The sequence below is a fragment of the Clytia hemisphaerica genome, unplaced genomic scaffold, assembly GCF_902728285.1.
Source record: "Clytia hemisphaerica strain Z4C2 unplaced genomic scaffold, Clytia hemisphaerica genome assembly, whole genome shotgun sequence".
Classification (NCBI taxonomy): Eukaryota; Metazoa; Cnidaria; class Hydrozoa; order Leptothecata; family Clytiidae; genus Clytia; species Clytia hemisphaerica.
This window is the reverse complement of record NW_027104033.1, coordinates 1-55,655: the sequence shown is the minus strand read 5'-3', so window position 1 is coordinate 55,655 and position 55,655 is coordinate 1. Positions and strand designations below refer to the sequence as shown.

Below are 55,655 nucleotides of genomic sequence, written 5' to 3'. Positions count from 1 at the left end.
TCAAAAAGTTGGAAGGACAGCCTCCAAATCCCTTCGTGGTTTTTTTATCACCTTTAATATCGTTGATTAAAGACCAAGTAACTTCAGCTAATAATTCTGTCTATGGACTTAATGCCATTCAACTAGATACTACCAAATACGATGAAATTGCATCTTTGATACTGGGATCACCTGAGAACTGGTTGAATAAAAAATGGAATAACATGCTTTCAACAAAGATTTTTCGTGAGAATTTAGTTTCCATAGTAGTAGATGAAGTGAACAAAGTAACATGGGGTGTAGCTTCTTCTACCTCAGACAAACCATTTAGAGAAGCTTACAGCCAAATTTCTTCTTTCCGATCTATTTGACGAGAAAAAGTACCAATCTTGGCCTTATAAAGTGCAACCATTGAAGGAGATCTCACAAAATCAGTTGTTAACTCATGTTCACTTTCGAACCGATTTCGGACTGTTAGCTCTTATTTTGATCACCGTAATGTTAGGTTGTCAGCTGTCAAAATAAAAGAGAGGGACTTGAATTCTCTCACGTGGCTGTTATCAAACCTTATTTAGTCTTATAATGGAAATTTTCCCTTTGCACGATCCATAATTTTTTGTCGCAGTTTGCAAATGGCTGGATGGGTTTATGTTAAAATTTCGAAAACAATCTATACCAGAAGATTTATCAAAGCTGGCTTTTAGCCTTTTTCACAGCATGACACCAGAAAAGAACAAGAAAAGAATCTTAGATGCTTTGACTGCAGACGATGATAATCCTCTACAGATCGTAATTGCTACCAGTTTGCTAGGTTGTGGCATTAATATGAAAAATGTTACTCATGTCATTAATTTTGGCTCTGCTTATGACCTAGTTGATTATTGTCAGCAAGTTGGGCGTGCAGGAAGAGGAAATATGGAGTCACTATGTCATGGCATTTTGTATTCCTATTCTGATGGCAGAACACAAACTGTCTTAACTGTCCTGTCCGGTACAGTTATTTATTCTGTAATATATATGTTTACTCTCGCATTCACTCCATCATTCAGGCTCGAAACTCTATGATAGAGTGCAATAACAAAGCATTTGTAGTCTGTTCTTACTCACCAGGAATAAAATTGTCTGATAAATTGTGATTTTATCTTGGGATGGTTAACCAGGGGGCCAAAACAAACCATAACAAATATTGCAGCTTAAAGCTGTGGAAGCTTGGACAAAGCTATTGAAATTGAGACATTTTAGGTGTCCAAGAATGCTTGTTTGAGCCTGATTATTAACTAATTATGATTCAGACATTGGATCAAAATATTTAAAAAACAAGAATATTGAAGGTTTTTAGTTTACATATTTCGTTAGTCCAGCAACTCATACATTTTACATTAAATATGGACTTTAAGAAGATGGAAAGATTATGCTTGATAACACGAGAACACTTTTAATATAATCACTTGAAGTTGATCGATTTATACCACTTCGACGGGGGATTTTTCTGTTATTTTGATTTTTGGAAGCCATTATGATTATGCGAAGAGAAAACTTATGCCTAGGTCATAAATTAAAAGATGTTTTTTTAAATTTGTCCCTTTAAATCTGGTTTGACCCAACGCTCGCGCTAACGCGCTTCGCCGGCAGCTAGCAAGGGTGGGGGCTCCTAACTAACTTTACATAAATAAATAGTTTGATTCTTTTTAGTTTTCAAATGGATACAACAGATTTAGATGATGCTGAAAGAATTCTCACTGAATAAATAAATAGAGATTCGACCTGAAACTCCAATATTTTGGGTGAAACTGAAGCAGAACTGCTGAAGTTTTTGCCCCCTTCCCTGACTGAAAGAAACCCAGGGAAAAGCAGGTCATAACTTACCAGTATGACTGCAATGGTAAGAGAGTGTATAAAGAAAAGAATCAGAGCCAAACAAGAAGAAAGAAGAAGAAAAAAGAACAGGGTAATTTTTCGGGAATTTGTGAGAATCTGAACTTTCAAATCTGGATATCTCAAGGTGTTTCTTTATTTTCTATTGTATTGGGCTAAATGTTTTTTGATTGGATCAGTTTTATCAATATTATCATGTAAGTATGAAATGAAGCATAGTGACAGTCTTTATACTCTTTCCGTTTTGGAAAAGCATATAACTCCTGTTAAAAATTATCGTCCATCATGATTCATATGAAATGGAAACTTTTAAACTTTTTTAAAGATAGTCCTGTGTACAAAATTTACCCTACCTATTTTGATTTTTGGAAGGGCCCAAAGAAGATGTAAATTATCTATCAGAAAAAAGTAGTTCCCTTCGTTTTTCATTTTTAAAGCCATTGAAGAAGAGACTAATGGCATTGAACTTGGATTAGAGATTGGGTCTGAAATTGAAATTACAGCTTATGGAAAAAGTACAAATAAAGGTAATGGATTTACTCCTAATTTTTCCTCTATGTCTTATATAAATATTAACATTAACAACATTCAGAACAAAAATTCACTGTAAACCTTTTTTTTAGTTTAACAAAATATATCTACTGTATATTTATAGTTGTTTATATTATAACAAGTTTGTCTGATATCCTTTCATTGAGGAAATATACATTATCCTCTGACAACATTACAAGTAAGTGCCTGAATTTTTTTAGAATTTGATAATGAACTTAAAGCCTGCACAGAAACTCTGCAAGATTTCTTAAGAACTCCATGTAAGTTTGAAACTTGTGTATATTTTATAGAAATCAGGGGCGTAGCCAGGATTTTTAAAGGTTGTCGCAAATTTCAATTTTTGAATGGGCGGTTGGAGGGCGGGCGATGATTTCATGAGGGCGGAACGCCCATATTCTTCCAGACAACAGGGGGACGTTATGGGCAGCAGTTCCCAATACCTGTGAACCCCAACACACAGGCCACGTTGCACGTGGTTAACCAGCAACTCATCGTTAAACGAGTTTACCATTTGTTGAATGGGTGGCAGAGCCACGCATTCAATCGAACATTTTCAAAGACTGGGTGTCTCGGGCATAATAATAACTTGTGGTTTCTATGATATATCCTTTTGGGAAATTCCTGTTAACCAAGGGAAATTCCCTGACAAAACTAAAATAGTACCCCTACTACGGTTGGTTCTTAAGCGATCGCGTAAGGAGGGCGGGATGAAATTTAGGCGTATTTTGAAATTGCGATGGCTACCTAAAGGAAATTCGGGCACTTGTTTATTTAAATTGTTCGAAATTGAAAGTTTACACAATAGACAGCTCCAGGCTTTTAGGCCTCACTCTTTTACGAGTTTTACGCTCAAAAACGGAGGAAGTTATGACGTAGCTTAACATTAATAGCAATTTTATAATATTAACATCAAAAAATTTACTGCAAACCAAAGATATAGTACGTATAGTGAATTTGATTTCCAAAATACCAGGGAAGGTTTTATTCCAAATGTTACTTTCTGAAGGACGTTAGGCAAGTGACACAAGTAATATTTAGATATTTATTTAGTTAAAATAGATTTGATGAAAAACCAATGCGTGAGTTGATGAAATCCATAACGTTTGTCTTCATCCACATCCATTTGTATACATGAAAATAAAAGAAAAAAACATGTTCAGGTATCATTGTTCAGAAAATCATACATAAATCTGTTTCGCTCAATATCGGAGCTAGTCAGTATGCCTAGTGGCATGCTGAGATGATTATTATAAGGAAATAAATATGATAAAATTGGTAGTTTCTTTACTTGTCGTCATCTCAGCATAACACAGTACATAGACGGATAGAGAAAGGAAAAAGACGGAAGAAAATAAGGGCTAGATTGGCACAAAGACACCCCAGGAAAACCCCCAGCTAGAAAAAAATTATATGTGCCTGCTGGTTCTTTCCATTCTTGCAGGGTAATTGAAACAAAAATTTGCCCAGGTCAACGCCTATATAAAGTGTTCATTCACTTTTGTGTCTCATAGGATCGACCGTATCTTGGTGGGCTTGAATGGAGAAACGAACACTGAACAATTTAAGAAGAAAGAAGAAGAGAAGAAAAGATCAGAAATTGTATTTTTTTTGCATTGTTTTTAACGAAGATTCGGTTTTAAAACAAATTTCTTAGCAATTCGTCTTTGCTGCTTAGCTGAAAACTTTTCACATACTGCCATCGAATCAGGCGTTTTGTCAAGATGAACATTCATTAGACAGAGGCCATTTAACCTATTCTGGCCCATTGTACTATGTAATTTACTCTTAATTAATTTCATATCAGAAAAGGACCTTTCACACTCACAAGTAGTCACAGGAATAGTAGCTAAAATTCTGAGAGCTCTTTCGATATTATCAAACTTTGCATCCTTGATAGCATTTAATGTTTCAGAAATAGTAGTGGGAAGGTCTGTAAAATCAGCCCAAAAGTTCCCATATGCTTTAATTTCCTCATTGATTCGTAGTGGAGAAACAATATCGTGAGAGTAAAAACGAAATCTTTATACTTGCGGTTCGCATTGTTCTTTATTTCTTCAAGGGTAAACCAAAGAGGTTCAAAAAGCTCAATAAAAAGTTCAAGGTCTTTGATTCTTTCGACACATCTAGTTTTAGAAGGATCCCTCAATTTTTTAGCCTTGGAGCTAGAGTTTGAATCCTTATTGGAAGATAACCATTCACCATCAAGGTTGTCACTCACACGATGAGAGAGGCGAAAAGACTTGACATATTTTTCAAAACACCTTTGCCTTATCTCTGAATTGTGAACAAAATAAGTAAGTTTGGTTGCAACCTCGAGCATATTACTCACAGATATTATTTTAAAATTTTTAGAAACACAAAGATTCAATCTGTGTGAAAAACAGTGGACAAAAATAGCTTTTCGAACTAGACCTGTAATCAGTGCAGCTGCACCATTTTTATGACCAGCAACATTCCCAGCACCATCAAACCCTTGACCCCTACATTGATTGGTGTCAAGACGAAGATCATCAACTCTTTTTAAAATAGTGTCCGAAATTGCTTTTCCAGTGAGACCAGTGAGATTGCTTTTAAATAGACAAAACCAGTAAATTCCTCGTGAATCACATTTTCTTCATCAATGTACCTTAAGACTAAAGATAGTTGCTCTTTTTGAGAGCAATCCATAGCCTCATCTGCCATGATGGAAAGAAGTAAACAGAAGAAGGTTCAGGCTTTATTTGAATTAAAATTTTTTCAAGAATGAGTGCTCCAGAGATTGAAATAATTTCATTCTGAGTAGATGGAGATAAATAATGGGCATTGCCTGGCGCATGCATGTAATGATCCTCTAAATATTTGCCCCCCCTTCTTATCCCATAATTGATCAACTCAATAAAATTACCTAGATCAGATTTTTTAGAATATTCCCCAGCCTTACGATAATTCTTACGATCATCACGATGACCTCTCAAAGGAATACCTATATGACCACAAACAATAACGGTGTCAATTATTGAAGGCAAAATCAGTTTGGCCTTGTTGATGGCTTTCAAATTATCCCTATCAATAAGAACATCAACATCTCTTGGTTTTCCACCCTCAAAGCGATTTAAAAAGGCACGCATAATACTTTGACACCGTAAATGGAGAGATTCATCAGTATAATTTCTCCTATCACAACGTTGAGGTTTATTTTCACCTAAATAGCGCTTGAAAGCACCAGAAAAAGATTTTCCAGGAACAACACATTGATAAACAAAATTTGTTTGTGATGTTAATTTACCACTGGTATGAGCAAATAATGAACAAGGCAAGCAAAATACACCACCTTGACTTTTAGAATATCTGGCCCAAGTAGAATTATTTTTCAAATATTTTGGGTTAAAAGAAGAAGTTCCATGTTTAGAAAATAAAAAGTTTTTATCAAATCATATCTCTCATCATCATTTAAGTTTTTAGAAATAGCAAAATAGGTACTAACATCATATCTGAGCTCAATTGGAACATCACTATACGAGTTATAAGACTGAACTAGCTTATCCTTATTAGCAGATGCTTTAACAACTGTTTTGGAAGTTGAAGGTAATGAAGTAAAAAAATAAATATGCTTACTGGACGACTCACTAAGTGAAAAAAGGGCAACAGCTGAAGCAGACTCACTAGGAGAGGAAAAGGCAACAACTGATGAAGCAGATGCTCTAGGAGAAGAAAAAGCATCAGTTGAAGCAGCAGACTCACTAGGATAAGAAAGGCCAGCAGCTGAAGCAGCAGACTCACTAGGAGAAGAAAAAGTTACTTGAGTTGCTGGTATAACAGCAGCAGGGCCTGAGGACATAACAGGCAAACTTTGAGAAATTAGGGAAACAGACGATGTTGAATTAGATACTGTGGTCAAAATAGTCTGAGAGGATGACGTAACAACAGCACACGAGGAAGTAACAATATTTGAAGAAGAAGAAGGAGCTGTTTGACAGTATTTAAACGAATACGTGTCAAAAATGGTATTTCTCTGGAAAGGAGAATTCTTCTTACATCGTGGTTTTGTTGATGTAGCTATATTTTTCGAAGACTTTAAAGAAGCAGATTGTGGTTTCTTAGGGACAGGAGGAAAAGAGATTTTATTAACTTGAGTGGAAACTTGAGGATCTGGGTGACCTCTTTTGGTTCCCTTTTTTACCCTACTTTGAAACTTAAAATCTTTTAAAGAAACTAGGGGAACAAAATGATTCAGTTTACCCTTCTCACAAAAACTCTCTCGACAAAACATTATGTCATACCAGTTCAGATAATTAGGTTTGGAAAGCTCTTCATAAAAATGACGAGGAAAAATCACTGAATTAAAAAGAGTAACATAGGAGTTGCCATTTTCACCGCCAAATTTAGGACAATGAACTCTAATTTGTGTTTTTATGACAGAAGAAAGAGCTAGAATACATGCATAAGATGAAAATTTAAGTTTGACACATATGGAGAGCTTCTGAATAAACAAGATCTTTAGAATAGAGAACGTGGTCAGGTGGCTCAGTTTTGAAAGCAAAGCTAACTGCACTATTGTAGTTGCGAAAAGAATCACGATGCACATTATGAGCATAGTGAAAATTTTGGTGGTTGTAATAAAACTCAGCATTTAAAAAAAGTTCAAAACAAGAAATTACCTTAACTTTTGAGCAAGTGACGAGTCACCAACCAATTGGATTGAAATCGAACTGTACAAACAATTACCATTTGATTGAGAGCTATAAAGGAAAGGATGATTGTGATTAATTCAAGTGGACAGGTGGACTGGGCAGTATGCCGACCGAGAGAAACTAACCAACGACCACCTTTTGCAAATTTTCATAATATCTAGGTACTAATGTCAAATTTTTGGTTTGAATCAACAAAATATTCTGCGTTAATTTCTAATTTTCTCTATGTCTCATTGTTTTCAGACAAGGAAAACACCATTCATTAACGAGATCTTTCGCTCATATCTCATTTTTCTGAAAAATGTTCAAGCTCTCAATATCTAATTGATTCACGATTTCATATAAAGCATTTTTTTTTCATCTCATAAAAATAAAACACACACGAAAAAATGTCAACAAGTTTTTGATGTCAAGAGACTATTAAAAACCTGATTAAAATCAGTTCAGTTGCTCAATAACACAACACACGCACGTCATTAGAGAATTATGTAACAAGTTAAGTATGTCATTTAAATAAAACAAAACACTTCCACTTTAAAAAAGCATTTCTCTTGATTGAAGGGAGGAGGGGGGCATAAAAAAACCACAAATTAATACATAAAAAAATATCAGATTACAATAATCTCTGCACGTTGCAATCAATGAATCAATCTTAATTTAATCAATCAATTTTAATAAGTAGCCTTGTAAAATGAAATGAATCAGAACTGAAACCTCAATGGGACCAAATTTTCCACCAAGTGTTTATTTGGTACAGAATTCTGACACCATTCCACTTTGTTGTTTCTGGCAACAGAATTCTTGTGGAGCATGAAGGTTGCCAAACCGAACAGCATTGCTAATATCGTTCAAATATTTATCAAACAGTTTTCTTATTTTATCCAGGTCACCCACCTTTTAAAATAAGCAACCCTTCTTCCAACACATTAACCGAAGCCATGGCTGTTTTGCGAAGAAGAGAATGATTTTCAGGAATGTTCGGAGTTTTCTTTGCCAGAGTCTTACACTACGGCTGCTGGATGAGCTTTTTAGCTGTTTGCAATGTGACGGGTAAATGGCTAAATCGACTCGTTACCGTAAAAGAGAAATTTTCCATCATGGCGCACTTGATAACTCAATGTCGCAAATTTACATTTTACCGTTCCCGAAAAGTTGACGCTACCCTACTGGCGGCGACGCAGCGTTAGGGCAAGTGAAGCATTATTCGAATCGGAGACGTAATTTTATCTGAAAAAGTCTCTCATCCGCCCATACGCCAATAAACCACCCTACGCTTCTAAGGGCGCGTGCGGGGCATCGCAGAAGCAGAATCGTGTCTTTCTCATACGGAATACAGAATACCCTAGTCCTAAAATTTTACTACCGCAAAAAAGGTGTCGTAGGAGCGCAACTTGCGACACCCTGGTGACGCCCCTGGAAATAACTTATGTTTGAATCCATGTTTTCTTCTAAATTCATTTGACTTGAAAATAAGCGAAGTTGTATTCTAGAATAGAAATTATCCTTCTGTTATTATTCTGCTTCTGTTATGTGAAGAATCTATTATATTTTCATAATAGAGAACAATACAAGAAAGAAAACTTGGACACAACGAATGGCAGACACCGAGGAACAATGGTTCGATACTAGAGAAAATTTACTCTCCATTTCAATTAAACGATTCTGCCCCATCAAATGTTTTAGATGCTTAAATTCACCACCAGTTGTTCGTTGTGGAGCTTGTGGCTACCTGTGTGGTGACTGTGATGAGGATGTTCATCAGCATGAACCATTAAACGATCACATTGCCTTTATCGAAGGAAAAGTGATACCATTGTCACCTTGCCAGACCATAGAAGAAGAAAATGTATTGACCAAAACTGGTAAAACCAAAGCGTTTATTTGTATTTCTTTTTTTACGATATCGATAGTCATTAGGAAAACTGAATCTTTTGTTTTGATCTTTTCGCTAGAAATTTAAGCTCTTTAATCTTTGAATGACTAGGTTTCAACAGTATCAGTGCCTCTTATCAAATTAGAATACGTGAAATGGTATAATTGTTTTCAAATACAAGATGTAACCACCCTAACAAGGATTCCCCAGGATGAAATTGTTGTGGTGATTGGATTTAGAGGGAGATTTCTGTTGCATAAATGGTCCGTTTCGTGTCAAAATTGTACATTCCACCAGCGTGCCCTTAACTTGGAAAGTGGGTTATGGCCTGGTTACTGGCCTACATCTCCGAAAAACTCTCAACACGGTCATTGAAGAAGATCATCTTATGTTTTGGGACTCTTTTCGAAAAAGGATGCCAGGATCTTCTGCGAAGGCTTTCGTTGATACACTTAATGATATCTCAATCACGAATGGAAGGGTATGGCTATTTATATGTCTATTCAAATACTGAGTATGTAATTTGTACATTTTGTCTCTAAAAGATTTTTAGTGCCTAAGCAATAATAGAATCTAATTGTTATAGAAATGAGAGTTTGATTGAAAACCATCGTAGTTCTCCGGCCATGATCCTTACAAATTTCGGTGTTGATTTTTCTTTAGGATTGTTCTATTTACTCGCAATTACTGGCTCATGCATTAATGAATGGTGTCTCCTACAGGACGAACTTGATAGCAAAAAAGGTTTTAATTGGATGCAATGTCCTAGCTGTGAAATCTCCCAGCACAGTTGCCATGTAAACTCTATCGCTTCAAACCTGGTGGAAAGTAGGTTACTGTTTGTTAACTATCTTTTTACCACAATTATCTTAATTTGAAATGCGTTTGTGAAACATTCAGTAAACATTATTTGAAATATTGTAAACCTAAATGGTTTTTATTTTAATATTTTCCAGTCGTAGACGTGAATTATACAACAAAAACTTCATCGTAGCAGACGACCTTGTTAAAGACTATTTGAAAATAGTTTACCCTTCTAAAAAAAACATGATGTGGTAAGAAGTGTGTTGCCCTTTCGAAAGCAGTAGTAGAACAATAAAGCTATAAGCTTCGATTGATGTTAGAAGATGTATAATGATGGAAAAGATTTGAGAAATTTATGATAAAACCTACACCCTTTGACACGGCATTTTCCACTTTGGTTGGTCCTACGAATCTGCAAAAGAATAACAAAAAAATCAAAACATTTTCCATTTTATCTTTAAAAAAATCAAATCTGCAGCGATAGGTTTCACCTAGAAGAGGTATGAAAACTTCAAACTCTGCTTTATTAAGTTTTATTTAGCACTAAGAAGATCAAGGTGGAGGATCCTGGAAATCAACCTTTTAGAGACTAATAAAAAACCATAACCGATAAGTAGACTGACTATAATTCGAACTCTATCGAAAGCTTTCAGCACTTGAAATTCTACTGACAATTAATTTGTTAACAATTTACTAATAAATGTACTCACCAATAGACCACCTTGCTTGTATGTTCCAGACCTCTGCATATTTTTTATTATTTACAATCTTAAATGAAAAGAATGAATTTATAAACATAGTATGCATTCACTGTATACATAACTGTTTATGAAAAAAAGTATTAAATAGATTAACCAGGTTTATGATTTCTTCAGTACGAGGAAAGGTGAAAAAAGCAATCAGGGTTTCAGTTAATGGTTAAAAATAATCAAAGAAAAAGAAAACGAAAAGAAAAATACGAAGGTAAGCTGGCACAAAAACAGTAGCGGAATTTAAGGAAAACCTAATTTTCTCGAATAGGTGAACCCTTAGGGGTACTAAGGGTATTGGGTAAAATACAACAAACAAAAACCAGAGTAGAAAATTTGGTTTAATCTAATTTCTTTATTTCTTTTAAAAGGACATCGTGAACATCTGGCGGGACTATGAACCCCCCAGATGGCAATGCTTTCATCTTAAAGGTAATAAATGAGGTTATGTCGCCCCTCCGAGTAACATTATCAAAGGAAACTGGTTCCTTGAGCTGATCCGTGACATGTCAGACATTGTCAAAGTTCTCCACCCACGATCCCAATACCATATCACGTGTCGTTTTGGAAACCTTGATAATCCAGTATTTATCATGGCCGACAGTATAAAGAGCGACAAATTTTTTCCGCTCAATTGATACATTCCTAAAAATGAAAATAGAAACATAGATACTAGTCATGCGTCATGTCTGGAAGGATATTAGAACTTTAGATTCTGTTAGAGCTAAATCTTGCAACCCTTGTTTTACTTTATCTCAGTTAAACGTTAACGTTTCAAAACACCTACTTTTTACACTTTTGCCATTGTTGTTAGGGTCATCAGATACGTCAAGACTGGCAGGACTGGCAGGATTTGCTGCTGATGATGAGCTTTCTTGATTTTCTAAGGCATTAAATATGAAATCCTATTTGATCAACATGAATTTGCATAGCGAAACAAAAATTTCAATTTCCTCAATGGTACAGAGTTTTAATTGATGAAATGAGAAAGAAAATATTTGTTTTTGAAAAAAAAAGAAATACTTTCTTCTCACTTCTGATTTTAGAAAACGAATTATCGCGATCTTGTGGTACAATAACATAGAGTGAAAAAAAGGATTTTGGATTAAACACTATTCTTCATACTTCAAAAAACAACCTTTTAATCAATTTCAAATACCTTTTAAACATATTTTAAAGGTCGGCAAGAAGAGACACCCTTGCCTTGATTGCAGAAACTCCCATGCCAACGGCGAGTTTCCCCAACCATTAGCGGTTTTCGGACCAATATCAAATAGGACCACATGATGCTCCTTCGAAGCGATTCCAATTAACAGAAGTAAAAGCGAAGTTTACAAAATAAAATGTTCATTTGAAGATCTCTAAAATTGTCCTAAAGAATTAGGAAAGTTTCCATTTTGCGGGAACCAATCTTTAGAGATTTGGCTTTCTTACAATTTCTTCCGTCGTGTTCTTTTTGAATTCAAATGCTCTTCCTCGAGTTTTTTAAAAGCCAGTGAAATATAAGTTCACCTTCTATTCGTCCCGACCACAACCTACAGGATTTTCATTATTTAAGTCAAACCACACCAAATAAAGGGATAGTCTTTTACAGACTCGGGTGAAACGAAATCCTCGATTCTTTTACCTTTCTTCTCAAAAGTTGTCTGGCATTTGGTGCATTTCTCTTTTGCCACTGGAGCCATTTCACTGCAGTTATTACTTTTCCATGATTATTTAAGAAAATTACATATACCAAAACCATTTCCACACCCCAACTATAATTTTGTTTAATATTTTCACACCCCCTTTCCTCTCGAAAAAATTTCAACCCTCCCCTTTCCCCTCAAAATAATTTTGGAATCCACTAAAAATCCTCCACCCCTTCTGACCACTCTCTAAAGATTCGTTAACAGTTACCTTAGATCCTTCACTATACGGGGTTTTCATTATTCTCTTCTTTCTTTTCGGCAGCACTAAATGGAATTTAAATAATTTAAATATAGATATCTGAAAAATCTAGAAAATAATGGATTGATAAACTGATTTACAAAGAGTTGTTAATAGGTATAATCAACCCAGTTCAAGAGTTTAAACGATTCAATTTCTAAAAGAATTATCACGAACTGTATCCTAATATTTGTCTAACATAGGTCCTTGGGCCGCAATAAAATGTCCGAAATAGACATGACATGAACAATTCTTAGGAGGGGAGGGGTAAAGGTTCCATAAAAATCACCAAAAGATGGGTACAGTAAGCATATTTTAAAGGAAATTTCTGAAAATGTGTTATTCTTTTAATTTTTGATCATTAACTTTCTATAAACATATTTTCGTATTTTTTCAATCAGTAAATTTAATAAAACCAGGGGCAAAATTTATCTTTTGAAAGGTTATGAAGAAATATTTGTTTGCTTGAATTTTGCAAACCAACCAAGGAGGGAGGGGTGATGAAAAGGAGGGTAGGGTTTATAAAGGTAGAGTAAGAACCCTTATGCACACTGTAATATGTACAAATTTCACGAAACAAGCTCTTACTAGGTAGCCTTTCACTTGTGAGGCAGTCAATTGGTCTTTTATTTGAAGGACCATCACTTGGTCTTTCGCTTGCTTCTAAAAAAAAGAGGAATCAAAATTAAAACATACTATACTTGGGATTGAAACACTATAACATTCTTTAAAAGGCATGTCAGTCGGTCAGTCAGTCAATCAGTCACTCATATTGTTCATTTAAAAAAAGATCTAATACTTTTCACATATTGTAGGGATCACTTGTGGTGTTTTCTTTTCAGTTTGTCGTCAGTCAGTATCCTTCTGATTAAATGGAAAACTTTTGGCCATTGTCAAATATCAAAGTCATAGTGCCAGTTCAGTTGCTTTGTCTTGGTGTCTCTTAAATTCTAAAAGGTTAACACGATTAACAGATTAGACAGTAAAAAAGTCAAAATATCCATAAATACAATTAGATTGCCATACAGCAAGTCGTGTATTCTCGGTTACCTAATAGCCGTCCCCCGCGCTAATTAATTATTCGAAAATTTTCCACCCAGAACATTCTTATTCCAACCCCCTCCCCCGCTTATTAGTTTTTGGGGAAATGTTTTTGAAATTTCCTTTATTTGTCCTAATTATGCTGTATTAGCCTCCTTTTCAAAAATTTTCCACCCAGGACATTTTTATTCCAATCCCCCCCCCCCGCTTATTAAGTTTTCAGATTTTTTCCAACCCCCCGTCTAATAGGTACCTGAGAGTAGGTGCACTAAAATTAGTAAAAGAACAACCCTGTTTGTAGGCCTTTCAAGACTGAACACAAAATTGTTATTTGCACAATTATCATACCAAATAAAAATTAAAGACGTTGTACAAAAACATTTAAAGTTTGTGCTTAGTCTTCAAATTTGCCCCGCTAAGGGTCGTAAAATTCCCAAAATTTTCCTTTGTTTTCTCCTTTTTAGTTCTGGTAAGGGTCCAAAGTCCAAAAGTCGGGCGGCACTCCCTGTCAGCTCGCAACCCTAGTACCCCCGGGCCTTCATCATATCAAGCAAGGGAACCAATAAGTTGCCTGGTGTCCTGTATGGACTAAGGCAGCCAGGACAGTGGCAATAGCAAGGCAAAGAGGCCTTAAGGTTACCGAAGTTAAGCCATGTAGCGATGTAGTGATAATGAACATTTGTGTTTAATGCTAATTATTAAATATAAATAAAATATATAGATAGTACCAGTGTACAAAATATCCGATGGCCTGACTGTGGATAACATCCTAGCCAGTGTGTAAAATTACTAATAGCCCATAGTGTAATAGTGTCCGAGCGAGTGTGTAAAATAAATAGCGCGACTGTTGAGAGCGTCCAAACCAGTGTGTAAAATACCAGATAGCACAACTGTTGAAGTGTCCGACCCAGTGTGTAAATATCTGATAGCACGATTGTGGAAATCATCCAAGTCAGTGTGTAAAATTAATAATAGCACAACTGTGGATAGTGTACGAGCCAGTGTGTAAAATAAGTGATAGCACGACTGGTGAGAGCGTTCCGAATCTATACATTATAGTGTTGAAATTACATTTGCCAGAAATTAATATCAAATAAATGTAAACATTTCCACAATTTTTTTTATTTACCATAAACTTTTCGTTTTATTCAAGTTGAGAACAGTATTTTACGTACATTATCATATTCTGTTTTGATTCCATTAAAAAATTCCACGAAGACGGAGTACACACACCACACTTTCAAACACAAAAATTGAAAGCAGATAATTATGACGTCATCCTTTCTTTCTGGTGCAAGAAAATAGTAATCTCCTGGTTTTAAGACATTAGTAAAAACAAGTATTTTTGTCTCTATTAATCAGGGGGTTCAGATCAATATATTGATTCGAAACATGACGTCATTTTGCTGCGCTAGTCCCAGAAGAATAATTATTATTATTATATAATAGGGGTTATACAATTGATTTTTTCAGCATGAGTTTATGTCTAATGTTATGGTTTTTGAAGTTCCAAGAGATGAGAGGAGATAATTATTTTCAGTAGAGTACACAGCGGCATTTTTGATTCCATGATCTTAGCTTGTCTTAGATGTCTGGTGCGTGCATTGTCGGATGTTGAAAAGTATTCGATCTTAACACCGGACATTTTGCGTGTCCAGTGCATCGGGAGGGTCCGTAACGACAAAAAACTTTCACTGTTAGTGTGCCCTTTTTAATTTGTTTTTTCATTCAAAATGGCCAATGCTGATTTGAGAATTAGATAATGCACGCCACCTACCACCCAATCTATAAACAAAGCGAGTAACATCATGCGCTCCATCGTGTGTGGCCGCTGATTTCTTCTTCTTCATTTTTTTTTTCATTGCAAGTTGGGGAAAAGTTGAAAATGGCATCAGCCTGATAGTGTCTATAGTTGGGAAAGTCTAAGAAAGAAGGCCTTAAAAGCCTCCTACAACTCAGCCAATAGAAATAGAAATAGAAATAGAAACTATAATTGATCGATATCAATCCTTCCTAAAAAGCCAATCGATGATCAATTGTTCAATTGGCTTGATCAAAGTCTTGAGTATTGTAATTGATGATGTTGTTTGTTTACCTACCGCCTCATGGATTATCGGAATATCAATTGACATCTTGTCCAATGATTGGTTATCAATTAACTATGTATTCTTTCATCAATTGTATGGCATCGTAGTAGAGGAGAATTAGGTCATGACCTGGAAATAAATAGTATAAAGCTGAAATTTGGCACAGAGTTGGGGGAAGGTATTAGGAACTTCGTATTAAAACCCCCCACCTTCAGCACCTTGGCGTCCCAAGTTATGACGTCATAATCTATAATGGCTGCTAGGAAATTTGGTCAAAATTCAAGTTGCTCAAACATACAAGTATTATATATCAATCGATCGCAAATTTGAAACTGAACAACTCTTTTGTTTACGAAAAATTCTGAAAATGTACTGAATGTGAGTAAAATTGGTCCAAATGCCTATGACGTCATCAGCACAAAATCAGGAGAAATAAAGTGTCTTGAATCTATAACATCTATGATATTCAGGGGCTAGTCAACACATGAAAGAGCGAGAAAAGTGGAGTTTTAAAGTGATTATTGAGTTTCTTCATTCAAAAATATCTTCAAACACATTTCGGTGCTTGTCATCGCCTTGGTGATTGGTATCGTCTTGTTGATTGGTATCGCCGAATCCATCTTCGTCATATCGAGTTTGATCCGACAGCTGAAAAAAAATGGTGAATTTTAGAATGTGTGAAGGCATTTTATAAGGCTGTGAAGCTGTTTACCTAAGTTGACACAGTTAAATGTAAACTAACCTTTTTGTTGTTGCAATCCTCTCCGTGACAGTCACCACAAGAAGACATACATTTTAGCGCATTCTTTCTGCAGGAACATATGTTAGTACCACACTAATTATGTGGAGAATTTCAGGTGGAGCTACCGGTTTGTCGGTTGCCGTTGGCTATAGATACCCAACAGATTGATTCCAACCCCATTCAATCGGCTTGAAAGTTGTGTCATCTTCGTCCATCAACAACCATTGCATAATTTGAAGATGGACTCTCAACCCATGGTAATAAGCGCTTCTTTCAGACGGAGGAAGTTTCTCTGGTTCAATCAATCCATCGCTGAGCATTTGCTTGTACTTGGTATAGCTGAAACATAAGACAAGAATTAGAAATATCATTTCAAGAAGAAATCAAATTTTAGCTTTGTAAAAACTGAAACAATTTCTTTCGTCATAATTCTTTCTTTTTTAAATGCCTGTCTTAAACTGATTGACTACGTAATTAAATTGAAATCCTACCGTAGCTGTCTCAAGCTAGATCGATCTTTTCCACCGTACAAATCAACAAATATACTGATTGAGACTTCTCCGATCTTCGATTTTTCGGTCCAAGTATTGGTCATTATCTCTGCAGCAGATTGCATCTTCTTAGACTTTCGAACCAGATTGAGGAAGCTTGTTTTCCCCTTGTTATAAATCGCAGATGTCGAGTCACACCCTGACCAGGCGTGGATGAACAGGAGATGATCTTTGATGTCCTAAAATGGAAATTGACAAAATTCTTCAGAGGCTGACTCGTAAAGGTTCTAAATCTTTTAGCAAACTAACTAATTTTGTGTAAGAGGCTTTTAGAACGTGAGTAGAAAAATCAAAGTAAAATACATTATAAAGGCGTTTGGAAGATAGGATAAGGAAGTTTTGGTAATACCTTGATTTTATTTGAAGATTGTTTGATGCTCCAGCATTTCCCAGTATTTTCTTGCAATAGGTAGATGTCGTGTAGGTTCTCTTTCCAGTGGTAAAGGAGCATGACGGCAACATCTGTATCATCGGCTACCACGACAACGTCTTTTCTCTCAGCACATTCCAATGCATCTTTCACTATCAAAGCGTCAGCAACACCTCTGCAGACCTTTACTGTGTGGCCTTCAGCTTGGAATGAACGTTTTAGAAGATCGATAAGTTGGCTTTTGTTATGGTTGTTCGATAGGAATCTCTCCTTTGAATACGGTACATTGTTATCAGGTATGACGTTGATATTTCGCGAAGATCCTTTTGACGACCTCCTAATGTGTTCACTGGCTTTGATGGACATGGGGTCCTCGTATCCATCAAAAACGATCCTCGCTTTGCCATAGTGCCTCCTCACGTAGCTGACGTACGCTTTGGCAACCTCGTCGAATCGCGTTCCTTTCGACCAAGGGACTCTATGAAGTAAGGCTCCTCCATCCAAGACGTGCTGCATCTGCGCTACATTCATAGTTGTGGCATCTTTTTCGGGTAACAGGCTTTTCTTCAAAGCAGCTTTATCAGGCTTTCTCATCAGACCATTTTTGAACAAGGAAAGAGCCTGATGGTTCAACTCATAGTCGAAAAACTGTTCAACATTCTCTTCGCGTTCTGCAATAGCTGCGAGTCTGGTGAACAGGAGAGTAGGGTTGACACTGACTAGATCTTTGCTGTCGACATCAAGTGGCTCATTGGTTAGGTGGTCAAGAGGCACGAGAAGATCCTTTTTTAGGAATTTCGCCTCCGTGAAAACAACATCATCCAATTGACTTTGGATCTTCTTCCCGACATTCTCGGCATCATCGCAATTGACTTTCTCCTTTCCTTTGATGGATATACAGCCGGTTGACAGTGAGTGTAGGTTATCATCGACCATATTAAAGGGATTTCTGACTTCGATCCATTCGAAAAACTTCTGACAGTCTTCACTATCTTTGCTTCTTCGATTCTTGCCCATCTCAATGTTTTGGTCGCTTGCAACGGTTTGAATTCCTGAGAGTTGGACCATTGATTCATGAACTGCTGCTGTGAAGCCAACACTCATCGTCCAAAGATTTCGAACGTTCTCGCCCAAACCTCTGCCTCTCGTCAGACCCCCTGCACACTTTATTGATCTCATTAACGTTTGCTCAATCACCAGGTCCGACCAAAGTCCAGCCCAAAATCTGTTTGATCTCCTTACGGCATGGCGACCCTCTTCAAACTGTTCCCGCAACCACTCGTTTGAAGAGATCCAACTTTCCATCTCTTGTACATAGATTCGGGAGCACTTGGCATAGTCTCGGTGGCCTGTGGCTGCGAACAGATTTTGCATCTTTTTGATAGTTTGAATGTGGAGGTACCAATTGCAGCTTCTCTCTGCTACGATGAACTCTTTTACAATTTTGACATAGTTGATGTATGGCAGCCAGAGCTTTGCCGTTCGTGACTCTTCCGACATCGTGGTTGAAAAGGTTGCTATGCTCTCCTCCATGTCTTTGATGGCGCCTTGGTATCACTTAGTGACGCGAGATCTTCATTTGTGAACCCTTCATCCATCGCCTTTACATATGATGATTCGAGGCCTTCGATGTCCAACTTCTTTTCGTCAACCAAGGTACTTGTGATGTGGTTAACAAGAGCGCTTTGTGCCAAAAGATGCGCCCTTATTACCCTTGCAACAGCATGACCTGAATCGATATGCTTAACGGTATCCCCAGAATACACCTCTTCGAATAACTCATCTAGACCCGACCCTTTCATAAGATTACCAATACTTCCAAGAAAACTCATTAAGGTATGAAAACCGCCAAGTCGACTAACAATCTTTAATTTCTTTAACTTGATGATACCCAAAGCTTTCTGCCATAACGGTTGGTCAAATGTAATAACAGGAACAGGTATCTTTGTTTTCTTTGCTTCTTCGATGACAAATAAAAGCGTCGAATAGATGCAACTGTCGTTTGAAGAATTTAAATCAATGATAGGAAGAAATTCAACGGAAGCTACGTCATACACATTTGAGTTTTGTGAGGTGGCGTGCATCATGAAACCAGACCAGTTTGGACGAGGATTTTTGGTTGAGGCAAAGAACCATGCTGAGTGCCAAAGAAAATCTAGTGTCATTTCGGCAGAAGATATGGTTTCAGTTGCTTTGACAGAATTGAATTTAAGCTCCTTCAAACCGTTGAAGCTTGAGCCGTACAAATCAAAGATTGGTATGGATGAGCCAGAAAGGTTGCTTTAAGCGTTTGAGTGCTCGATGTTTAGACGTTTTGTTTGTGGAAATTTTGATTATTCCTATCCCATGAAAAGTTCCTTTCCCAGTAAGAGTGCGGATATTGTGATCTGCATTATCAGCCGAAAATTGATCTAATGTTTTCTTTGATTGGTTAGCCTTGGAATGGGCGGCTGTTGGATTCTCAGGCGACGGTTGGGTGGCTTTTGAATTCTCAGGCGACGGTTGGGTGGCTGTTGAATTCTCAGGCGACGGTTGGGTGGCTGTTGAATTCTCAGGCGACGGTTGGGTGGCTGTTGAATTCTCAGGCGACGGTTGGGTGGCTGTTGAATTCTCAAGCGACGTTTGGGTTGCTGGTTGATGCTCAGGTTTCAGGTGGGTGGTAGGCGGATTCTCAGGCGACGGTTGGGTGGCTGTTGAATTCTCAAGCGACGTTTGGGTGGCTGGTTGATTCTCAGGTTGCAATTGGGTGGTTAGTGGACCCTCAGGCAACGGTTGGGTGACTGGTTGATCCTCAGGTTGCAGGTGGGTGGTTGGCGGATTCTCAGGCGGTAGTTGGGTAGTTTGGGTCTCAGGTTGCGGTTCGGTGGCTGGTATGGCCTCAGGTTGTTGTTGGATTGCTATTGGACCCTCATGTGGCGATTGGGTGATTGGTGGATTCGTAGGTGATGATTGGGTGGCTGCAGGATATTCAGGTGGTTGTTGATCGGATGCTGTATCCTCAGGCACAATGTTGTCCTTGGTAAAAGATGCTATGGCAGATTCCTTGAATAGCTTAACTTCTCCAGATGACACAGAAAAGCCAAATTTTGCGAGATGATCAACGAACCATCTCGTGGCGAAAGATTTATCAAGGTCTACGCCAATCCCAAAAGGTATCGGTGCGATAGATGACCTTGGTATCGATGCTTGTGTGATGGTTTGGTCTATGCAAATTTGTTTTAGCTTTGAAGAAAATAATTGTGAAAGAAATATCTGTAAGCTTTCGGGTACCCATTCAGCTTGATAGTCCAAGTTCCTCATTTCAAACAACGATGGGTAAAATGTTTTGTCTATTGGCATTTCTCTTATATCACTTTTTACAATTTTTAGTGCAGCTGTTATCAAGTCAACTGGAGTCCGCTCCTTCATCCTCATAAACTCTTCCATAAAGAATTTACTCATATGTCTAAAGCCGATGATGTCGCTTCTCCCCTCGCTCTGAAAGAAGTATATATGTTCCTTGTAGTTTTCCATAAGCTTCGTTTTTAAATATCTTCGACTGTAACATTCAGTTCCTCCACTCAGCTCGATCATCTTATCATATATTTCAGTAATTGTATGCAAATCGCCATCACCTTCATCTAGCCATTGACATACATTCTGGAAATTTTCCATCATCGATGTGTCGATTGGTCTACCTAACGGCTTGTCTTTGGTGGACTTGGTCAATCGAAAGCGGTTCATACTAACGATGTGGTATACAGCCTCTGCAGCGACTAAGTCAATACAAGAGTTTAAACGATCTTTTACCTTGTCTCCCCATTCATCGTTCCTCTCTCGTGAACATTCTAGCAAGTGTTTCTTGATAGGTAGGGTTTCCACGGCTACAACTGTTGAGTATTTACGATTAGCTTTTTTGTTGCAAAGAAAGCAGTTTTTCTTCCATTCAAATAAGAGCTCGGCAGCATTTGAAGATCTTAAACGCTTCGTAGGTCGATTGTCTACTGTACATGGGATAGTACGCTTGTCGATTATTTTCTTTCTGCATGGTTCATGGACAGTGACGGTACCGCCCTCATTCGAGCTTGATGTCTCTTGCAGCTCCCTTGATACAAAAATCAAAATAAAATTTCTACATTCATATAGTAAAAAAAAAACTATGAAAAATACATTTACGCAGATTACTACAGGGTTCTACAGATTACTGGTCTGAATATAAATCTTCGATAACAGCCTATGTAACCTATTGAAATGCCTGCTACCCTTAAGTTGTATCATGACTGGGCAAATTATCTTACTTTTAAGATTTAGAACAAATAAAGGGTGAAAAGACTTACCGTGCCAAATCATCCAAACCACGATCACTACATGCTCTGAGCAAAGTATTGAGACCTTTTCTTCCAACGCTGACTTGTTTTATATCAGTGAAGTCTTTCTTACATATAATGCAACGTTCCATCACTTATTTAATTTTCTAACTCATAATTTTTATTTCTCTAAAAAGAAGTCAAAACTAGATAATTCCTGTAATCTTTCAAATCTCCATTACAGTATCATCAAGACTCCATGAAAAATTTTTGCTTCAAAATATTTCATGCAACGATTCTAACTTCAAGAAATTTGCACATGGCCAAATTAATAGACAAAGATGGGATGACAAACATTATCAATGGAATCAAAACATAATATATTGTTTTGTAATAATTAGAATGTAAACAAAGACATATTAGTTACATGGAAGCTAAAAAAATAAAGCAACGCTCAAATCAAATTATCTTTTAATTATAACATAAATCAACATGAAAGGGGTTGCGGAACGAGCGTTCCGTTTTCGCAAAGCGAAGTTTTGTGACTCAGGAAATTCAGCGCTCGCTGCGCTCGCTGCTAAAAGCGACAAAAAAAATACTTTTGATTGCCTGGCTAAGGTTATTGACAAATCTTCCAAAAATGTAAAAATACTTTCGATTTACATAATAAGAAAAGGAATGAGAAAATTGCCAAAGATTACCTAACGGATTCGATCCACACCAAAAACGTGTAGTTTGTAAAACGCAAGAATTCCTTCACAACTCGAAGACGCAGAAAGTAAAAATTCTAATACACTAATTTTTTTTATAAGCATACGATAAATTTCGGCTGAAGCTTACTATGCCTAAAGCTCAATTTTGAGCCTCGAGTTATGCTTAACGCTATGCTAGGTAAGAAATTTATGAAAATTATGGTTCTAAAAATTTCTTTGGCTCAGCCTCAATGTATGCTTAGTATATGCTTAATTTTTCTGGAAATTTGAGCTTCAGTATGCTTATAAACGTTATGCTTATAAAAAAATGAGTGTACTAAGGTATCGAGCACTTCACTAAAAAGCGGGATTTTTATCTCGTACCGTGGGTGATGTTTAGTATAGGTTAATAGAAATAGGGTAGCTTTTCTTCAAACCAATTTTGCAAAAAGAAGTCCTCAAATTCGACAACGTAACAAATTGGACCATTTAAAAAATACGTTATACCCAATGGAGTATAAGCCTAATTCTATCCCTCCGGGCTTATACTTCATTAGTTATACCCCTTATGTTAAGCTTGACAGAGTTTTAAACGGCTAGGTCTTAGCAATGGGCATGAGATGTATTGAATTATTCTTGATATCAAAATTTTCTGTTATGATATTGTTTGCATTTTTTAATAGAATATTATCTAGTATAATAATTTAAAAACTACAAATTTCTTTTTTTACTGTGCATAATAAATATAATAAAAAATATATAATAAATAATATATAATAAAAGATAAAAATCAACAATCTACCTTTACTCTCGGAATTTTTCACTCGAGATTAGTTGTATAAAACACAACTCATTTTACTAAATATCGATATCATAGATATCACACAAAATAGGTCCCTCACAATTCCTGTTGAAAAGTTGAAAGTTTGTAGATGAATCTAATTCAGGACACAAGAGATTTAGGTTGCTGGGCTTAAGTCTGAGCCCTGAAAGAATTTGCAATGTTTAAACTATTTATCAATCCAGAACCAATTAAGACAATCATGGATTGTGAGGAAAGAACTTGACAACTTTAAAATCTAGTATCAAACAAACGAAAAAAAAAAAAAACACCAAAAAAAAACAACATAACAACAACAACAATTAAATGACTCAAAAGGAGGGCAACTGTCAACTAAAACAAAACTTGAAGTTTAAAAAACGATGCGAGCTTGAATTTTGAATTTGAGGTCGAGAGCTAACAAACAAGCAAATTTGTTAGCTCATGTTAACAGTTGCCCCCCCCCTTTCAACCCGGATATGATAGTGTTTAGCACCACTTGTGCAGTCTTTCTTCATCTTGTGTTTATTTATTCGTTTTTTCATTCTTCTTTTCTGTTTGGCTTTCCACTTCTCAGCGTACCCGGGATGATCTTCCCCACCATTCTTTTTCCAATAAAGGTAAGCATTCTTGGATTTACTTCCTGGGTTATCTCGTCTGTATACCAAAAATGCTTGGAACGTAAGTAACTGAAAAGCAAAAAAAAATTACATGAGCATAATTCAAAGTCTGAAAGAAAAATAAATAAATTCATCTCGATACGCGAAGGAACATAACTCGAAACCCTCCACATCTAAAATCTGGCGCACATACAAGAACAAAAATATTAGGCAATCAAAGTATTTGCAGGTCTGAAATGCATCAAAGTAATTGTAACAGGCTTACCACATCAGGATCTTCGTTGGACTCTCTTGCTGGTGACCGTTGAGCAGACTCAATATATTCATCGTTTTCATTGTCTCCGTGAAGGCTGATGTCACTCATAACTTATTTATTTGTCTGTAACGATAAGTAATATGAAACGTTATTTCTTATGTCGAATAGGAGAGACACCGTGGCTTTTCGTTTGCACTTTCAAAGAATTGAAAACCTTGAAAATGCGTAACAGGGTGCACCAGCGGGAAGGTAAGCCATCGGAATTTGCACCCCACCCAACCCACCCAATACGAAGGATTGTAAAGAAGTTACATAAATACCCTAATGGAAGAACTTTTGACGGATCTTTCATAGTGTTTCTGAGACTAAATGTCCTTTATTCGCCTATAATAATTTCCTGCAAAATTTAGATTTTCAATTTAGTGAAAAGTAAGGTCCGACTGTAAAAAAATGTTTGGTCAACCTCTAAATTAAATTGCCATCAAGTTCTTCCCTTAAGGTATAAACAATTCTTGTACGTCTAAATGACGTACATGCATCAACAAGATGCAGTGCATGCATCGACAAGATGCAAAGATGTAACAAACACCGTTTTTAGAACACTGGGAAACCAGGTTCAGCTTTTTATACTCAGCAACAACAGAAGCTTTGATAATTATGATAATTATCTTTTTTCACCCTCTTGATTTTGATATGGGAAAGCTCAGCTTTACACTTCACTCGTTAAAACATTGTAGGCCATCATTCACAAAGCAATCAAATTGATGAAGAAGTTCTCTGTGATTAATAATATCACTATAATGGCCATATGTTTTTAAGTGTCTCCTCACTTAAAATATTTAATCTTTTTTCTTCTTCCCTTCTTTGAGGCATCCAAGGATGGTTGTTTATGTAATTTAACCTATCAAATGGCACTTTTTCAACTAAAGCAACATTTTCCAATTTGGATGCTCTGATTAGGGCAGTGTATGTGATACCAAGGTTAAGTTTCTCCATGAAAATCTCTTTATTAAGCTTTATTCGAATATGAGTACAAGGTTCATTAGGACCTATAGTCATACCTTGGCTTTTAGAAATTGGTATACAATATCCAGGCATCAAAGGAAGTCCTGTTCTAGAACAACAGTTATTTCCACAACGTGACTCATTTACTGGTATTGGAACCCAAGTAGGATGTTCTGGTAGCCAAGCTGGGCCCTTGTACCTTGGGAAATCTACAACTACTGCTTCTGGAAATTCAGGAGGGGCTTTTCCTCTGCCATACAAAATGACAATCACTTTCCCAATGGCACCATTATTCAAACCAAAGGGTGTGAGACTAAATTGATTTTTAGTCAAAAGTACACGACTTCCAACAGCAATATGTGAAGTTGCAGGTATTTGGCCCATTTGATTGACTGATTGAGTGTGATGACGCCCTTTTCCTTTGCTTGGTATAGTAGCAACAGGAACTTCCAAATCTGCAAGCTTGTTGTGGTTTTCAACATTCACTTCCTGCCATGTTTCCATGATAGTTAGACAAGTTTCTAATTTAAAATATTCTTTTTCACTTTCAGAAAGCTCACCCTCATACCTCGAGTTGATTGTTTTCCAATCATCGACATTAAGTTTACCCTCTCTGATTCTCAGTAACATTTCCAAAAAAGATAATTGGTCAGGTCCCTGACGCATTGTTTCATTCAAAACAACATAATGCGAAAATGTACGGTAGATTCCATAGCCAGCAAGCTTATCTGGCGCAGCAGAAGATAATGGCTCTACGTGTAAGTCTTTTGACCCGACTGGTCCCAATTGACCCAAATCCCCAAAAAAATTTACCGTTGGGATCGCACCAAAGTTATTGGAGAAGTCACATGTGGCCTCTTTGAAACGTTGACTACACCATGCCAGCACGCGTGGGCTATACATTCCTCTTTCATCTAAATTTAAAGTCATTAATTTCATGGTATCACCCTCAAGAGTACTACCAGTGAGTATGCGCAAATTAGTCAAAGCTGTACTATTCAAGGGCTTATCAGTTAGTTGCACTGTTTTTGTGTTTTTCTTCATTCTTGGAATACTGGTTGTGGAGTGAACTGTTCTTCCTAAAGGAAGAAGAACAGATGCAGCTCCTGTAGGTGCTAAATTCATTACGGAATCATTGCGGTTACGAATTCTCCGTGACAGATATGTAAGGGCAACAATAGTAAATGTTTTACCGCTTCCCGCCGTCCCTTGTATCAGGAGACGCACATGATCATGCTTATCATTGCTGACAGCAGACATTAGATTTAGAATATTGAATGCAATTATGACTCGCTGCAGAGTGTTTGCTTTCAATAAATCCATATTGGGTGGTAAATCACATTGCTGATTCAGTGCCCTTTGTCTTTCTTCAGCCACATTTGACACATTCTGAAGCCAATTTGAGGTGCTGTCAGACCAATTACCTCCAAAGCATTCAGTCGCATAAAGATGCCAATCAAAACTTTCTCCACCGTCAGGCAGTTTCTTGAACACATGCAAATCTTCAAATGCTTGCGGATTATTTTCAGCTAAATACTGCAGATATAAATTTTCATTCCTAATGTCGCTTTCAAACTCATTGTCAGATTCAGAGTCATGTTCAGAAGAGCTTTCATCAGGATCTTGGGCTTTCTTGTTTGTGCTCTGCTCCTCTCTTTGTACCTTTTTGTCATGTTCCGATTTGGCATTACTGACAAGTTCTTTCACAGTAGTTGGGCATAAGTCAGTATCTAAAAATTCAAAGAATGCTTCCAAAAACGATTCTTTGCCTTGCTTAAGCTCATCAACATTTTATCATGTGCCTGGTGAATGAATCATTAACTGACCCTTACAATAATTGTCTTCTAGAGGCCACACAGGAAGCGTTGGGAGGCCAGTAAAGACTGGTACATGACTTCTATTACAATTTGGGGAGCAAACACAAAGTTGAGCCCATTTATACAAAGTCATGTTTGGATATATTTTTCTACGTTTCAGACTTAAAAATTTTTCTAGAGGTGTTTCCCTTGTTACATTCCCATTGAATGGATTTGAATTTACTACACGGTAGCCACTAAGACCTATTCTTCTGAATTGTCGCGTACAATGAAACAAACGACCACCACAATTCAAAAAATCAACCGAAGCTGCTGGCATATCAATCAGGCCAATCATTTTCATAAGTAGCTGTTGAGCAATGCTTCTAACAGATGCAACACAACTATTGATATCTAACAAATGTTTATACAACCGTACAAAATCACCGGTGCACATTGCACCTTTACATGCATACTGAGTAATGTACCATAACAAAGCCATCAAGTCTTGATCAATAATAGCTTGTGTATCTGAATTGGCTAGCCATGTTAACAATCGAGCTTTTATATGAGCAATCAAAAATGGGTGATCTCTATTACCTTCAAAGCGTGGATGCTCTCCCGGCGTAATTACAGAATTGAAAGGATGCGTTTCTTTACCCTTTGACAGTTTGGTCTCAATATCAATTTTACCAAAGTGGAAGCGACAATCCTTTGCTTTCAAACCTTTTTTATATTTTAAACATGTATTATTACACTTATGTAAACCAACCTTATTTGTCAATGCAATATGAAATGGTTGGTTTAAATGGTCAAAGACTTTTTCTGACAAAGGATTGTAATTTGGAGGTTCATAATTACCGTAAGGTTTAGCCCATTCGCCTTTGTTGGGGATCCATACCCTTTTACCCTCTTCATCAATATCCACTTGACCACCTGCAGGATGCATTGAGATAAAATTTGGAGAATGAAAATCATTTGTATTCAAAAGATCAGTCTGAAGTAAATTGTGAAGTTCAGCAGCAGCTTCAGATGTATTTTTATTGCCTTTTCCATCATCAGTTATCAATGACATGGCACTCTCAATCTTCTGTACATGCGGCTGACTAAAAACAATAGCATGACTGTGTATCTCCCCACGACCTTTTGCAAATTCATATCTTATCCACATGTCAGATGTTTGGAAAAGTTCCTTCCCTAAAGTATGATAATAATTCAAGCTTCTAGATTCAAAGTATTTAGTGACAATGTGAAGATTGTTTAACACTAATTTTCTGTGGTATAAAAAATCGTTATCAATTTGGTCAATAACAGATTCATAGGTCACACCTTTCACTAAAGACTCATACTTGGCAAGTAATTGTTTAAGGGGATCCCAATGGTGTTCTGCCATAGAGTTTGTGTCAAAATAGGCAGGCAGATCCCCATATTCAATTTTTCTAAACACGGCAAGACTGTCAAGCTCAATTTTACGATCTCTCCAATATGGATCACTGTTGGCAAATTTTGCACCAAGACTAATTAATTTTCGTGGCACTGAGCTATCACCATTTTCTAAATTTTCACGCAATTCCTCAACAGAAAGATGTGCATCATGCAGTTGCTGGGCAACAATGAATGAGCCTTGCGTCAATGCCCTTTCTCTCAAACCAAGATTCATAAGAAAAAATCGAAGAGTTGGATGAGAACTGACGCGATTACCACCAGTATGATAGATATGGTCAACCCGCTCTTGGTAGTCAGTAGTTGTAAACTGAGGAATTGTGATATCGGCCGAACCATTGATAAAAATTGTTGGGAATGCCATAGCAAAAAATCCACATGTCTTTCGTTCTGAAATAAGGTCAAGCCTGTTATTACTGTGCAACTCCAACCCTTTGGAGACGTACAATATTCTCTACGGTCTCTTCATCGTCAATAAATTGCTCCAACATTTTTTTAAGCCTCTTATTTACATTCTTCAGCGTGGCGGTGTTACAATGCCAGAGTAGCTATTTTCCAACTCAGAACATCCAGATTGCCCTTCCGATAGATTTTTTTTTAAATTAGGAATATCAGTCGTAAATTCTAAATTTGGGCACCGGGGACAAAGTTTGTTATCATTAACAGGGCAGTTTTGTAATCTAGAAAAGTCAATTATAACATCAAAATAATAAGGATTTGGAGGCCAAATAAAGAAACGTCCCTTGAGAGCAGTGCTTACATGGTCAGGACCCTCATACACTTTGTAATTCGGGAATTGTAATTCTGAACCCCCATATGGGTACCCAAAGACAAGTCCGTTTAATGCCTGTTCAACCTTGTTTCTATTGACAACAAAATCTTTTAAGACCTCCCATTTTCACCTTTCTTTCTCAACAATAATGCCACTTCTTGAGGAAGATTTGGCAATGTTTTTGCAATTGTCATGTCATTGGGTACTGCAATGGAATGACCCTTCCCCCGCAACATGCCATATTTCATAATAGTAATATTAGTTATAATATTGATTTTTGAAATCATGGCTATTTCAAGAAGACTTAGGTTTTTCAAGTAAGGTGGAATCTCCAAAAAAATGCATATTATTATGATGAGATCCGACGACACCTTCATCTTCACCTCATTTTTATTTTGTGAAAAAATCCCAGAAAATTTGGGAACAGAAGCAGGATTTCTCTTTCTCCTGTTGTCCTTTTCTTCTTGACAACACCTATTACACTTACCATCCTTTCCAACTGACCATGATTTAGGAAAGTACATATCATTGTCATTTAATTTAGGTTCGACGTGATCAGTTTTGTAAAATACAGGTCTTGTTTCGTTACAAATTCTACATTGCGCTATATCATGCTTCAACTCGCCTTCCTCAAATAAACGCACAGCTTCAACAACTCGAGGATTAGAATGCAGGCTAGCGGCATCAGTGTTATGAACCCCTTGAGTTTTTTCTTCAAGAGCTTCAAAAACGGAATTTGAAGGTAAGCTGTGACTATTATCAAGTTTCTTACGTCTACCCTTATTTAATCTCAACAAACGATTTAATTTGCCTTTCCTATTTCTGCGATCACGCAGCGACTCATTGTTTAATGGTGCAATATATTTTATTCCATTTAATATACACGACTTTTCGAGTTCTTTTTCTGCCAATTGTGCCTTACGTTTCCAAGTTATCTGCACTTTAAGCCGTTTTATTCTTTTTGTTCTTTCAGATGAAGATTCATTCTTACAGGGCTGAACATAATCAATTTTCGACGCACGCAGGCATAATCTTTTTATTTCAAGTTCATTGGCTTTAATTTTTTCAAGTTCATTGGCTTTAATTTTCTGATTATTTGACAACTGTAATTGCTATTTCGTGTTGTTGTTAGCTTTTTTGTGGTCAGCAGAACTGGCCTCAGCAAGTCGTTTTCTTTTTAATTTTTGAGACTCGTTCGCAATATCGCAAGTTCTATTATTTTTATCCCCCGAGACTCAATTGTAAAATCAATATCTGTTGCATTATCTGAATTAGCAAAAATACCTTGACGACATGGCAAAAGTGATTGAAAGTGATTGTTATTGACACTTTGACCACGATGTAGGTACAGCTGGGTTAGTTTTAATCCCTTGATGGGAGACTTCGGTGCCCTTGATAAACCCCTGAATCTGTTTTATATCGATTGGGATAAACATGCCTTAAACTTTTTGGGAAAAACTCCCAAAAAAATTACAAAAGATAATAATAGTAAAATTATACTTATCAAAATACTTTCCTGTGTTTCTTTTCCAATGATTTCTTTGATTGTTTATATTCTTCCTATTCCAGAAGCGAACAGTAACACTTAGTACTTGTTATTTCCTTCTCTTGTCGATAAGAAAATAACTACTACTACTACGATTTGGTTGATACTTTCAGCTTTTGGCTATCGTTTAGTAGCAAAAGAGATCTTTTTGGCTTTCGTTTAGCAAAGGAGATATTTCACGTGGTAACCTGATTGACTTTTTGATTTTTCAAGCATATACAACAAAATTCCCACATCTTGCATGCGCAGATCTAGAGAAAGGATGCTCCACTCGCTTCGGGCGCTCAACGCTCGTTCCGCAATAAAAAGAATTCTGGAATTCCTTTTTGAAACCCCTTTGAAACTTAACTAGTGTTAATAATATACATACTTTCTCATATATTATAACTAGCCTTAATTTTTATATTCAACGCATAGAAAGTATTATAGTAACCTAACTTGCAAATCTTACTATTGTTCTTTCATTGGTGACGTTACGTAGTTTCAGCCCATTTACTCACATTCAGTACGTTTTTATGATTTTTCCCAAGCAAAAAAAGTTGTTCCGTTTTGAATTTGCGATCGATTGATATATAACACTTACATGTTTTGACCAAGTCAAATTTTCAGGAAATTTTGTGCTGATAACGTCATAGGCATTTGGACCAATTTTACTCACATTCAGTAAATTTTAAGAATTTTCCGTTAGCAAAAAAGTTGTTCAGTTTTAAATTTGCGATCGATTGATATATAATACTTGTATGTTTGAGCAACTTGAATTTTGACCAAATTTCCTAGCAGCCATTATGGATTATGACGTCATAACTTGGGACGCCAAGGTGCTGAAGGTGGGGGGTTTTAATACGAAGTTCCTAATACCTTCCCCCAACTCTGTGCCAAATTTCAGCTTTATACTATTTTTTTCCAGGTTTGGGTGATTTCCTGGCTAATCTCCTCTACTATCGAGTGGCGACCATCTGGAGTAATCTCAGTAGTGTTTATAGTATGGATTATCAGATTATAAAACAAATCAACTCACAAATAGGATAAATATTTGAAATTAATGATAATCCATATTTATCCTACGAATTTGTCAAAATACTGTTACCTGTGCACATGATGGTTGAAGTATCTGTTTAGTTAGAGCAATGTAGGTGTGTCTATATATTTTATATTATCAATTTTATATAGATACCTAGTCAGACAATTTGATACTATCTAAACAATATTCAGGATCTAGACAAAGTCCAGGATCCAGAAAAACAATACAAATATATAAACGTACCTTGATTATTATTCATATTGTCAGCTTTTGTATAAAATCTGTATTTCAAACTGTATAATGTTTAGTGTTGATTGAAGAGCAAAAAGAGGACGTGCTCAAAGCTTCGTCTACCATTATGATTTCATTGGGCATTTTATCGACACTACCATCCACCACCGCCCTACGGTAAGTATAGGGACCCTACGCCTAGGACGTCTTCTAGGTCGACGTCGCCATTTTGGATATTTTTTCGTACTGCGCATGCGCACAGGGGAATTACCTTTGATTTCATCACGTCGAGTATCAGTCGACAGCGTGAAAACAACCTTTTTGAAGTCGTGTTTGTGTCTTAAAGGTTTCAATTGGATTCAACCATGGATAATTCAGAAAAATACCAAATAAAAAGGTAAATATCTACAAAATTTAGGGATTTGTTACTCTAAAATATCTTTGACTATTTTCCAATCGGGTGGTGGCTACAAAAAAGTAGGTTTTTTCCACAAGATTCATTGTGCTCAAGCACATGTTTATCCTCTCAATTTTGTTAAATTGACCTTTTTTACTTTTGAATGCCAAACCTTCAAGTTAAAATGCGATATGTTCCTTTTTTTTACCATTCCGTCTGGGAAAAAGTTCGATTTCATTTATTGGGAAAAAACATTTTCGAGAGTTGCAGACTTTTCAAACTTGACAAAATTATTTCCAGCATTTTCCACGCACTTGACAAAATTTTTCTTTTCCACTTTTATAGTTGAACCAATTCATGGTAACAGTTACCTGATGAGGTGATTTCTTTGTGGCATTAGTAATCAAAGATTTAAGCTGGTCAATTTTCTGATTGTTTTTGAGACCTGAACATCATTTCAGTGAGCCAGTGCCAACCCCATTTTACGAAAGTCTAAATGACTGAATAGGTGAATGTTTTTAGTTAATACCTAAAATAAGAAATAAAGACTTTAATAGGACTAGATTGGAAATCAATTTCGTACGATGTTAAGTATTTTTATGAGTTCGGTGGTAGATAACAAAAGATTTTACTAACTAAATAGTTTAAACACGTCTTAATGTTACTTTAATTCACTCAATACAGCGAAATAAAATAAATAATGAGAAATGCACTTGACTCACCATGAAAGAAAGAAGAAAGCGACATACTTATTCGTTAGAGATTGACTTTGATCGCTTGTCAGAGCTTGTCCCCTTAAAGAACCGCACAAAGAAGAACTTCAATAAAAGATTATGGAGAGAAATAGCTCTGAAATATTTCAATCTCCGTAAACCACCTTCGGAAGAAGAGGTGAAGCACATTTTTAGGGAATACTATAAAGCAATGGAGAAGGTATCGTCTTCAAAACCAATTTCATTTACTGAGGTCGTAGACGACATTGGGAAATCAACAGACGACTGGGAAAATGTCTTTGGCGAAGAATAGAGAGACAGCAACATTCCAAGAATCGACAACTCGTGCAAAAAGATGGATAAGAACTACGATGCTGTATTGGCATCTGATAATGAATATCAATGATGAAGTGGATTTAAGGAATATCAACGACGATATGGATACCAATGAATCATACAAACCAAATCACAATCATAACAACAGTCCAAGGGTCACCAAACCATCTAAAAATTTGTATAAGAATCACGATAACGTAACATTAGATAGAATTGAAAGTTTAGCTGCAAGCATAGTTTCGAAAACAGCTTTCGATCTGACAAGATTTGCAATTGATAGAATCTCTAATTCCAAAGCAAATCAAAGTTTTGTTGATAACACCATAGTATAAGAAAGCCGCGGCTGGAATATGTACCGCATTGTCTTTTCAGTTAATTGCTGTTCCATCTCTGTCTCCGAGCTTTATAAGAATATCAAGATTGTCAGTTTATTATTGGTAGATAGTTTTTGAAATTTTTCTCTTATTTTCCTTCACAAAAAAGTTTTTTTATTGCTAAATATCTTTGAATGTGTACTCAATAGAATACTTGAACTAATTTTGGATATATTTTAGGGGTATTTTGTGGACACAATGGTTTTTTGCCAAAATTGAATTATAAGAACTACATTCAAGATGACAACTTTCCTGTCAGTTTGAATGATAAATTTTGAAGGTACTGGCTTGAAATTTTCACAGTATTATCTTGATGTACTTTTTCATTGATTTCTAAAAAGATTTCACAAAAATATTGTGAAGGCATTTCGAGGCATCTCATTAATTTTTGAGTTCTTTCAGCCCAGCCATTATGTGCTTGTTTAAATTTCCTATTGTTGATCTTTCATTTACAATGATTTTATAATGCAAGTGTATTACCAAGGGCATATCATTAATGTCTAAAACGCACTGAGAAGTAAGTATTAACGAAAAATTAATAAAATTACCATTAAAGATACTACATTACTGATTTCTTGATCAACAAATAGTCATCAAATACGACAGAGATAGAACAACAGAAATTCAGATGTTATCATTCCAGCCGCGGCTTTCTTATACTATGATAACACATTTCACGGGCTGACAAAACCTGAAGTTGAGCTGACAACGCCTGGAGTCGAGCTGACAACGGCTGAAGTTGAGCTGACAACGGCTGAAGTTGAGCTGACAAAACCTGAAGTTGAGCTGAAAACGCCTGAAGTTGGTTGTGACCTACGAACTAATGCATCAAGGAGCAGTTTATCAGGATCTGATAATGAAAGTGAAAAGGAAGACTTCTTCTTACCAGAGCTGAATTCAATAAGTGCGAACCTCTTGACATCATCTCGAATCCCCCGAAATAGCATCTTTAAATATCGGTTCAAAAACACAACATTTTGTGAGAACCTTTCGCAAGATTGGACCAAACTTGCTATCGTACGTAATAAAAATAATACTATTCGGAGATTTGCAAATAAATACTAGGAATATCTATTTCCGCTCTTAAAAAAGCATAACAAATACTGCAACTTGGTTGTCCAAAAACAAAGATTGAGAAAAGAAGAATCCAGGAAAAAAATAGTTGCCCTTATTGGCATTGCTATTTAAAGTGCAAAAGGCAAGAATGCAGCTTTTCGGTGAGGGTATTTATCAATACTGAGCAATGTCCGATATTAAACATCTCTTTCCATGGAGAAGTCAACCATGACATCCGGAAGACATGTGCTGATAACATTGCTGGTCCAAAGAGAAAACTTGAACATCAGAGATTTGAAAAGAATTTGAAAACACCCCCCAGTAAAGTGTATGGGGAAAATTGGGAAAAGTTGACGCAGGAGTATTTGCTTCGGGAAACAGGGAGGACGCGGGAAGATCCCCAAGAATCTACCAAAAATTAAAGTCAGAGGTCAGAAGCTCGCATACAAAGAATAGTACCACCAAAAAGTACAAGAGATAGCGTCAAAGATTGAAAGCAATGACCGTTTAAAGGCTCGTGAAATAAAGCAGGAGAGAAAATTTTATGGATTCATGCATGATGTGATGGTGGATAAAGAAATAAAAATGACACTAACATATGAATGTTTGATAAGGCTCTACCATGATAAAAACAACCAAGATATCGTTTATTTTGACGCTACTAGGAGTGTTACCCTTCTGCTGAAAGAATGTAAACGCATCCTGTTATATTCACTTTGTGTTCGTCATCCATATGGCTTATCACCGCCGTTGCCTGTTGCCCAATATTTGTCAAGTTCGCACTCAGTTTCTTCCATCCGTCAATTTTTTATATCCGTACAAGATAAGGAGAAACTTCTATTTAACAAAATTTCCAACCCATCATTTGTCCCTGTTGATTACTCATTTGCGTTGATTGTTGCTTGCATAAATGAATTTTGTCACGAAACGCTTCCAGATTACATCAACCGAACATTAAGAATCGTCAATGGACTGGAAGAAAATTTGTCGAAAGCTCTGTTACACGTTTGTTTTTCCCATATTACTAACAGAAACAAATTTGTATTGGTTAAGTTGAAAATTGAAAAGAAGACAGCTACCCTTTGTATGCACTGGTTTGCGAGATTAACCGAGTGCAGATTTCTCTCTAAGCTCGAAACTTTTGTAAAGCTTGGCCAGATCGTTTTTATGTCGCTAACCACTGACACTGTTAACTATGGTAAAACAGTCCCTGAAGCTTTATCGAGTTTTTCTGTGTCAACTGCAACAAATCAAGAAATCAATAACGAATTTTACGCACCATCTTACTTCGATTTCATAATGAACTACCGACTTCCAACAGCAACACTTTGGACTGGCCTCTGTCTTGGTAATCTATAGAGATTTCGAGGTGGTAATCAAGAAGAGCAGCAACCATCGGCGCCTAAGTCTATCATGAAAAGCAATACAACGACAGCCAAAGTTGAGGGTTATTTCTCTAATTTAAAACGATTGCAAGGTTTGAAGCAACCGATTCCAAATTTCATTGAAAATACCTATGACGATCTTTTATTCTTCGCTACGGATAGTCACGTGACTTCCAAAAACACTCTCGCTACAAAGGTCTACCATTTTGAACGCGGGTAAAATATTTACGACTTCTGGCTGTGGTGTGCTGTGGTTTCTTGAGCTTGGAGGGCTTCAAAGAGCTTAAAAGATGGGGAAATATTGTTGTGTGACTTATTGTAAAAAAATAGTGCCAAGACCAAAGATATCAATTACTACCAGCTACCTGCTGACCCTGAAAAGAATGAGTGGTGCAAAGCCAACAATCGTGCTGCAACAGCACCTGATGGGAGAGTTATTCCTGGGAAGTTATGGGTACCTAAAACTTCTCACCATTATGTTTGTTCTGAACATTTTATCAGTGGTAGGTAACATGTATTCCTCTTCTCGTAGTACTGTTCTTATGCACTTAGATTTGTGGTGTTTGAATATACACCAGCAGTGGTTTCCACCAACGTAACAGAGTTGACAGTTTGTTAGGAAAGAAGTGCTAGTTGTCGGGGGACTGGGCGAGTCATTGAGTCTTTCTTTCTTTATCGTGGAACTTCAATTAGTCTCTTTTGATGTTTGATAGCTTTCAAACTTTCAAAAAATTAAGAATGATTTATGATATTTCTCTATTCTGTAGCCACTTTGTTTGTCTTTACAAAAAGTGACTATTTTGAAATAGTATAAAATCATGTACCCAAAATGCTTTTATTTTATTTAAGGTCAAAGATCACTCACGACGAGTCATTCTGATTACGTACCATCAGTATTTCCACGAAAACCCAAAGCAACTCCAGCAATGTCGCCTAAGAAGTCGAAATCCAAAAAAGTCCAAAGTCCACATCGTCAAAGGCTAGAAATAGATCAAAGGAGGACTGCATATCAATCTAAACCAAAAGGTATATAATGCCACAAAGTAATAAACTGAACTTTGAAATAAGCTTTTACTGATAGCCAACATTCCTTGAGATTCATTATTCATGATGATTTCAATAATGTGGCAGAATAGTAGTAACTGTTTTGCTCATTGTCCTATTGACAGCTTGTTTTCCTACTCGTTTTTATAACTGTATGAAATCTGATATCTGATTTTGTTGGTGTGTAGTAAATGGAAACCTATTCATTTGCCATTGATACCTATTCAAGGTAATTTGTAATTTCAAACAACTTCAAAGTACTAGTAGTTCAAAGGGGGTAAGAGCCATCTTAAAGATACTCATTAATTTTGTGTTTGTTTATATTTCTAGCTTTATCAAGAAGACTACGACTTCAAAGTCCTGATTTTGAGCCACCATCCCCAGTTCCTGGGCCAAGCCAAATAGAATAAAATATAAATGAAGAAATTATGGATGACAATGGTATTCCTGAGACACCTAAAGAAGACTTACCTGAACGAACTGTACCAGATAATAATAATAAACTTGAAACGGAGAGACTGTATGAGGAAATGAACAACCTACGTATGGGCATAGATAAACTAAAAAAGGAAAATGAAAATTTGAAACAAAACATGGCTTCTTCTGGTCTCAAATTTAATGGGGTCAAAGATAATGAAGATTGTTGTATTTTATTGACAGGACTTAAACCTATAGTCCTAAAATCACTAATGAATTATTCAATGAAGGCACATAACCCTTCTAACAAACCAACAAAACTCTCAATCGAGGACCAAATTATGTTGACTATAATCAAACTTAAACACAATCCTGTCTTTGAGCTTTTAGCTCTATTATTCAACATATCCCTGACTACATGTATTGAGTACTTTTGGAAATGGATTGATATCATGTTTGTGAATATAAAAAGACTGATAAAAATGCAGGATAGAGACAACATATTCAATACCATCCCAGCTCATTTCAAATGTAAGTTCCTTCGATTGACCTCAATCATTGATTGTTTTGAGGTCTTTGTCGAGGCACCAAGCTCCATGCTAGCTAGGGCTCGATTCTACAGCCAGTACAAGAAGCACACAACTATTAAAGTTTTCATTTCTTGCACTCCTTTGGGTGCAATCAATTTTGTTTCCCAATGTTATGGAGGACGCCCCTCTGATATTCAAGTTGTAAAAGAGTCTGGCTTTCATACCTCCAAATATCATATGCCTGGTGATCAGGTTCTTGCAGATCGTGGTTTTACATTGGTAGAAGAGTTTGCTGCAGGTACCTGCTTTTACCAAAAGAAAGACTCAATTGTCTGCTCGAGAAATATCGAAATATCACACAAAATTGCCTCGGTGAGAATCCACATAGAACGTGGATTGTTACGGAATCAATACACAATTTTGAAAGGGACTATTCCATTGAGATTGCTAAAGAGTATCAAAGACGAAAAAAGCTCGTCTATCATTGCCAATTGTGATAAACTTGTGGTTGTTTGCTCAGTCTTAACTAATTTAAATCGAAGTATTATATTTGATAAAAATACAAACACACCAGTTATTGATGAAGATACAAATCCTTATATTTGAACTTGTTAATTTTTATAATATTTCTGTAATTATTTATTGTCTTTAAAAAAATTCACTTTGTTGATATTTTTGCCTTGTTTTACTTTTTTTTAACCATTAAAACACTAAGTCAATTTTGAGGCTTGTTTTTCAATTATTCCCTGAAGACACTTTCCTTTCTTCACATTGTTTATTTCATGCCTCGGTCCCATTATTTTTCCTGTACTGAGCTGTAGGGCAGTATCACTAATCATTTTGATACTGATGGATTTCATACATATTTAGCTCACATTTAAATTGTAACCAATTAACATGAGTTATCTATTGTGTGAACTTTTTAATGTATAATAAAGCTTGTATAATTTTTGCTAAATTTTCATTTCAAAATGATTTTTAACTTGAGATTTCAATGCTTCAAATTCTTGTAATGAATTATCAATCGTGACCGAAAAAAATCTGTTTGGCTGTATCCATCATGTTATCCTTTTTCGTTACTTGAAGACACCCCAAATTTATACGGTTTTATTGGGTTTTATTGACAGCCAAAAACTGGTTTTATGATCGATCCGCCAAAGTTGGTTTTACGGGCTATCCGCAAAGGAAAAAACATTTTGGCCTATTTGGGGGGGGGTTACTTTGGAAAAAGGGGTACGGGGGTGTGCCGCTGGTCAGGGTACCTATTTTCACCTCCACCAGTCACACGTAAGATCGCAAAAACACCAAAATAGAAAAACTAGTCCCAAGTAGGGTGACTTTTTGGAAATTTTTGGGGAAAAAATGAACATTTTGAGAAAATTTGGAAATTTCAGTCCAATTGAGGATCACTTTTTACGCACATTTTGGCATTTTTTTTCAAAAAATGACTCCCACGTAGGGTCCATTTTTCGGACCTCAGTGGAACACCCTCGTCGGTTGGCAAGGGTAGTACCCCGGGCCGCCAAATATCCCTTGAGAGTTGGAAAATTTCTCCCTAAGGGTCCCAGAAACGGCAGAAATTTCTCTAGCTCTAAGGGTCGGTTTCCGATTTTTTATTCGGAATTTTAAATTTTCATGAATTGAACCAAGCTACCTTCAGCTTGCCTCGGGTACCGAATAAACATACACCCCGCCAATTAATCTTTGAAGAAATTTCCACTTAGGACATTCTTATTCCAATCCTCCCCCCTCGCTTATTAATTCTTGTATTATTTTTTGGGGCAATGTTTTTTAATGTTCCCTTGTTTGTCCTAATTCTTCAGTATTAGCCTGCTTTTCCAAAATTTTCCACCCAGGACATTTTAATTCCGACCCCCCCCCCCGCTTAATTCAACTCCCGTCTACCAAGTACCCGAGAGTACATTCTGGACTCAACTAATAGACATTCCCCCTCCAAACTTCCTCATTTTGTCTCAAGTCTTCGATAAGCCCTTTTTTTCTATTTTACCCATTTTTTTATCAATTTGAGTTCAAAATCAATCATAAAAGTTATCTTGAATGAGCCATACTTAGTCAAACACAAATTTTCTATCCGATGTTCGAAATTAGGAAAACCGAAAAAAAAAACAGTCAGTTTTCGATTTCAGCACCTTTTTGTAAAATCAAACACTAAAATACTAGTAGTAGTGATAAAAGGAAGAAAAATGTACTTTATAAGGCTGCATACATACAATAGGTACAAAAAGATGAAATAAAAATTTATAAAATAAAAATATCAATATCATAAGTAAGTTGTTTGTTAACAACAAAAAGTGCTCTACAGAAGGAGCATTATTAGTAAAAATTCAAAACTTTATTTTTGTAGAACTCTGAGTTTCATGCGTACAATCATCAGCTACAGTACATACAAAATGATCTAATGTGTTGAAAGAATTACATCTTGAGGAAAAATCGTAAAGTCGTAAAAGGTCGTAAAAATCGGTGAAATAAATTGAAGTAATAAATAGAACAAAAGGAAATTCTCAAGTGTCCGTCAGTCTTTTGACTTGTAGTTAGCCAGCATGAATTTATTCATATGTCGGCATTTAGAAACAATTTCTGAGCGTTTATTGAGAAGTTCGGGCTTATTTTCGTAGCGAAGAATTTCTAACTTTTCTTGCAAGCACAAACGGCAAACTTTCGAAGTGTTAGAATATGATTTTACCCGTTTCATGATAGACCATTTAAGATTTGGCAAGACATTTTTATCTTTTAAACTCCAGACGTACGTCGAAAGGGTAGTTTTGTTTTTGTATTTGACCTTGGTGATGGATAGTTTATGCCCGTTATATCTTTGTTTGAACTCCTTCTCAGTGAGACCAATGTAAACTTTTTTCTCGTGATCTGGGGCAGTTACTTCGCATTTGTAAATTACAGATGTGGTTTGGCACTTGTTGTCTAACGGACATGACTTCTTATCTCGGCAATTACAACGCTCAGTTGTAGATTCGCTTTTCGATAATATCTTCTTGTTGTGTGCTGCAATAATCGTGCGGACGTTTTCAGTAGACGAATAACTAATTTTGACATTGTTTTATAAAAGAATTTTATCCAAATATAACGAAACGTATATTAGATAATGCATTAAATTTTGCTATGGAACACACCACTATAACCGAAAAAGAACTTAGAACAATCAACCACTGCCGCAAATCACTTCTTTATTCGAATGACAAAACATGGAAGAAAAACAAATCACACGACTGCTTCGACGTCACAATGGGAAGCTTCGACGGAGCTGAAATTATGGAATTTTTTCAACACATTAGATCATTTTGTATGTACTGTAGCTGATGATTGTACGCATGAAACTCAGAGTTCTACAAAAATAAAGTTTTGAATTTTTACTACTAGTCATAGCTTTTACTAAATGCCCCCACAGAAAGGTCATTTCATGCACTTATAAAGCTTTTAATGCTTTAAAAATTAAATCATAAAAAATAATCAGGAATAATTGATTGATTTAATTATTTATTGATTGATTGAAAAAAAATCATATTCCATTAACAAAATACTTGAAGAATTCATGCAGCTTGACAATTTATAAATCTAGAAAAGCTTCTCAAAAACATATTTCGAAAATCATGGTATCATTATCTTACTGACTTTCACATCTCCTTGTTTGTTTGTTTTTTCTTACAACAATATATGTCATGATCATTCACTAAATAGACCTTTTCCGATAATGCTGCAGACATCTTAGATTGTAGGCAAAATATATAGCGGTGAATAAATCAACAAGGTAATCAGAAATAGCTTGTTTATTTTTCATTGGCTGCTATATATTTCAACAATTCTCTATTGCTACTTTGCCTAATAAACAATAGTAAGATGATAAGATGATACTGCGTATAAAATTTAACAAAAAGTTCTGTGCCATCTGAAATAGACCAATCCTACAATCTCCCTTGAAATATATTGAGATTTTAGTGTATTTTAACGTTTTTCAGAATTTAAAGTTCGGGCGAGAATTGCTATTTTAGCACTTCCACTTTCTTCCATTGAATATTTCGATTTTAGGGGGGTTTGGTGGCTTCTAGGCTATATTCCAAGCCTCATTCGAGCAAATTTGAGCTTTTAAATCCTGAGATCCTAAGGTGTTAAGTCTTAAGTCTCATGTTAAAGCTCAGAGTTAAAACTCTACTTTCCAACTGTAGTTTAAGGCGCTTAAAAATCAACTGTGGTGTTCAAAATTACACCGGGAATTCCCCTTTGTCTCAAATATTTCTTGAAGGATTGTAGTTAAGGCCCGGGCTCCACTTGCGTACGCTGTGATTGCAGTCAAAAGAAAAATAAAGGAATGTCATTGTGGTCCATTCAGAGGTACAGTCGAAAAGTTGAAATGTGCCTAATTTTTTTCAAGTGCATAGTACTTTTTCATGATGCAATCTTTTCTCCAAGCTGAAAGGATTGAAGCCATTAAGATATGATTGCAGCGCAGACAATGAAGAGCAGTGAAGAGACGGGCCTTCAGGAAACTAGAATTTTTGAGTTTTTAGCTATAGTCTAACCACCGTTAAATGCCTTAACTTGGAAAGCTAGAATTGGAGCTATTTCACCAAACCCCTAAAGCGTAAGTTATTTAGGCTATGGGGCCATCCATATGGTACGTACGCAGTGAAGGGGGAGAGGGGGGTTTAGCAAAAGCGTACATCTATTGTATAAATGACATAATTTCTATAGTTCTCTGTGTACAAGGGGGGAGGGGGTATCAAATTTTTGGAAAATCTCTGCGTACGTACTATATGGACGGCCCCTATCACAACTGCATGAAAAAGTAGAACGCGCGCATGCAAAGTTAAACGAATGTAAACAAACTTTTTTCAGGTTTTTAAAATAGACTATTTTAAAAACCTGAAAAAAGTTTGTTTACATTCAACACATTCAACCACTTTTGGATTCAACTTTACTTATGTGTACATTCAACTTTTTTGTACTTTGCCGGTATCTTGTTTTACCAAGTTAAGAAGGACTTTCTCGAGTTACGACCATATGATGGTCTTTAAAGCTCAAGAAGCTCTATAAACAATAAAGCTAGTTATTAATATAATAACACAGACAAAGATAAATTACAGTTTGAACTAAAATATCAAATGTACATTTGAAAACTTGAGCAAACTTCTTTAAAGATTCCAGAAAAAGAATTGAAATCATTGCTGAAATGAACTTCTGACTAAATTACAGTATTTAGTATTCAGTTTGAAAGACAAGAAACAAAATTTGACATACAAAACACTTTTTCCAGTCAATGAATCAGCTCATCATCATAACCAGTCTGCCATTTTGTTTGTTTTGATTTGCACAAGTAATATTGTAATTCGTGTTATGGTGTAATCACTATACTTTTTCTATAATTTGCATTTATAACACTCGCTTCAGCTTTTCAATGCTAAATCAAAACTAATAAAATGTAATACGCAATAATGGTAATAGCATATAACGTAATATGAAAATATGTATAACATTTACCGCTGTATAATTTACCGCCATATTTTTGCGGAACACTTATTTGGCCGGAAAGCCGATTACGACGCAAAAACAAAAACAATTCGCAAAAAATCGAGATTCCAGTCCAATATATTGCGTGAAGCTATGAATGCCTCCTCAGTCGCTGCGCTCCTTGCGGGGGCAAAAATAAAAATAAAATGCTTCCTACTTGTGAGTCTGGAAGAAATAAATATTTACACAAAAATCTAAATTTTCACAATGTTCACTTGGTTCCTTTCTTCTCATTTTTCCTGCACACCTTGCACTTATAAGTTCCAGGCTTTGCCATAGTTTTCTTACCAACACATTTAGGGTGGACAAATTTGAAACAAACTTTTCATTTGATCATATCGTTCTCGTCATTCGAAAATACACTGCAAGTTTCACCATCCTCCGGTATGTCGTCAGGAACAATTTCTAGCTCAAATTTTCTAGTCGGCAGTTCTTTGAGAATGACTGTCTGCCAAAAATGATCACATTTGAGCATTCTCTATCGATATAAACTCTAACGGTGAGAAATTCTGCTGGAGTCCAAACAAAAAAATCACAGTATGTCAGCATTTCAAGTTGTACTTGGTATTAGTACTCATGATTCTCGTCCAAGTAGTATCCAGCATACCCGTATTTTTACATTAAATTCACCAGCATCAATTTCTCCTTTTAAGGTTCACGTATCACTTTTCGCAATGGCATATGGACATTTGATTTCGACTACCCCATATCCACAACAAGAGCAGTGAACAATAGCATCAGGGGATGCTGCAAACCAAGGAATGTCTTGATAAATGGCTAAACCATAAGTCAGAACATTAAAATCATAATGTATAAAACAATCTGAAATTGGCTCACAATCGCCAGGGAGAAAGTTTGTGCTTCCATGAACCTCAGTGTAAAGGGCTAATGCCCCATCTTCTTTAGATCTACCCCATTCAAGGGCCTCTGCTTTGATCCTTTTTGCAGTGTCAGAGTAAATTTTTGTGACAAGAGATTTACTTGGGTCATCAATGTTTGCCATATAAACTTTACGAAATATGGATCCGGTTATGCGCCTAGCTCTTTGCTGAAACCAGGTTGGGCTGAGGGCTTGGTTTCGCGTTGTTTCCTCCACATAGGATATTGCTGATAGAATGTTTGATTCTTTGATTTCATTCATTGTTTTCATAGCCAAAAATGCACATTCTTCCTCGTCTAATTCCGACTGTTTTGAGTTATAGAGAAGTCTCAGTGAAGGTGGCAAATGTGGCCTTGCTTCTTTTCATGGAGTTTCGATAATGAAATTTTCCTGATGATCTCCAAACAAGCCGAGTGCAACTGTATCAGGTGACGTCTCTTGGATTTCAGATAAAAATTGCTCAAATGAGTCTAAATCTATAGGATTACAAAGTGTTGATGGTCGGGATTGTCTGATTTTTGCCTTATCTTTTTCAGAATATATAAGAATGTTTGCAACCTTTTCACCATCAATGTTTTTGGTAAAGTTTTGATTCCACAACTGAGGTAGATCTGTCGGTGTAACTCTTGTAAATCCAATTCGAACAGCTGCCTCCATTTTGAAAAGTATGGCACGAACATGTTTCATCCAAACTGAAAGAAAAAGTTAAAAAAATATAATTCAAAATCAACAAGATGTAGGAAATTTCAGACCTTTAAGGTTTCTTGAAGTTATCAAAACTCAGTGAAAAACTGGGTTAGGTTGACTCAAACATGTTGTCATAATCTAAATTTTAGTCAAATAAATGTTTAAACCAAAACTGACCGACACAATAATGTAAAACAAGCACGACAAAATAATGTACCAGAAAAATATACTAACCCTGCCATACATTTACAATGACCATAGACAACACTTCCATTTTTCTTCATTACTACCCAAGCACTGTGTGTCTCTCCAGTTGTCCTGTATGAGGGACGAATTTCTGCTGTCAGTAGAATGGTCTCATTTACCTCCATGTGTTTAACTTCTTGAACCCAACCACTGATATAAAACTTGAAGGCTTCTAACGATTTGTATTTTTCCATTCTTTCTTGTGAGTAAAGTCCTAGAGGCAAAATTGAAAATACACAACATTATTTGCAACAACCAATGCGACTGTGTATTGCATGATGATATTAGGGCATCAATCTGCTTTAGCGTAATACTATCAAAACAAAGAACATCAACAAAGGAGGCTAGGACATAAAAAAGTAAATTAATTGGAGATTTAATTAAGTAGTGGTACAGGTGAGGGTATGTATGCTCTGCCCATTCCCGGGGATCAAAGTCCATTTGCTTGCTTCCATTCCTTCAGGACATTTCATTTCCATTCCATTATTCCTTAGTATAAATAAGGATAATGTAAGTATTTGTTTAGGAAATCTATATATGTTTCAGTTGCCCATCCTGAAAGATAAAACTTATGTGGTTGATGATAGAAATAACCCACATACTTGTACTGGTGATTGATAAAGTGTCTCAAGAATGGGGTTTTTTAAGGCTGTTACTTACCAATAAGCTCTAACTTTAGCTTATATCTGTTTCTTGGCTCTTTTTGAAGACCACTCATGTACGTTTCAGGCATTGCTGATTTATTTTCAGAAGTTTTTGATTCATTCTTTGCTTCCATGATGCATTTCCAATACTCTTTCCTCTATAGCTCCCTCATACGACTGATTTTTTTTACCCGCGTTCAAAATGGTAGACTCTTTCAGCGAGGCATTACGTAATGTTGTGACGTCAGCCCGTGATGAAGACGAAATGCGACGTTTCTATGATGGTATTCTTGAAGGCAGGGAAAAATAATATGTCCTAGATAGAAAACCAAAGATAACTAACGAAGATTTCATCCAAAGAAAAACTCCAAAGATTGAAGAAGGTTGGAATAAGAAAACAAAGCGCACTGATGTGAACGAGCTTGGATATTATAGATCAACAAAAAAGAAGACTTTGAATTTTTCTCAAAAGAACGAGGATCAAAAAATTACAAAAGATGCTTGTGCTGTTTGTAGAGAAGATATTGTTGATATCTTGACAAAATGTAGTATTTGTCGAAAAGGATATCACTCGGATTGTACAGGGATGAACATTGAATACGCAAAGTTGTACAAAACTTTATGTGCGATCTTTGCATAAAGATCTCGTTTCTTAAGGCCGGCGCAAATGAAGCCAACATTCAAACCAACATTTTTTGTTAAATGTTGTTGTAAAGGTTGCTTTCGTGGAACGTCTCAGGAGAGAATATACTCTGAACTTGGCCTTGAAAGCCTTGCTGACAGACGCTTTGCCAGAAGAATGATATTTTTCTATAAAATCATAAATAACCAAGCTCCGTCTAACTATCTGCCAGCAAGGCTTACAGAGCCAGTTAACATAAGAACAAGAAATCCTATTTATCCTCTTAATATACGAACTGAGCGTTTTCGTAATACTTTTTTTCCTTACTGCATATCACAGTGGAATGTCCTGGGCGCGAATATAAGAGATCTACCTTCTGTTAAGACCTTTAAGAATGCAATTTTAAAATTTTTGAGACCCAAACAATCTCGTGTTTTTGATGTTTCTGACAATCAAGGTGTAGTCTTTCTAAATCGACTTCGGGTAGGGTTCAGTCATCTGAACGAGCACAAATTTAGGCATGGTTTTCGTGATACTTTAGACCCTTTTTGTGGTTGTCGAACTAACTCAGTTGAAAATACTCAGCACTTTTTTCAGCACTGCTCTATATATTCCCATGCGAGACAATCTCTATTCGACAAACTACAAGACTTAGGTATTATTTTCCTGCCACTAAACCCTTCTTATTTTTGTCGGTTTTTATTATACGGTGATGAAAGCTTGACTTTAATTTTAAATCAAACTATAATTCTTTCTGTCGTTGAATATATCCATGAATCTGGAAGGTTCAGTGGTGCGTTATTTTAGTCTACTACAACCATAGCTCTCTCCACGTCACACCTTGTTTTACTTTTTCCTTTCTTCATAGCCTTACCTCTGGCGATATAACTTAAGTTTCTAGCGGAGGGAGGGACTACATTAATGTTTAGTAGTATTTTTGTATTATATGTTCGTAATAAAAAAAAATGTTGCAAGAACAAATGACGTAACAAACTTCGGAATGTTGCATGAAAAGTCATTTGAGGTGAACGTCCAACATTTTCATTTTCATTTTCATTTTCTTTGCCATAATGGCGGCAACAGTGGAAGACTTCACGGCAGTTGTGCTCTTGAGTGAGCTGGTTGACTCTGATGATGAGAAACCAAGAAGAGAGAAAACAAGACAATGGTTGAAACGGCGCAAGGAAAAGGGCTATTTTAGTAACATTGTTCAAGAGCTCATTTTGGAGGATCATAGAGGGTTCAGAGATATGTTTAGGATGGACGTACGTGACTTCCAGTTCGTTCTCAGTAAGATCTCGGATCTTATTTCACCCACAGAAAGATCTGGTGGAACAACACCTATCAACGCTGATAAACGACTTTCTTTGACCCTACGATATTTGGCCACTGGAGAAAGCTTAGAGTCTCTGAGCTTTCAATTCAGAATCTGTGCAAATGCCGTTTCATATATCATCAAGGGCTGCTGTAATCCTATCGTAGAACAATTAGAGCCCGAGTTCCTGATGCCTCCTGAAAACAAAGACCAATGGTCCAAGATTGAAAAATGTTTTGAAGAAAGATGGAACTATCCCCATGCTCTAGGCGCCGTGGATGGAAAACACATTCTAATTATAAAACCAAAAAATAAAGGATCGCGGTATTATAATTATACTAGCCGGTACCCGGCGTCGCACGCCGGTTTAGCTGAACGCATTTAAAGTCCTTTGGATGTTGGGAAGGTGGCTTAAACACCCCTTAAACACGATGAAATCAAAATTAAAGGGAAGAATTCTCTTCAAAGTTTGACTCTATCCCTCCCGGGTGACGTATCTTTTAACCATATTTTGAAAAATATTTTTGTGGCAAAAATGATCAGAAAGCAGAAAGGGCGCCATTCCCAAATTACACCATAACGGCGACCAGCGACGTCCGAGAAGGCTCTGCAATTAGATTTTTTTTCTCGCTTCGCTCGCGTTATATTTGCCGTATTTCTTGATGTTTAGGAAAACTGGATGTCAAGATAAGCGGAGTGAAATAATAGACATGACACGCGATTCGTCGAAAAAAGGCAGCCCGGGGGGTGCTTAGGCAAGAGAAGGAAGGGTATTGGTATATGCCGGCCTTAAAGGTGCCTTTTTTGAAACATGGCAGTTTGAAAAATCGGAAAATCAAACTTCAATCCCACTAAGAATCGGAAAAATAGGAAAATTTTAACTTTTTGCCCCCAGAAAGATAGAAACTTGGTGAAATTAGTCCCAAAAAGTGAATCAAAATTCAAACAATATCCCTTGTTACTTCTCCTCTTTATTCTGCTAAGGGTCCAAGGGGCAGGGCCAAAAGTCAGCTCGCAACCATAGTCCCCCCGGAAGGCAGCAATTTTATGGTGCTTTTTTATAAATAACTTCGTCATAACTTCGATAACTTTTCAAATTCAACAATGACTTAGATTTACAGCAAAATAATTATCGACATAGATGTTTAAAGGTCCCTTTTTACGAAGAAAGAACTCTAGTTTTTACCGCCTTTTGAATGTATTTTTAATGTTGCATTTTACAGTTCTAACAAACTTGTCTTGTGATTCTTATGTTTTATTTTATATTTGTTCTTTTCTTTAACAGATTCTGTTTAAAAGATTTTCTTTTGTTTTGAAAAGAATTCGAATGTCTCAAATCAAATAGGTCGTTAATTACATTCGAAAATATAAAACAAAAGAAAAGAAATAAAAAAAAGAGAAAGTCTAATCTATCAATCAAAACAAAGTCTTTATAAAACGGCGCGAATCTGATTTAACACATTTGTGGAGCAAGAAGCAAAAGTCATCTTTTAAAAGAACAAAACATTGCTTGCGAAATCGAAAGTGACACACAGACAGAAAACAAAATGACATACGCGTTATACTATTAATATATAGAAGCATACCCATTCTATTATTCTTTTGGCTGTTACTGGTGGAACTATCCCCATGCTCTGAATCCATGTACTGTAATACAATTCATCGGCCGACTGCCCACTTGAACTTGCTCTCTCTTTCGTTATTTCTCGAGAGAGCTGGGCTCTCAGAGTGTTCATTTTAGACTTGATTGACGAGACGGGTGTCTTTAAAGTCATTGAGATATTGGACCAAGCCAGTTCTTTTACATCTCGTTTACTGTATGTTGCATGCTCCATATCCCACAAACAAGGGTTGGCTTCAAACGCCTCTATTAACAGTGTTACGTCTTCATCACTCCACTCTTTCTCCTTGAGAGCTTTCTTCTTCTTCTTCTCCAGACTCTCTCTCTTAGGTTCATCAGCATCATTTATTTCAGCATGCTCTCCAGTCAAACTCATCGCTGCTTTTTCTTGTAAACTCTCTCTTTTTGTTTTGAACTGATTTGAAACATTTTTGATGACACACCCAAAATATTCTCGCAAATTCGAACGTTCGAAAACTGTCATAAACGTTCAATTTCGAACATTCGAACGTTCGAATAAATCCCTCCGTCGTTGTTTTGCACTCATCACGGAGGTTTTAATCAAATGTTGGGTCAAAACTCGCGCAAATGGACCCAACATTAACTATCGGCAACATTGTGTCAAAAATGTTGCAAGAAAAGTTTGATCGCGAGCAAACTTCACCCAACAACATCCAACATTAGAATTCCCAAAATTTCTTAAAAAGTTGGAAATTTTCAATGCACGCAAATGAAGCCAACATTTGATCCAACATTGAAAATTTCGAATGTTGGATCAAATGTTGGCTTCATTTGCGCCGGCCTTTAGTGAGTTCCACTTTGACAATTTTCGAAAAATAGAAGCCTTTCCAGTGCTTTGACGCAAATTCGATTTTTTTGCTACTGCAGGAGCTTCGAAAGTTAAAAGTGACGTCAAGATATCGAATGTTTAGAGCCCGAAAAACCGGGCTCAAAAGATTCGAAAAAGTCGCAAAGTGGAATAGACGTTAATTGCGTAAAAAAAACGCGGGTGACGTCTAGTATAGGCTACATAAAGTCTCGCTTTCTTCCTTTTTGTGATTACGTAACATTCAAGAATACAGAAGAAACGTGCATTGAAGTCTTGGATTTTTTGTGGAATAAAAAATCAAAAGAAGAAAGAGATGTAATTTCAAGTCTCTCTCTAACCAAAAGGCTAACACCTGCTCTTGATATCAAAAGAGTATCATGTTGTGGTATACGAAATCCTTTCAACAATTGTTGGATGAGCTCTAGACTGGAGTTGTTTATAATGCGTGTAATACTAATAATACCAATACTGATAATAATAATAGAAATAATAATAATAATAATAATAATACGGGGTTTAGTTTGTATAAACGACTGGAAGAATCCGGTGTTCCAGCCTTATAGATACAGGGGCTAGCTACGCAGAAACTTGCGTAGCGAGAAAACAATTTATCAAGCAACAACAAACTGTCAAAACGAAATCAACTCAAATGAAAAACTTTCAATACACAAATCCACACATATTCTTTTTTCTCAAGAATTATTTTGAGCAGGAAAAAATTATAATTGCAATATTGACACTTTTCTTTTGTTTGGAGTTAGTGCACAAAGGGTGTTTTTCCACTGACAAAATCAAGCCAATATACTTAATGAAATAGTTGTTAAACTGAAAAGGTTAATTCTATAGTTCGTAAAAAGAAATGAAAAGAAGCATGCAACACGATAATGGTTTCTTTTCAGAGGAGGGCTTTAATTCCCACATCAACATCAGGCTTTGATCGTAAAACCTTTTGTAACTTCATACATGCCCCTGAGCAAGTTTTAGTGGATTAGCAATAAATAGGACAATTTCTTTCACTGAAGTGTCATATGTATGCATATGTTCGAAGATGGATCAAAGAGCAGCATATCAAGATTTTTTGGTATACTTTCATCAAAAATATGGCTATATTCGACCTCCTTCTTTTGAAGAGAGGGTGTACAATCATTCTTATCCACAACTAATTGGAAGTCACAGGCATCAGGCTCCCAACCAAACATTTTTTCAACAACTGAATACACAAGGTCAACAAATGAATTCTCAGAAAGGCAGGAACGGCAGCAAGAACCACATCAGGGCGAACGCTGTACCTGGACCGCCGGAGAATCCGACATGTTGGTGTTAATGTGGAGAAACAACTACGGTAAAATCTTGAATGACGCATTTTACAACAACATAGCACAATCAATAAGCCAAAGTGGACCGAAAATTAAGACAGCTCAGCAATGCCGAACAAAAATTAAAAACTTAAAGGAAGCATACAACAAGGCCAAAGAGTATAACAACCATCAAACTGGGGGAGATCTTCAAACGAGTCCCTATTATGAGGTATTCGATGAAGTTTTAAGTGACCGTGATCCGCACAGACTGCCTTATGTTTTCCAAGTTGACATTAATCAAAAAGGTGAGAAGTTACCATCTTATAAGTTTTCTACCTAAACCCCTTCTTACCATAGAGGTTTTGCACTTCAGAAAAAATCACACTTTTCTGCCGACGGCTTACGCATGCGGAATTTATTTCGGCGAGATAATGAAATTTCTAAATTTGGCGAGGATTTATTTTGGTAACGAAATTGTAAATTCGACGAAACGATCTATAAACTTAGATTGACCGGAAACCCCTTAAGTAGCCTCTGTCAAACAAAAAGTTATCCCGTGGTACCTTCAGTTCCCAACCTCTACGGACTACACAGTTTATTTTTTTAAGAATTACATAAATTGAGATGAGCCTCATGATTCTTAATTTTTTTTTTCTAATTTGAGCCTATAATATTCTTAAATGATTCTTAAATTTTCAAGGTCGACTTTTTTGATTTTTTTTCAAGATCTACATCGGTTTTACTTACACAAGGTATTTTATCGTTATAAAGGATTATGTAAAAATTGGTAAATTCATGTTAGTTGATTGACACTGAGGTACCTTTGAAGAATAGATTCTCGCTGATTATAAAATTATTTGAGGCTGAGAGTGATTCTTAACTAATTCTTAAAATTCTTAAGATTTTGAGCCTCATGATTCTTATAAAAAATAAACAGTGTATCTGTGAAATGGAAGAGGATCCCAGAGCTCTAGTGCTGTCAAATACTGTTGGAAAGACAAAAATTTTGAAAATAGGTAGACGTCAATGTGAAGATTATAAATTTCTTTTTGAAAACAATGTGAAAAAGTACAAAAATGTAGAAATGTTAACTTTACGATGTACTGAGAAGGAAAAGTCATTTGTTAAGAGAGTATTGTCTTTTTTTAAACTTGAAAAACAAAAAATATTTACAAAAGGTGTCATTTTTATTCGTTTCAGGTCTTCAATCATCTAGATCTACATCCATCGGACCATCAACACTTCAGACTACACCTACAACAACAAATAATGGACCAAGCAACCCAACTGGACCCATTCTAGCCACTGGCAGATCCCAAACTAATCATGTAACGATTATATCTCAAACAACTCTACCCAGACCGCAACTGGACAAAATAAAACAACAACTACAACGAGAGCCAGCGAAGGTACAACTCACACAACCACAACGAGAGCCACCAGGCCATAAGTTCCACTGGACCAAATCAAACAATTACAACAGCAACAACAGCCGCTCCATCTTCACAGCAAATCAGTGTCCCACCTTCAAAGGGACAAGTCCAGCAAAATATTTTCAGAAGTAGTGGGACAAAAACGTAAATCTAGTGAGACTGTAACCTCACTAAAACTCTAGTGAGGAGTCTGATAAAGAACTGAGACCTTCTTTACAAAAATGGTGGAGCTTCAACAGAAATTTGAAGAAACACAAAAAGAGAGATGAAATTTTTGTTAGAATTAGCTAAAAGTTTGAAAGATAAATAAAACATATGATAAAAACTAATTTGCTTTTTCATAATTTAAAGAACTAAAGTTTATTCCAAAAGTTCTGGCAGTCCGCACATTTTGGTCAATTCCTCTGAAGGAAAAAAGATATAATCAAAGTAATACCTCGCTGAAAAGATAATTCTAAGTGAAGATTATAAAATTTTAAAAATTTTCGAAAAATTCGAAAATGAAAATGAAAAACGAAGAAGAAAAAAATGAAGATTTTTTCTACTTGTTTAAAATATTTCAATTTATATTTTTCTGAAACTTTGAACTTCGCTGATTTCGAATATGTATTCAGATTTGTCTTATCTTTCTTTGACCAAAAGCGAAATCAGCGAAGTTCCAAGTTTCAGAAAAAGATAAATTGAAATATTTTAAACAAGTAGAAAAAATCTTCATTTTTCTCTTCTTCATTTTTCATTTTCACTTTTGGATCTTTCGAAAAATTTTTAAAGTTTCTAATCTTCCACTCAGAATTATCTTTTCAACGAGGTATTACTTTTGATTATATCGTTTTCCTTCAAGAGGAATTGACCAAAATGTGTGGACTGCCAGAACTTTTGGAATAAACTATAGGATATAGAACTAAAATGTATCTAAATATCGGGTTAGGAGATCTCTTTGTTGATCGAATGTTTGTAAATTATTTATTGGGTAACATATTGAGGATTACGATTCCTCAACTCTCTAATTATTTGTTGCAATAACACATTATCATCTTGATCAAGTTCTTCATTGTTTTCTGACATAGGTTTGTAGGACACAGCATCCGTAATAATAGCCGGAATGTGTTGAATTCCTTGCTCTAGTGCTTTAAAAGACATCTCCATCTAACTTTAAGCATTCCAAACCTCGTTCGACAACTGATCTGCTTTGAGCAATAATCCTGTTGTACTTTCTTTTCACGTGTTAGTTGTCTGTGACGCGTGTATGGTTAACTATCCATTGCAAAGGTTGATATGCACTATCACCCTAAAACGGTTTCTATGTATATCCCATTCTTGACATGGACGGTTCATTCAGAAGAGAAACCGCTGTTTGCATTGTGGAATAATGAGGTGTTACGTCAAACTCTTGCATCGTGCATACAGCCCGGAATCCAGTAGCCACATCTAAGAACATAAGTTTCCCCCCAACAAACTGCTTGTGTATTATTGAATATACTGTTTCCACAAAAGTAATCGTCTTGTTTGGAATTGATGGCATGTAATTTCTATGTGTGTTCCTCAATGCACCCTACCACTTGGGAATACAGTGCCAGTCATATTCTTGAACTTGAGAAGTTTCCAATGAGGTTTCCTTCTGTAGTGGGAAACCTTTATAATGTCCAGACATTATTTTTAGGGTGTAGCAAATTCTAACATATCACATGTACACTCTTAATTCCGACTCCGAAGCTTTTGCCACTACTCTGGTAACTATTACAGTAGACAAACGCCAAATAGCAACTGCAACCCGTTTTCAAGAGGAATGGCGTCACGTAACATTGTGTTCTGTCGTATCATGGGCCGTGTACTATGTTAAGATTTCTTGAAATGTTGTGGACTAACACGGAATTCCTTTTAAATAATCAGCAGCAATTTGATTATTTCGTATCGCCCAAAGATTCCTAAACCAGTTTTGATCTAAAAGGTCATCCAATATCTCCTTTGCGCCATTCTTGAGGAGAGAAGAAAAAATATCAGGGTTTTCCGTTTCTACGTCTGTAGTTAAAGTACAAGTTTTGTGTAAAAATTCGCCGACGCCTTTCTCTATTGCCTTGAAAACTTTACTTGCTGCGTACATTGTTAAAACATTCTCCATTTTTGTCACAGAACTGTCATAACAGGCTTCCAAAGACAAGTTTTCGGTTACTGAGGAAGAGTTATTAAATAGTTGCTACCAAATTTCACGAATAAAACAATGGGAGATTATTTCAATTTGGTTTAACTTTCAATGGATAGAGTTTGTGTTTCCAACATAATCGGGATTTATTTAATTGATTCTTTTGTTGTCGAGTTAACGACTTCGGATTATCCTTCTCTAATCTGTCAGTGGAAAAACACCCAAAGGTTTCTAGACGACTAAAATTGTTCCATTCATTACTTTTTGCTTTATTTCTACTATGTATAAGTTAGTCGTCTAGCTTGCTAGACTAGATGAGCTCAATTTTGCAAGTTGTATGCAGTACAACATTTTTTGACTTTATGTCCAGATTTTGTCATCCCGAAAATGAAGTATTCAAGCACCTTACTGTTTCAAAGACAGCTAAAAAGACATGAACA

At 36.2% G+C, this 55,655-nt stretch overlaps 5 protein-coding genes across 5 annotated transcripts; 2 read left to right on the top strand and 3 right to left on the bottom strand.

Moving 5' to 3' along the window:
- Positions 1 to 16,407: 16,407 nt before the first annotated feature.
- Positions 16,408 to 18,335, bottom strand: LOC136811715 (uncharacterized). Its single transcript, XM_067068338.1, has 3 exons — positions 17,202 to 18,335; positions 16,793 to 17,031; positions 16,408 to 16,640 (listed from the first exon to the last, which is right to left on the bottom strand). Exons 1-3 carry the CDS (start codon positions 18,324 to 18,326, stop codon positions 16,448 to 16,450), a joined length of 1,557 nt encoding a protein of 518 aa, XP_066924439.1. The 5' UTR covers positions 18,327 to 18,335; the 3' UTR covers positions 16,408 to 16,447.
- Positions 18,336 to 24,691: 6,356 nt separating this feature from the next.
- Positions 24,692 to 28,504, bottom strand: LOC136811697 (uncharacterized). The gene is made up of 2 exons (XM_067068323.1): positions 26,986 to 28,504; positions 24,692 to 26,631 (listed from the first exon to the last, which is right to left on the bottom strand). The coding sequence occupies exons 1-2, from the start codon at positions 28,502 to 28,504 to the stop codon at positions 24,692 to 24,694; spliced, it is 3,459 nt and encodes a 1,152-aa protein (XP_066924424.1).
- Positions 28,505 to 37,443: 8,939 nt separating this feature from the next.
- LOC136811696 (uncharacterized) lies at positions 37,444 to 38,568 on the top strand. The gene has a single exon (XM_067068322.1). It carries the CDS (start codon positions 37,444 to 37,446, stop codon positions 38,566 to 38,568), a length of 1,125 nt encoding a protein of 374 aa, XP_066924423.1.
- Positions 38,569 to 44,046: 5,478 nt separating this feature from the next.
- On the bottom strand, positions 44,047 to 46,091 carry LOC136811694 (uncharacterized). The gene is made up of 4 exons (XM_067068321.1): positions 45,974 to 46,091; positions 45,285 to 45,527; positions 44,947 to 45,072; positions 44,047 to 44,739 (listed from the first exon to the last, which is right to left on the bottom strand). The coding sequence occupies exons 1-4, from the start codon at positions 46,089 to 46,091 to the stop codon at positions 44,156 to 44,158; spliced, it is 1,071 nt and encodes a 356-aa protein (XP_066924422.1). The 3' UTR covers positions 44,047 to 44,155.
- Positions 46,092 to 47,649: 1,558 nt separating this feature from the next.
- LOC136811693 (uncharacterized) lies at positions 47,650 to 48,279 on the top strand. Its single transcript, XM_067068320.1, has one exon. The coding sequence runs from the start codon at positions 47,650 to 47,652 to the stop codon at positions 48,277 to 48,279; it is 630 nt and encodes a 209-aa protein (XP_066924421.1).
- Positions 48,280 to 55,655: the final 7,376 nt, after the last annotated feature.

What these genes read in the sequence shown, in the direction of transcription:
- LOC136811715 (XM_067068338.1), bottom strand. Translation starts at nt 18,326, where the DNA reads ATGAGTGTTGGCTTCACAGCAGCAGTTCATGAATCAATGGTCCAACTC. An exon ending in AATCTTCAAATAAAATCAAG is followed by an intron (nt 17,032 to 17,201) that starts GTATTACCAAAA and finishes TTTCCATTTTAG; the next exon opens with GACATCAAAGATCATCTCCT. An exon ending in TCTAGCTTGAGACAGCTACG is followed by an intron (nt 16,641 to 16,792) that starts GTAGGATTTCAA and finishes CTTATGTTTCAG; the next exon opens with CTATACCAAGTACAAGCAAA.
- LOC136811697 (XM_067068323.1), bottom strand. Translation starts at nt 28,504, where the DNA reads ATGGCATTCCCAACAATTTTTATCAATGGTTCGGCCGATATCACAATT. An exon ending in TGGTGGTCGTTTGTTTCATT is followed by an intron (nt 26,632 to 26,985) that starts GTACGCGACAAT and finishes TTGAATTTTTAG; the next exon opens with ATACTGACTTATGCCCAACT.
- LOC136811696 (XM_067068322.1), top strand. Translation starts at nt 37,444, where the DNA reads ATGGATGACAATGGTATTCCTGAGACACCTAAAGAAGACTTACCTGAA.
- LOC136811694 (XM_067068321.1), bottom strand. Translation starts at nt 46,091, where the DNA reads ATGGAAGCAAAGAATGAATCAAAAACTTCTGAAAATAAATCAGCAATG. An exon ending in GCTAAAGTTAGAGCTTATTG is followed by an intron (nt 45,528 to 45,973) that starts GTAAGTAACAGC and finishes TTTTGCCTCTAG; the next exon opens with GACTTTACTCACAAGAAAGA. An exon ending in CTTTACCAAAAACATTGATG is followed by an intron (nt 44,740 to 44,946) that starts GTGAAAAGGTTG and finishes CTCCATGAAAAG; the next exon opens with AAGCAAGGCCACATTTGCCA.
- LOC136811693 (XM_067068320.1), top strand. Translation starts at nt 47,650, where the DNA reads ATGGCGGCAACAGTGGAAGACTTCACGGCAGTTGTGCTCTTGAGTGAG.